The sequence below is a fragment of the Ovis aries genome, chromosome 3, assembly GCF_016772045.2.
Source record: "Ovis aries strain OAR_USU_Benz2616 breed Rambouillet chromosome 3, ARS-UI_Ramb_v3.0, whole genome shotgun sequence".
NCBI lineage: Eukaryota > Metazoa > Chordata > Mammalia > Artiodactyla > Bovidae > Ovis > Ovis aries.
In genome coordinates this window covers 204,438,553-204,510,641 of record NC_056056.1, presented here as the reverse complement: position 1 = coordinate 204,510,641, position 72,089 = coordinate 204,438,553, and the positions used below count along the sequence as shown (strand labels likewise).

General features: G+C 38.6%; 4 protein-coding genes and 1 pseudogene across 4 annotated transcripts; all 5 read right to left on the bottom strand.

Moving 5' to 3' along the window:
- Positions 1–33,537: 33,537 nt before the first annotated feature.
- Positions 33,538–34,476, bottom strand: TAS2R7 (taste 2 receptor member 7). The gene has a single exon (XM_004007560.4). It carries the CDS (start codon positions 34,474–34,476, stop codon positions 33,538–33,540), a length of 939 nt encoding a protein of 312 aa, XP_004007609.2.
- A 4,575-nt stretch (positions 34,477–39,051) lies between these two features.
- TAS2R8 (taste 2 receptor member 8) lies at positions 39,052–39,980 on the bottom strand. The gene is given in 2 exon segments (XM_012176118.4): positions 39,052–39,497; positions 39,500–39,980. Coding segments are annotated over 2 exon segments (927 nt in total).
- Positions 39,981–40,898: 918 nt separating this feature from the next.
- On the bottom strand, positions 40,899–42,062 carry TAS2R9 (taste 2 receptor member 9). The gene is given in 3 exon segments (XM_015093968.2): positions 40,899–41,461; positions 41,464–41,859; positions 42,041–42,062. Coding segments are annotated over 3 exon segments (981 nt in total).
- A 10,241-nt stretch (positions 42,063–52,303) lies between these two features.
- LOC101104816 (taste receptor type 2 member 10-like) lies at positions 52,304–53,625 on the bottom strand (annotated as a pseudogene).
- Positions 53,626–63,734: 10,109 nt separating this feature from the next.
- LOC101122269 (taste receptor type 2 member 10-like) lies at positions 63,735–64,634 on the bottom strand. Its single transcript, XM_027965848.1, has one exon. It carries the CDS (start codon positions 64,632–64,634, stop codon positions 63,735–63,737), a length of 900 nt encoding a protein of 299 aa, XP_027821649.1.
- Positions 64,635–72,089: the final 7,455 nt, after the last annotated feature.

Here is a 72,089-nt window from a genome sequence, read left to right as displayed (position 1 = left end):
AATGATGCTTCCTAAGGCCCACTTGACTTCACATTCCATGATGTCTGGCTCTAGGTGAGTGATCACACCATCGTGATTTTCTTGGAAGATCTTTTTTTGTACAGTTCTTCTGTGTATTCTTGCCACCTCTTCTTAATATATTTTGTTTCTGTTAGGTCCGTACTATTTCTGTCCTTTATCTAGCCCATCTTTGCATGAAATGTTCCCTTGGTATCTCTAATTTTCTTGAAGTGGTCTCTAGTCTTTCCCATTGTGTTGTTTTCCTCTATTTCTTTGCATTGATTGCTGAGGAAGGCTTTCTTATCTCTCCTTGCTATTCTTTGGAACTCTGCATTCAGATGATTATATCTTTCCTTTTCTCCTTGGCTTTTCACCTCTCTACTTTTCATAGCTATTTGTAAGGCCTCCAAAGACAGCCATCTTGCTTTTTTGCATTTCTTTTGCATGGGGATGATCTTGATCCCTGTCTCCTGTACAGTGTCACAAACCTCATTCCATAGTTCATCAGGCACTCTGTCTATCAGATCTAGGCTCTAAATCTATTTCTCACTTCCACTGTATCATTGTAAGGGATTTGATTTAGGTCATACCTGAATGGTCTAGTGGTTTTCCCTACTTTCTTCAATTTAAGTCTGAATTTGGCAGTAAGGAGTTCATGATCTGAGCCACAGTCAGCTCCTGCTCTTGTTTTTGTTACTGTATAGAGGTTCTCCATCTTTGGCTGCAAAGAATATAATCAATCTGACTTTGGTGTTGACCATCTGGTGATGTCCATGTGTAGAGTCTTCTCTTGTTGTTGGAAGAGTGTTTTTGCTATGACCAGTGCATTCTCTTGGCAAAACTATCTTTGCCCTGCTTCATTCCGTATTCCAAGGCCAAATTTGCCTGTTACCCCAGGTGTTTCTTGATTTCCTACTTTTGCATTCTAGTCCCCTGTAATGAAAAGGACATCTTTTTTGGGTGTTAGGTCTAAAAGGTCTTGTAGGTCTTCATAGAACTGTTCAACTTCAGCTTCTTCAGTGTTGCTGATTGGAGCATAAATTTGGATTACCGTGATACTGAATGGTTTGCCTTGGAAATGAACAGAGATCATTCTGTCATTTTTGAGACTGAGTTCAAGTACTGCATTTCAGACTCATTTGTTGACCATGATGGCTACTCCATTTCTTCTAAGGGATTCCTGACCGCAGTAGTAGATATAATGGTCATCTGAGTTAAATTCACCCATTCCAGTCCATTTTAGTTTGCTGATTCCTAGAATGTCGATGTTCACTCTTGCCATCTCCTGGTTGACCATTTCCAATTTGCCCTGATTCATGGACCTAACATTCCAGGTTCCTATGCAATATTGGTCTTTATAGCATCGGACCTTGCTTCTATCACCAGCCACGTCCACAACTTGGTATTGTTTTTGCTTTGGCCCCTTCCCTTCATTCTTTCTGGAGTTATTTCTCCACTGATCTCCAGTAGCATATTGGACACCTACTGACCTGGGGAGTTCCTCTTTCAGTATCCTATCATTTTACCTTTTCATACTGTTCATGGGGTTCTCAAGGCAAGAATATTGAAGTGGTTTGCCATTCCCTTCTCCAGTGGACCACATTCTGTCAGACCTCTCCACCATGATCCGCCCATCTTGGGTTGCCCCAGAGGGCATGGCTTTGTTTCATTGAGTTAGACAAGGCTGTAGTCTAGTGTGATTAGATTGACTAGTTTTCTGCGACTATGGTTTCAGTGTGTCTGCCCTCTGTTGCCCTCTTGCAACCCCTACCATCTTTCTTGGGTTTCTCTTACCTGCTCCAGCAAAGCGTCCTTACCTTGGATGAGGGGTATCTCCTCACCACCGCCCCTCCTGACCTTGAACGTGGAATAGTTCCTCTATGCCCTCCTGTACCCGTGCAGCCACCGCTGCTTGGAAGTGGGGTTGCTCCTCCCGGCTGCCGCCCCTGACCTCGGACATGGGGTAGCTCCTCTCGTATATATCATAAGTGAGAATAAATATATCTTGAGTAGTCCTGAAAGAGTGTAATGATTTTAAGGCTAAGGAATAGACCACATGAGGTTATTGAACTGTTACTTTGTATCTTTGATGCTAAATATCTCCATGAAAAGAGGCACTCTAACTTCCTAGAAATGAGACTTGAGGTTCTTAGATTAAGTGGTTGTTTGAAACAATAACTGCAACAAAACTGGAAAGACATATTGGGAAGTTCAGCATATCTAATCAAACGGACATTAGCCTCAACAAAGGGAACTGCATTTGCAAGTTGAAATTCTGATCCTTTTAAACAACAAATTTTGTTAACCAGCAAAAATAATCACACTCCCTTTACTTTCTTTAAAAATTTTTTTTAAAGTGTCTTGATTTACATGTTATGTTAATTTCTGCTGTACAGCAAAGTGATTCAGTTACACATATATGCATATATACATTCTTTTCCATTATAACTTATCACAGGATGTTGAAGGTAGTTCCTTGTGCTATACAGAAAGACCTTGTTGATTCTCCATCCTATATATGAGTTTGCATCTGGTAACCCCACACTCCCAAGTCTTTCCCCGCCCTGCTCCAGTCCCTTTACTTTCTATTTTCTCACTGGAGGAATATGACAGTTGACTTGGAAGAAGCTCACAGAGGCTCTGTGTGATCTAAGCACAAGGTGACGAGAACACAAGATGAGCTTGGATATCTAACTCCTGTGTGTGGAGACAGAAGCCTAACACAGAACAACAGCTCAGGGAAGGCTGGTCAGTATTTTGCTCTTTTAGAATATTCGTCTCTCAGCTGGGAATATCAGACGGCCCAGAGTGGCTGTCAGTGGCCTTCTTGCTGTTGCATCTGGTGTTATTGACCTGTGTACATGAACCTTTTCTGACTTAACTGTCTCTCCTGCCAACCTCAACAACCATTCAGGAAACTGGAATGAGGACACTTTTTTAAATCCTGAGTTGGAAAACTTTCATAATGAGGAGGCATTGCACGTCATTGAGGATGAGGTCATCTGTCATGAATAATCCATGTCAACAAAAGTGCAAGAATGATTCTGCTTCGCCATTATCACCATCTGCTCCTGCTTTGGGACCCTTTGTCAAACCTAATTTAGTGTCCAGAAATAGGTAATATTCCATGGATTATTTCTGTGTACCCACCAATTCCATAAGGGCTGCAATGGATACTTACCATTTTTAAAATGAAAATGGGATCTAAGTTAATTAGGCTGTGGATTTGAAAAAGCACTTAGGTAGGGCAAACTGCTCCCCAAATCACCTACAGTAGAATTTTCATAAATAAATATGAGGCAAAGACAGAAAGCAATCTTGGGAGTTGAGACCCAAGTTTTACTTCTGACTCTTCTCCCATAACAAGTAATAGAAACTCTGGGATTTACTTGACTTTGTTCATCCTAAAATTAAAGATTTGGGAAAAAAAAAAACTCTAGGATATTAACTTTATCTTCATCAGTTTATGATAAAGTTTAGTTTTCTAAAGTTGATTAATAAAACTTTAGATAGCATATTGAAAAGCAGAGATACTACTTTGCCAACAAAGGTCCATCCAGTCAGGGCTATGGTTTCTCCAGTGGTCATGTATGGATGTGAGAGTTGGACTGTGAAGAAAGCTGAGCGCCAAAGAATTGATGCTTTTGAACTGTGGTGTTGGAGAAGACTCTTGAGAGTCCCTTGGACTGCAAGGAGATGCAACCGGTCCATTCTAAAGATCAATCCTGGGTGTTCATTGGAAAGACTGATGCTGAAGCTGAAACTCCAGTACTTTGGCCACCTCATGCAAAGAGTTGACTCATTGGAAAAGACTCTGATGCTGGGAGGGATTGAGGGCAACAGGAGAAGGGGAAGACAGAGAGTGAGATGGCTGGATGACATCACCGACTCGATGGACATGAGTCTGAGTGAACTCCAGAAGCTGGTGATGGACAGGGAGGCCTGGTATGCTGTGATTCATGGGGTTGCAAAGAGTTGGACACGACTGAGCAAATGAACTGAACTGAAAGGCACCTTAAGTTGGTCTTAGATAAACAAGGTTCTTAGCTAGGCTGATGACTTTCCCCTCCTATTACTTTTTAAAAAATTCCCTTTTTAGTGCTTTGAAGTTAGACACCTTTTTACAACTTCTACACTAAAATCCGCATAGTCTTTTATCCAAATTGTGTGATTGAGGGCAAAGAAGTACTGTCTAGTAACTTAGTATTTTCTTTCAGAAAAGTGAGATGGATAGTCTGAATTGCCTCTCAGGAAAGCCGTGGGGATTTAATCAGGAAGATAAGGAAGTTCAAAAAGCTTCCCTGATGTCTCAGATGGTAAAGAATCCTGCTACAATGTAGGAGACCTGGGTTCAATCTCTGGGTCAGGAAGATCCCTTGGAGAAGGGAATGCAATCTACTCCAATATTCTTGCCTGGAGAATCCCATGGACAGAGGAGCCTGTGGGTAGCAGCTCATGGGGTGACAAAGAGTAGGACAGGACTGAATGACTAACACACACACACACACAGAGGTATCTCAGACAATTTTCTTCTATTGTAATCAATGACCACATCAGTTCAGTTCAGTTCAATCGCTCAGTAGGGTCTGACTCTTTGCAACCCCATGAATTGCAGCACGCCAGGCCTCCCTGTCCATCACCAACTCCCAGAGTTCACTCAGACTCACGTCCATCGAGTCAGTGATGCCATCCAGTCATCTCATCCTCTGTCATCCCCTTCTCCTGCCCCCAATCCCTCCCAGCATCAGAGTCTTCTCCAATGAGTCATCTCTTTGCATGAGGTGGCCAAAGTACTGAAGTTTCAGCTTTAGCATCATTCCTTCCAAAGAAATCCCAGGGCTGATCTCCTTTAGAATGGACTGGTTGGATCTCTTTGCAGTCCAAGGGACTCTCAAGAGTCTTCTCCAACACCACAGTTCAAAAGCATCAATTCTTTGGCACTCAGCTTTCTTCACAGTCCAACTCTCACATCCATACATGACCACTGGAAAACACATACCCTTGACTAGATGGACCTTTGTTGGCAAAGTAATGTCTCTGCTTTTGAATATGCTGTCTAGGTTGGTCATAACTTTTCTTCCAAGGAGTAAGCGTTTTTAAATTTCATGGCTGCAGAGCTTAGCTCATTGGATAAAGCCCTGATACTGGGAAAGATTGAAGGCAAAAAGAGAAGAGGGCAGCAGAGGATGAAATGGTTGGATGGAATCCCTAACTCAATGGACGTGAGTTTGAGCAAGCTCCAGAAGATAGTGAAGGGCAGGGAAGCCTGGCGTGCTGCAGTCCATGGGGTAAAAAAGTTGGACATAGCAACTGAACAACAAAGATGGATATTATCTTTAAAAAGCTAGTAAAAATCCACATAATACCTCTTATTAAAAATTCCAATACATTTTTGAATACTCAAGATTAGTAAAACAGTTCTGAAAACTAAGAACACAGAAAGGGACAAAGAATTATAAAGATATGTGTGTTAGTTACTCATTCATGTCCGACTCTTTGCGAGCCCATGGACTGTAGCCTGCCAGGCTTCTCTGTCCATGGGGTTCTCCAGGCAAGAATACTAGAGTGGATTGTCATTCCCTTTTCCAGAGGATCTTCTTGACCCAGGGATCAAACCCTGGTCTCCTGAATTGCAGGCAGATTCTTTACCATTTGAGCTACAGGGAAGTCCTTGTAGAACACAGAAAGGGAGAGGGAATTATAAGGACAGAGTAATTTAAACACAGTATTAACGTAGAAACAGATCAATAAAAGAATAAGAAGTCCCCTTCCCCAAGCTTACAGATTTATGGAGTTTTAAGGACCCACACTGGAAGAAAAGTTATGACCAACCTAGACAGCATATTCAAAAGCAGAGACATTACTTTGCCGACTAAGGTCCGTCTAGTCAAGGCTATGGTTTTCCAGTAGTCAGGTATGGATGTGACAGTTGGACTGTGAAGAAGGCTGAGCGCTGAAGAATTGATGCTTTTGAAGTGTGGTGTTGGAGAAGACTCTTGAGAGTCCCTTGGACTGCAAAGAGATCCAACCAGTCCATTCTGAAGGAGATCAGCCCTGGGATTCCTTTGGAAGGAATGATGCTAAAGCTGAAACTCCAGTACTTTGGCCACCTCATGCGAAGAGATGACTCATTGGAAAAGACTCTGATGCTGGGAGGAATTGGGGGCAGGAGGAGAAGGGGACGACAGAGGATGAGATGGCTGGATGGAATCACTGACTTGATGCACGTGAGTCCGAGTGAACTCCGGGAGTTAGTGATGGACAGGGAAGCCTGGCGTGCTGTGATTCATGGGTTTGCAAAGAGTTGAACACGACTGAGCGACTGAACTGAACTGAACTGAAGGACCTACACTGAAAACAAAACTGTGTCCTCCTCTGTTGCTGATTTGAATATAATTAGTAAGTATGAACATAGAGAGATGGATGTCAAAATGCAAGTTTAGTTGTTTTGGACCTAACAAAAGAACATAATTTTTCACAACTATATAGGGGAACAGTATGACTGCTCAAGCAAAATACAAAGTATGTAAATATGCTATCTGAATGGGGCTTCCCTGGTGGCTCAGAGGGTAAAGCATCTGCCTGGAACACAGGAAACCCAGGTTCGATCGCTGGGTAAAAAAAAATTAGTACTTGGAATAAGATTTAAAATAACTATTGCAGTACATCGTTTGAACCTGTCTGTCCTGATACTGTCCATAATTTTAAAAGTCATACCATGTTTTTTTTAAACAGAGATACACTATAACAAAATTTCAAAGTTACCTTACATGTTAAACTCAGGTGTCATTGCAGTTTTCAACTAAATTTTAAAATTTTACATTTAGCTCTTATAACCCACTTTTTGATTACCCCCTAATCCTTTTTGTACATTGCATTGTTTATTTGGCCTTATGTTTTCTTTTAATATTGCTTATTTCTAGAAAAGAAACATAAAATAGGATACTATCTTAAGAGAAATAATAAAAGAATCATGAAAACTGTTGCAATTGATAGCTAGAAATATTGGGTTGACCAAAAAGGTCGTTCGGGTTTTCCTGTGACATTGTATGGAAAACCTGGAATGTACATTTTGGCCAACCCAATTTAATAGCATACAATATGAAAGTGTAGAAGCTATACTTACAATGACCACAGGGTGGCAAACTAGCATCATGCATGACATGATACTACATCCAAATGCTTAGTCCCAATACAATGAAAACCAGCTCAAATTATTGTAGGTTGCTCCCTGCAGGAAAGTTGTCCAGAGAAGCCAGCTGTTAAACATGCTTATTTGTATGCATGCGTGCTCAGTCACGTCTGACTCTTTGTGACCCTATGGACTGTAGCCCTTCAGGCTACCCTCCATGGAATTTTTCAGGCAAGAATACTGGAGTAGGTTGCCATTTCCTTCTATGTTAAATGTACATGTATAATGCTTTATAGCACTTTAAAGACATGATTTCAAGGAGAGAAATGAGCTAACAAAAGAGCATAATTAAGGAGACTATGGTTATATCTTTGATTAAATTCCTTGTAATTATAGATTTTCTTTTTCTTTTTACATCTTAATTTCAGATGAGTTTGTGATTCAACATAAAACTTCCCTTCAGGATCCAAATATATTTTTGTCTTTATCTGTTGCTAGCACCCATTGTCTGTGACTCCTAGATTGCTACATCTACTTCTTAGCTATACAACTATGAGATGATTGTGTTTGTCTTATAATGATGCTTGACCTGACCTTACCAGCATCAGCAAATTGATATATCATTAAAAATTTTTTTATCACGGCTCTCATTTCCTCTTACAGAGGTGAAGAAGCATGTATGTGTCCTGCATTTGCTGCACAATCTGTTGAGGTAGACCAACAAAATGACAGTCAAGATACAAGTCAAACCAAATTTAGACGTCATTTTGACAATCAGCACCTATGCAACAATCTAATGTTTCCATATACTGTTCTGAAGATGCTTGCACAAAAGATAATGCCTGGTAAGGTGTTATGAAATGCTGTGGTACCTCTAGGTGTGGCCTGAGGTGCATACATCCTCTTACACTGACCTGTCATTTTCAATACATCTTCACAGTCTACGTGTAAGTATCAGGTAACATCATCCCCCTCATTTAAGATTCTCTCATGTTAAAACACCTTCTTTGCCTTTTGCCCTATATTCTTCTGTAGCCCACCAGGCTCCTTTGTCCATGGAATTCTCCAGGCAAGAATACTGGAGTGGGTTGCCATTTCCTTCTCCAGGGAATATTCCTGACCTAGGAGTCAAACCCAGGTCTTCTGCATTGCAGGAAGATTCTTTACCATCTGAGCTACAGGGAAGTCCCTATATTCTTCTAATACACAGGATTCCCAGGTGGGTCAGATAGTATAGAATCTTCTTGCAATGCAGGAGACCCAGGTTCGATCCTTGGGTCAGGAAGATCCCCTGGAGAAGGAAATGGTAACCCACTCCTTGCCCGGAGAATTCCATGGACAGAGGAGCCTGGTGGACCCCCGTCCATGGGCTCACAAAGAGTCGGACCCAATTGAAGCAACTTAACACACACACTTCTAATACAGACTCATATTTTATATCCAATTGCTATAGGAATTTACAGTTAGAATGGTCCAGAATTTAGACTACTTTCTTCATGATATATAAAAGGGCATGCTTTCTCAGAAGAACATTCTAGGTATATACTCCATCTGATTTTACCTATCAATCTAGTCGCTTAACTAACACTTATTGAAATGCCCACAATATGCCAGGCACTGAGAACACAGTGATGGTCAGGACAGATGCAACAACTCGTGCAGTTGATAATTTCAGAGATGTTCTTTATCCTTCACTAAGTAACCAGGATTTTTCCTCTCCCTTGTTTCCCTACTTCTCCCGCTTGATCCTTGGAAGGAAAGCTATGACAAACAGACTGTATATTCAAAAGCAGAGACATCACTTTGCCAACAAAGGTCTGCATAGTCTAAGTGATGATTTTTACAGTAGTCATGTACGGATGTGAGAATTAGACCTTAATGAAGACTGAGTGTTTTCAAATTGATGCTTTCAAATTGTGGTGCTAGAGAACTCTTGAGAGTCCTTTGGACTGTAAAGAGATCAAATCAGTCAATCCTAAAGGAAATTAACACTGAATATTCATTGGAGGGACTGACGCTGAAGCTGAAACTCCAGTACTTTGGCCACCTGATTTGAAGAGCTAACTCACTGGAAAAGACTCTAATGCTGGGACAGATTGAAGGCAAAAAGAGAAGAGGGTGACAGAAGATGAGATGGTTAGATAGTATCACTGACACAAGGGACATGAATTTGAGCAAACTCCAGGAGATTGTGAAGAATAGGAAACCTGGTGTGCTATAGTCCATGGGGTTGGAAACTGTCAGACATGACCTAGTGACTGAACAACATCAACAACCTCTCCCCTTCCTTTTTTAAGGCAGCATAAATCCAGCCCCATCTAAGAGTTCAGTTCAGTTCAGTCGCTCAGTTGTGTCCGACTCTTTGCGACCCCATGAGTTGCAGCATGCCAAGGCCTCCCTGTCCATCACCAACTCCTGGAGTTCACTCAGACTCATGTCTATCGAGTTGGTGATGCCATCCAGCCATCTGATCCTCGGTCGTACCCTTCTCCTCCTGCCCCCAATCCCTCCCAGCCTCAAAGTCTTTTCCAATGAATCAACTCTTCACATGAGGTGGCCAAAGTACTGGAGTTTCAGCTTTAGCATCGTTCTTTCCAAAGAACACCCAGGGCTGATCTCCTTTAGAATGGACTGGTTGGATCTCTTTGCAGTCCAAGGGACTCTCAAGAGTCTTCTCCAACACCATAGTTCAAAAGCATCAATTCTTCAGCGCTCAGCCTTCTTCACAGTCCAACTCTCACATCCATACATGACCACAGGAAAAACCGTAGCCTTGACTAGACGGACCTTTGTTGGCAAAGTAATGTCTCTGCTTTTGAATATACTATCTATGTTGGTCATAATTTTCCTTCCAAGGAGTAAGCATCTTTTAATTTCATGGCTGCAGTCACCATCCAGAGGTCAGTTTTCAACTCTTGGTTGAATTATTTCCTTCTCTGCTTCAACCCCTGCCCACACCCCACACCCCCATATTGGATGGAGAAATGGGTTCAGAAGGAAGTAACACAAAACTTCTTAAAATGACTCATCTCTACCAAAATCTTGCCCTCTCAGGCATTATGCTTAAAATTCATGTGTCAGTAAAAACTCAACTTTATCTATAGTTGAGCCATGTATTCAAATTATGTCATGCTGTGCTAAGTCACCTCAGTGGTGTCTGACTCTTTTGTGATCCCATGGACTGTAGCCTGCCAGGGTCCTCTGTCCATGGGATTTCCCAGGCAAGAAAACTGGAGTGGGTAGCCATTTCCTTCTCCAGAGGATCTTCCAGACTCAGGGACTGACCCGTGTCTCTTACATCTGCTGCTTTGGCAGGTGGGTTCTTTACTCTCAGCGCCACCTGGGAAGTCCAAGGTTTTGATTATTTTTGAGTTCTAAGAGTACTGGGAGTAACTAGGTTGCAAACATATGGCATCTGTTGTCCAGAATGTGGTTTCTTGGACGTGATCAGGGGATAACTAAAGTTTCTGTAGAATATGAAATCGAGGGTATTTGGGGACATTTTCAGAAGGTGTACACCTCAATTTGATCACTAAAATGCCTTCAGATAGTTCTGAATGTTTATGTGCTGTACAGGTTCTGAAAGTCCTTTGGACAGCAAGGAGATCAAACCAGTTAATCTTAAGGGAGGTCAATCCTGAATATTCACTGGAAGGACTGATGCTGAAGCTGAAGTTCTGGTATTTTGGTCATCTGATGTCAACAGGTGACTCACTGGAAAATTCCCTGTTGCTGGGAAAGATTGAGGGCAGAAGAAGAAGAGGATGTTAGAGGATGAAATAGCTGGACAGCATCACTGATGCAATGAACATGAACTTGGGCAAACTCCAGGAGACGGTGAGGGACACGAAGGCCTGGTGTGCTGCAGTCTATGGGGTCACAAAGAGTGGGTGACTGAACAACAGATTCTTTTGTTTCTGTTTTGCCTGGTGATGTACTTGGTGTTATTTTAATCTTTCAGCTTAGGTTGATCTAATCTTTTAATGTTTATTCTGGGAAATATATGGAAGAAATTCAAGGCACTGACATTTGTTGATTTGACTAGATTAGGCCCATAATAGATTTATAAGCGTAGTTCCTTATGATGTCTACTATGGAGTTTTCCCATCTGTGTAATTTGAAACTCATTAAAGAAGGCTATAGTGGTAAAGAACTTGCCTGCCAAAACAGGAGACATGAGACAAGGGTTCAATCCCTGGGTTGGGAAGATCCCCTGGAGGAGGAAATCGCAACCCACTCCACTATTCTTGCCTGGAGAATCCCATGGACAGAAGATTCTGGCAGGCCACACAGTCCATGGGGTCACAAAGATTTGGACATGACTGAAGTGACTGAGCATGCAGCGCAAAGAAAGATTTAATGAACATTTTATCTTTTATATAGAAATACTCTGTAATATGGCCTGGAAATGTATGAATCATGTGGACAGTAACTTTTATAAATCAGAGAACAAAGGAATCTGTAGCTGACTCTGCTGGCAAATATTCTATTTTATATTTTACCCAATAAGGGAAAGAATGCGCTCTACAAAGAGGAATTGCATGGAAATATGGATTAGTATGTTTCTTTCATGCTTTTTCAAGGAAGTGTCTGAATTCTAAAATAATTCCCAATGGGTAATAAGACATTCATAAGTACTTTCCATACTGAAAAAAGAAAATCATGTTTACTAGAAGTTAGTGGCCACATTGATACAGCTCAGTACTGTGCTGTGCTGCTCAAGACTTCTTTCCATGTACTTCTCTGAAAAGCTACATTCTGATTTAATTTTACTGATTCGATTAAGAAAGAGATGTTTGTGTTTCTGTTGCACTGAAGTGAAAGGGAATTTATAGCTGAAAAGATGAGCTGAGCCTAACCTTACCTCTAGTCTCTAGTTTTCTCTAGACTTGGTGGATTTCAGACATCTTGAATTTTGAGGGGGTAGGCTGGTCATCATGCTTGGTGAAATGTATAAATTAGTTATCAATTAAAAATATTTTTAAAATAAATTTTATTTATTTACAATAAATAATACATGAATTAATTCTCAGTATAAAAATATATTTTCAAAATTATTGATAAAGTAAAAATCGCTCCTTATTTACACAGAAGTAATTGCTGTAATCTATTTCATTTATCGAAGAATGCAATGGCACCCCACTCCAGTACTCTTATCAATAAAATGGGAAAGAGGATCATAGAGAAAGCAAGTCTGTATAGACAATAGAGCAGATTTACTTTGGGCAACTAGCAAAAAATGGATATTTCTAGATACATGATGTTCTAGCATGCATGACTGGTAGATATTAAAGCATGGATGGTTGGAGATCTTAAATCACCGACCAAATCCTTGGGAAGGACTTTAGCATATATGAGTGTGTACATAGTTGCCCAGTTGTCTCTGACTCTTTGTGACCCCATGGTCTGTAGCCTGCCAGTCTCCTCTGTCCATCAGATTTTTCAGGCAAGAATACTGGAGTGGATTGTCGTTTCCTTCTCCAGAAGATCTTCCCCACTCAGGGATTGAGCCTGCATTCCCTGCATTGGCAGGCAGGTTCTTTACCGCTGCACCACCTGAAAAGCCCTTTAAGCAGCAAACACTGAGCAATAGCCCACATTTCTGTGTGATCTGCTTAGAGACTGGTATGCCCCAATGTCTTCAACCCTGAATTTACAGCTTCTCTGCTTTGGGATTGGTCTGCTCTTCAATACTTGGTGCTACTAGAAAGACACATATTGGCAAAGAGCATTCTGCTTCTCCAGGCCTGTTTCTCCAGGCAGATGTGTTTTTTCTCATTGAGCAAAGCTCTGGATAAATGAAATATTACCATGCTTTTGAGGTAGTATGGATGTGAGAGTTGGACCATGAAGACAGCTGAGCACCGAAGAATTGATGCTTTTGAACTGCGGTGTTGGAGAAGACTCTTGAGAGTCCCTTGGACTGCAAGGAGATCCAACCAGTCAATCCTGAAGGAAATCAGTCCTGAATATTCATTGGAAAGACTGATGCTGAAGCTGAAACTCCAATAGTTTGGATCCCTGAAGCGAAGAACTGACTCATTTGAAAAGACCTCGATGCTGGAAAAGATTGAAGGCAGGAGAAGAAGGGGATGACAGAGGGTGAGATGGTTAGATGGCATCATCAACTCAATGGATATGAGTTTGAGCAAACTCTTGGAGCTGGTGATGGACAGGGAAGTATGCTGCAGTCCATGAAGTCCATGAAGACATGCTGCAGTCCATGGAGTCAGGTAAGACTGAGTGACTGAACTGAACTGATTTTGAGGTTATATTAGTGAATCCACAGTCTGATATAATTTGCAAGATGATCAGTCATTCTTAAATGCAATGCAGTATAATGCCATCTCACGTGGGTGTCTTGATTTACTATTTCAATGAAGAACAGTGTGGAGATTCCTTAAAAAACTGGAAATAGAACTGCTGCATGACCCAGCAATCCCACTGCTGGGCATACACACCGAGGAAACCAGAATTGAAAGAGACACGTGTACCCCAATGTTCATCACAGCACCATTTACAATAGCCAGGACATGGAAGCAACCTAGATGTCCATCAGCAGATGAATGGATAAGAAAGCTGTGGTACATATACACAATGGAATATTACTCAGCCGTTAAAAATAATGCATTTGAATCAATTCTAATGAGGTGGGTGAAACTGGAGCCTATTGTACAGAGTGAAGTAAGTCAGAAAGGAAAACGGCAATACAGTATCAGTTCAGTTCAGTTCAGTCTCTCAGTTGTGTCCGACTCTTCGCGACCCTATAAATCTTAGCACGCCAGGCCTCCCTGTCCATCACCAACTCTCGGAGTTCACTCAAACTCATGTCCATAAAGTCGGTGATGCCATCCAGCCATTTCATCCTCTGTCACCCCTTCTCTTCCTGCCCCCAATCCCTCCCAGCATCAGAGTCTTTTCCAATGAGTCAACTCTTTGCATGAGGTAGCCCAAATATTGGAGTTTCAGCTTTAGCATCAGTCCTTCCAATGAACACCCAGGACTGATTTCCTTTAGAAAGGACTGGTTGGATCTCCTTGCAGTTCAAGGGACTCTCAAGAGTCTTCTCCAACACCACAGTTCAAAAGCATCAATTCTTCAGCACTCAGCTTTCTTCACAGTCCAAGTCTCACATCCATACATAACCACTGGAAAAACCATAGTCTTGACTAGACGGACCTTTGTTGGCAAAGTAATGTCTCTGCTCTTGAATATGCCATCTAGGTTGGTCATAACTTTCCTTCCAAGGAGTAAGCATCTTATAATTTCATGGCTGCAATCACCATCTGCAGTGATTTTGGAGCCCAGAAAAATAAAGTCTGACACTGTTTCTACTGTTTCCCATCTATTTCCCATGAAGTGATGGGACCAGATGCCATGATCTTCGTTTTCTGAATGTTGGGCTTTAAGTCAACTTTTTCACTCTCCTCTTTCACTTTCATCAAGAGGCTTTTTAGTTCCTCTTCACTTTCTGCCATAAGGGTGGTGTCATCTGCATATCTGAGGTTATTGATATTTCTCCTGGCAATCTTGATTCCAGCTTGTGCTTCTTCCAGCCCAGTGTTTCTCATGATGTACTCTACATATAAGTTAAACAAGCAGGGTGACAATATACAGCCTTGACGTACTCCTTTTCCTATTTGGAACCAGTCTGTTGTTCCATGTCCAGTTCTAACTGTTGCTTCCTGACCTGCATATAGGTTTCTCAAGAGGCAGGTCAGGTGGTCTGTATTCCCATCTCTCTCAGAATTTTCCATAGTTGATTGTGATCCACACAGTCAAAGGCTATGGCATAGTCAATAAAGCAGAAATCGATGTTTTTCTGGAACTCTCTTGCTTTTTTGATGATCCAGCAGATGTTGGCAATTTGATCTCTGGTTCCTCTGCCTCTTCTAAAACCAGCTTGAACATCTGGAAGTTCACGGTCCATATATTGCTGAAGCCTGGCTTGGAAAACTTTGAGCATTACTTTACTAGAGTGTGAGATGAGTGCATGTATATATATGGAATTTAGAAAGATAGTAATGATGGCCCTATATGTGAGACAGCAAAAGAGACACCGATGTAAAGAACAGTCTTTCAGACTCTGTGGGAGAAGGCGAGGGTGGGATGATTTGAGAGAATAGCATTGGAACATGTATATTGTCATATCTGAAACAGATTGCCAGTCCAGGTTTGATGCATGAGACAGGATGCTCAGGGCTGGTGCACTGGGATGACCCTGAGGGATGGGATGGGGAGGGAGGTGGCGGGGTGGGGGGTGGGCGGTCAGGATGGGGAACACATGTACACCATGGCTGATTCATGCCAATGTATGGCAAAAAACTACCACAATATTGTAATTAGCCTCCAATTAAAACAAATAAATAATTTTTTTTAATAAAAAAGGGGAATTGCAGTGCTGTGCTCATACTATTTACACACTTTTCATTTCTCTTTCTTTCTCTCTCTCTCCCCTTCTCTGTTTAACAATGATCAGAGCTGCCCAATCTGGAAAGTTGTACTCACTATGAAATTTCTGATCAGAAAAGTGTATACAAATAGGTGAGCATTTAAGTGGAAAAAGATTTGGTAATTATAGATTTTCTTTTTCTTTTTACATCTGAATTTCAGATGAGTTTGTGATTCAACATAAACCTTCCCTTCAGGATCCAAATATATTTTTGTCTTTATCTGTTGCTAGCACCCATTGTCTGTGACTCCTAGATTGCTACATCTACTTCTTAGCTATACAACTATGAGATGATTGTGTTTGTCTTATAATGATGCTTGACCTGACCTTACCAGCATCAGCAAATTGATATATCATTAAAATTTTTTTATCAAGGTCAGAAAATAGAAGTTAGTGAGAACTCACAAGTGGAAAGCAAACACAAGAGATTGTTCCCTTACTTGTATTTTCAGTGTTCCAAGAATGATGACTAAATATTATTAGTTCTGGGAGGGAAGTTCTAGAGGGAGGGGATATATGTATATGCATAGCTGATTCTGTATCCATTCCACCTGAGGCAAAAAGCCGACTCATTGAAAAGACCCTGATGCTGCGAAAGATTGAAGGCAAAAGGTAAAAGGGGCAGTAGAGAATGAGATGGTTAGATAGCATCACCAACTCAGTGGACATGAATTTAAACAAATTCCAGGAGACAGTGCAGGGCAGAGGAGCCTGGTGTGCTACAGTCTATGGGGCTGCAGAGTCAGACACAACTTGGCAACTGAGCAACAACAAACACGGCTGATTCACTTCGTCGTACGGCAGAAAAGAAGACAACATTTTAAAGCAATTATACTCCAATAAAAAAATAAATATTACTAGTTCCTCGGAGAAATTTATAAGCAAGTAAGGACTATGACACAAATGAAAACATGAGGCAAATTAAAATAAGGGTTGGGCAAAGTCTTACATGCAATCTGGTGTAGTAATTAAAAACATGGATTCTGTCTAGATCAAAGAGTCCTCAGGTGTTAGATCTGAGCTCCAAAATTTATGGACAAATATAACCTACACTTCGATTTATTTACTTATAATATTGGAATGGTAATAGCAGTTACTTCTCAAGGGAATCGAGATTAGATTAAACAATAAAATGGCTAAAAGTACTTAGATAATGCTTTGGGCACAGACCCCAAGTTTACTAAGAAATAAGAATTGGTATTGATGATTGGTTTCAATGATGGGCATGGGACACTGAAACCAAGGTCATGACTATCATTTCTATAGATCCCATGGTGAAAGTAACTTATATCTGGAAGAAAGATCTGAAATTAAATAAAGTGAAGGTCAGCTATCAAGTAGATAGAGGGAAATATCATAGTCTGATAAAGCCGAGCAGAGTGAAGTGTTGAAATTAAGTTAATTGCTGGATGACAGAAAGGAAGGTGTGAAATGTTGACTGGATCTAGACTTGAGGTTAAAAGCCAAGATCAGCAATTGACAGAAGCAAATGAGGAAGTAGGAAGTTGAGGCATGAGGCAAATTGTGGGCCAGCCTCACTCTTGCTGTCAGACCACAGCTGGCTGGCAAGGGTCTTCATTTTCATTAGTATTTTTACATATAACCCCCCCATCACTATAAAAGCTTAAACAATGCAAAAGGATAAAAAGAAAAAAAGGTGGCTTTATACATCTCCACCACAATTTCGTTTCAGAAAAAAAATCACTGGCAAAATTTTGATTATAGTTTCAGATATTTTCTGAAATGGCTCTCTAGATAGATAGATAGATTATATATAAATAGCTAAGTAGTATATAACATGACATAAATATATTATATAATAAATTATACATAAAATGTATATATAAATATACAATATTTCATAGATGTATATTATAAAATAGCTATATACACAGACAGAAGATTTCTTTCATGTAAGAAATGTGATCATACTAACCTTTGTTTTTCATTTAACAATATTGTTTGAATATCTTTTCACATGCATTTCATATACATACCATATATATGTGTATATGTTTTAAATGACTGAATTATATTGGTAGTTCAAAATTAGTTAACCAGTTAGATCAGTATTTATATTGTTTCCAGTATTTTGCTGTTATAAACAGTGCTCCAATAATTTCTATTTATTTGCTTATTTACCTACTCATGCAGTAACACATATAGGTTAAATTCTGAGTATAAGATTTCTGAATGAAACATTAGGTGCTCTTTGATATATCAAACAACTTACCATCTAAAAATTGTATAGCTTTGAATTCCCCAATGGTATAAGATAATAGCCATTTCCTATATTCTTATTGACATAGTATACATAAACAAATGATAACATCTAGATTAACAACTTTAAATATTTTTTGTTACTGTATAACATGTCTAAGGAAAATATGCCAATTGCAAGTATGTATATCGACAAGTATTTGCAAAGAGAACACACACTTGTAACTAAAATCGACTCAGTAAATAGCACATATATAGAAACAACCTGTTGAGAAAATAAAAATATTAAACAAATACATGAAATTCCAATAGATTATCTGAGTTTAAACCTGTTTCCACATAGTGAGATGAAGTTGCTGCTCAGGGGTAAGGTAATTCTAAAATGGTCATTTTAGATTTCTTTGAAACACATGTTGGTTTTAATAAGGATATATCGAAGTGTACTTTATGGTAAAATTCTTTGGTCCTCAAACTCTACACTTTGTGATAGTCTGATATTAGGTGAAAAGTAACAGTAAACCTCTGAGGAAAGATGACTTTTTTTTTTTTTTTGAGTACGTATTGCAATTTAGTTTATGCCTAGTCTGTAAATATATTATGTCATAAATTATTCACTACAACAATTTGAAGTACATATTATCACTTACGTTTTACATGTGAAGAGTAACTTTAGAATTTACACACTTTGCAGAGTTTGTATAATTAGCAAGTGACAAAGCTGAATTGCAGACTCAACCATCAGAGTTCAAAGCCAGTGATCTTTCTCTTTCACTATGTGACCACTCTTTTAGCTTTTACTTCTTCTGAAATGACTTGGAATTGTCTTAAGTATGTTGACTATTTTCGAGTTAGTGTCTCCCTTCCACATGTCAGTTCCTTTGTTTCATGTCTCTTCTTTTCCCCAAATAGATTTCCTTTCTGAGTTCTGTTCCTAATTCACACAGCTATCAAGTGCAGCACTGTAGTCTACTTAAGTGTCATGCTTTGTTGCTCTGAGTATTCCATGAAATGTTCTTTTATCAAAATGTGAATAACTTTCAAGTAAACATATAACTTAAAAGAGTATTAAATGTATGATGTATGCCCAATACCACCAAAATGCTCTGTCACTGAGGCAAAGATGAGTTCACTCTTAATTTTTGTCTTAAAAACAAAGAGCAAAATTAGAATCTTTAAAAATAAGGTTTGGGGATCTGTTTTAAGGACAGTTTTATTAGCAATAGGTAATATTCATGATTTAAAAATTTAAAAAGCAAGGGATCTGAGTCACTGTGGACAGTCTCAGTTCATTTCAGTCCCTCAGTTGTGTCCGACTCTTTGCGACCTTATGGACTGCAGCACTCCAGATATTTGAGCATCTCCTGGAGTTTCCTCAAACTCATGTTCATTGAGTCGGTGATGCCATCCAACTATCTCAGCCTCTGTCATCCCCTTCTCTTCCTGCCTTCAATCTTTTCCAGCATCAGGGTCTTTTCCAATGAGTCATTTCTCATCAGATGGCCAAGGTATTGGAGTGAACTTTTAGAGAGTAAACAATTGATGTCATTAAAAAGTTGAGCAAATTAAAGTTTGCTTTAATTGGTTTTGGCCAAGTTTCTGAAATAAAAAATAATTATTTGAAACACTTATCTCTCTGGGCAAGAGTTTTCTGGAGTAGTGAAATCATGTTAATGTAGACAGTAAGCTGTATGTTTGTAGATGGTTTCTGTTCTTTAATTTTCTCTCTTGTAAGATGTCACATAATCTTTATTTTATTTATAATCATAGCAATCCATTTTATTATATATAAAACAGATTTAGTAAAATATTTTACTCCTTCATTTCTGCTTCAGAATCAATACTCAGCACTATGATCCTAATTTGGGAAAAGTTGGTCAATTGTATTCAAACCTTTTTATTATTACTGTTATTACTGAGCTCTCTTAGGCATTTTCTTAACTTCTTGTGTATAAACCTAGCTTTCTAAAGTATAAACCTACCTACAAATGTGTAGCTGGGGTCTTACCAAGTCATATCTTAAATTTATCGCTTTTTTTTTTCTTTTTAAATCTTTGGTACCATTTTTTAAAGATTGTCTTGAACTACCAAGTAAACCCTAGTTCATTTCTTTTTTTTCTTCAGAACCTATCTTTTTGTGTTCAGTGTTTGTCTCTTGAACTCTCAAAATTGAGTCTAGAGAAGAGCAAAGAGGAAAAAAGAGAAACCCATAAGTTTTAATAACCCTCAGTCATATGGTTGTTAGGAACCACTGCCTTCCTTTCCATTCTGGAATCTCTTGTGTCAGAGATCTGGTTCCTGAACATCAGCAGAACTTGCTGCACTGTTCATTTGTAAATGCTTTTCCTTAAATCCTTTAATGACCAATAGCTAATGATTAAATAACACAAATTGCTTTACATGTATAAGGACATTAGCTCATTGACTAATCTGAATTATAAAGATACTATGTAATTTAACTAATGTACTATATTTGTTCAATCAGTAAGTTTACCATACCATCTTATTTACTTATAGCATTAATGACTCGTTCCTTTGTTTTGAAGCCTTCAGTTCAGTTCAGTTCAGTTGCTCAGTTGTGTCCGACTCTTTGCGACCCCATGAATCACAGCACGCCAGGCCTCCCTGTCCATCACCATCTCCCGGAGTTCACTCAGACTCACGTCCATTGAGTCTGTGATGCCATCCAGCTATCTCATCCTCGGTCGTCCCATTCTCCTCCTGCCCCCAATCCCTCCCAACATCAGAGTCTTTTCCAATGAGTCAACTCTTCGCATGAGGTGGCCAAAGTACTGGAGTTTCAGCTTTAGCATCATTCCTTCCAAAGAAATCCCAGGGCTGATCTCCTTCAGAATGGACTGGTTGGATCTCCTTGCAGTCCAAGGGACTCTCAAGAGTCTTCTCCAACACCACAGTTCAAAAGCATCAATTCTTTGGCGCTCAGCCTTCTTCACAGTCCAACTGTCACATCCATACATGACCACTGGAAAAACCATAGCCTTGACTAGATGGACCTTAGTCGGCAAAGTAATGTCTCTGCTTTTGAATATACTATCTACGTTGGTCATAACTTTCCTTCCAAGGAGTAAGCATCTTTTAATTTCATGGCTGTAATCACCATCTACAGTGATTTTGGAGCCCCCCAAAAATAAAGTCTGACACTGTTTCTACTGTTTCCCCATCTATTTCCCATGAAGTGATGGGACCAGATGCCATGATCTTCGTTTTCTGAATGTTGAGCTTTAAGCCAACTTTTTCACTCTCCTCTTTCACTTTCATCAAGAGGCCTTTTAGTTCCTCTTCACTTTCTGCCATAAAGGTGGTGTCATCTGCATATCTGAGGTTATTGATATTTCTCCCAGCAATCTTGATTCTAGCTTGTGTTTCTTCCAGTCCAGCATTTCTCATGATGTCCTCTGCATATAAGTTAAATAAGCAGGGTGACAATATACAGCCTTGACGTACTCCTTTTCCTATTTGGAACCACTCTGTTGTTCCATGTCCAGTTCTAACTGTATACAGGTTTCTCAACAGGCAGGTCAGGTGGTCTGGTATTCCTATCTTTCAGAATTTTCCATAGTTGATTGTGATCCACACAGTCAAAGGCTTTGGCATAGTCAATAAAGCAGAAATCGATGTTTTTTCTGGAACTCTCTTGCTTTTTCGATGATCCAGCAGATGTTGGCAATTTGACCTCTGGTTCCTCTGCCTTTTCTAAAACCAGCTTGAACATCAGGGAGTTCACGGTTCATGTATTGTTGAAGCCTGGCTTGGAGAGTTTTGAGCATTACTTTACTAGCGTGTGAGATGAGTGCAATTGTGTGGTAGTTTGAGCATTCTTTTGCATTGCCTTTCTTTGGAATTGGAATGAAAACTGACATTTTCCAGTCCTGTGGCCACTGCTGAGTTTTCCAAATTTGCTGGCAGACTGAGTGCAGCACTTTGACAGCATCTTCTTTCAGGATTTGAAACAGCTCCACTGGAATTCCATTACCTCCACTAGCTTTGCTCGTAGTGATGCTTTCTAAGGCCCACTTGACTTCACATTTTCCCCAGTTTCTCACTTGTCAGTGATGGTTCCCTGCAGATTATGATTTCATTTCATATTTCATTCTTTTATGTTCTTTCTTTGAAGACATTCTTCAAGGGGAAGAGGAAATCTTCGAATTGATAGGTGAGTTATTTCACATTCAATCAACTTATTTAGAATTTTTCTAAGTGGATTCAGGAACCTCTGGGTCACCTGTCTAGTCTAAAATTTCTATGATTTTTTACTTACATTAAAAAAATTTTTAAATCACATTTAGCCTTTATAATTTCCTTTCTCAACCATTCTACTATAAAAATTAACCTGACTAGATCCACATTGCAGAAGGAGTACAAGGAAAAAAAAAAGAAGAAGAAGAAAAGAAAGAAAGAAAGAAAGAAAGAAAGAAAGAAAAAGGGAAATACATGATTTTCTTTAGGTTTTACAGTTTTCTCAGGGCTAGAAAATATGGTCACTGTTTTCCTACTTTTTTGTTTTTGCTTAAATTACCTGACCTTGGCTGTCTTTATAAGGTCATACCTATTTGAGGATTCTTGAAAGAAGTGCTTTGATTATCTACATTGTCAAACTTAACTTTAATTCAATAAAATGTACTACTTACCAATAATCATGGCAAGGTCCTAAACTTGGTATGAAGGATACAAAGGTAAATAAATGAAGCATTGTTCTTATCCTTAAGGAACTTTAGATCCAATGGAAGCTTTAGCTTGGTTGGACATAACAATGATCACTATCAGAGACTGGCAAAAGAAAGTCACACAGGAGCTCAAAACAGGGGAGAAAAGGAAAGACCTCATTAGGAGCTGTCATGTGACTGGACTTTGGAGAGCGGAGACATGGGGAAAGCAGAGTGAAATGCATGGCTAAATCTGTGTTTGTTGTATTTTCAATGGTCTAGGATGGTTTTAGAAAAGGCAGAGGAACCAGAGATCAAATTGCCAACATCTGCTGGATCATCAAAAAAGCAAGAGAGTTCCAGAAAAACATCGATTTCTGCTTTATTGACTATGCCAAAGCCTTTGACTGTGTGGATCACAATCAACTGTGGAAAACTCTGAAAGAGATGGGAATATCAGACCAGCTGACCTGCCTCTTGAGAAATCTGTATGAAGGTCAGGAAGCAACAGTTAGAACTGGACATGGAACAACACACTGGTTCCAAATAGGAAAAGGAGTACGTCAAGGCTGTATATTGTCACCCTGCTTATTTAACTTATATGCAGAGTACATCATGAGAAATGCTGGACTGGAAAAACACAAGCTGGAATCAAGATTGCTGGGAGAAATATCAATAACCTCAGATATGCAGATGACACCACTCTTATGGCAGAAAGTGAAGAGGAACTAAAAAGCTTCTTGATGAAAATGAAAGAGGAGAGCGAAAAAGTTGGCTTAAAGCTCAACATTCAGAAAACGAAGATCATGACATATGGTCCCATCATTTCATGGCAAATAGATGGGAAAACAGTGAAAACAGTGTCAGACTTTATTTTTGGGGGGCTCCAAAATCACTGCAGATGGTGATTGCAGCCATGAAATTAAAAGACGCTTACTCCTAGGAAGGAAAGTTATGACCAACCTAGATAACATATTAAAAGGCAGAGACACTACTTTGTCAACAAAGGTCCGTCTAGTCAAGGCTATGGTTTTTCCAGTGGTCATGAATGGATGTGAGAGTTGGACTGTGGAAAAAGCTGAGTGCCGAAGAATTGATGCTTTTGAACTGTGGTGTTGGAGAAGACTCTTGAGAGTCCCTTGGACTGCAAGGAGATCCAACCAGTCCATCCTAAAGGATATCAGTCCTGGGTGTTCATTGGAAGGGCTCATGTTGAAGCTGAAACTCCAATACTGTGGTCACCTGATGTGAAGTACTGACTCACTGGAAAAGACCTTGATGCTGGGAAAGATTGAGGGCAGGAGGAGAATGGGACGACAGAGGATGAGATTGTTGGATGGCATCACCAATTCAATGGACCTGGGTTTGGGTGGACTCCAGGAGTTGGTGATGGACAGGGAGACCTGGCATGCTGTGGTTTATGGTGTTGCAAAATATTGGACAGGACTAAGAGACTGAACTGAACTGAGCTGAGGAACACTAAATCTCAAAGGGTTGAAGTGAACATAGGAAGATAAAGTTGAAGATGTTGGTTAGTTCCAGATTGTGAAGGATGCTGTGGATGGCAAATTGAATTTGCTGTTTATTGCATGGGTGACAAATTACAGAGATTTTGAACAGAAGAGTGTCACAGCAATTTTTTTTGTGTGTGTGTGTGTGTGGACCTGACAATAAGAAGGAGCTTGAGATCACAGGCTGTATAGTTTAAGCTTGGAAACTTAGTGTCTGACATAAGGTTCAATGCAGTATATGAGCATGCAATAAAATATATTTTAAGTTCACAAATGAATGATTGTAAAAGTGACGGCTGTGAGATCATGAAGTAATGGTTAAAAGCCGATGCAAGAGATGGGGAAAGCTTGGGCTTAGTTATGGGACCAGAAATTTGCAAAAGGGACAATATAAGGTGGGCTTTACTTATACTTTTTGTTTGAATACAGACAACAGTCTGCAGAAGGTGATAAAGGGGTAAGAGGGTGATGAATGCTTGCTTTGCTATTGGGAAGGGCACAGTGGCTGAATAATGTTCCCCATTCAATCAATTTGTGTCCAGATATCATATATTTCAATAGGCAGATGCAGTGTCTCTTTCTGATGGTTTCTCTCAGACATCATGAGATATCTGGTAGTTTACAGATGATTTCATGTACATTGTGGCAAGCTCAGGACAGATGGCTGTGGAGACTAGCAACAGAAACATTAAAAGAGAGGAGCTGAAGGGCCATGGGGCAAACAAGACCTGTTGCCCCTTCTCTTCCAGGTACTAGACCCCGGTCACTACCTAACACCATTTAAACCAGTAACACATTACTTCTAACCAAGTTTAGATTATGGTAGTTCCTATACTTGCTTTATCTAAGTTCATGGCTGAACCTTTCTCTTTAATTGTTCCTTTCTGAATCTGTCTATGTTCTCTTGCCTAAGTAAATGATGATTTCACTGAAGAACCCCCAGAAGAGTCACAACTCAAGCCTCAAGGAGAGCATAAAGGTCAACATGGTAAGAAGGATGAAAATGGGAAGAAAGGTCATGGTCAGCAGCATAGGCCTTACAGCCCAAGTGCCCAGGAGGATGAGGAAGGCTCACGTTGCAGATGTGGTTGAAGTGGCTGTAGTGGCCGAGGTAATGGCCAGGGTGTTTGTGGTAGCCGGAGAGGCCAGCGTGGAAGAGGTAGCAAGGGTCATCAGGGTGGCCACGGTGGCCAGAATGGTTGCCAGTGGCAAGGAACACCAACTGAAGATGTCCTACACTGATTCCCTAGGTATTAATTGTAGTTATATTTACTAATCTAGCGCTTTTCTCTCTAAATTTCTAATTTTCTCTTTTGTTTCAGTTCATTCCTCATTTTTAAGTTTTGGCTTTAATCCTTCTTAAATTCTTTGTGCAGATTTTCCATTGTCACAAATGCCTTGCCTCACACTCACACATAGAAAAGTCTCCAATGTACAAAGCAGTTGTAGCACAATGGAATAGTACTCAGACAGAAAAAGGAACAATTTTGAGTCAGTTATAGTAAGGTGGATGACCAAAGCCTGTTATACACAGAGAAGTAGGTCAGAAGGAGGAAAACAAATATCGTGTATTAACTCATATGTATGAAATCTAGAAAAGTTGTACAGATGAACCTATTTGCAGGGCAGGAATAGAGATACAGATGTAAAGAATGGATTTGTGGACACAATGGGAGAAGGAGTAGGGGGACAAACTGAGAGTAATATTGACATATTTACACTACCATGTGTAAAAATGGGAAGCACCTGTATATCACAGGGAGCTCAGCTTAGTGCTCTGTAATGACCTAGCAAGGTGAGATGGAGGTTGGGGTGGGGAGGGGGCTCAAGGCGGAGAGGATTTATGTGTACTTATAGCTAACTCATGTTGTTATACAGAAGAAACCAACACAACATTGTAAGACAATCATCCTCCAATTAAAAGAAATTAAACAAAAATGAATAGGATTGAAAAAAAAATCTCTTCCATTCTAATAAGAGCAAGTATTACTTCTACCCCAAGCTTTTTCCTTTTTTTTTCACTCATTTTCCTTATATTATCCTCCCCAAAGTCTACCTCTCCTCCCATCTACCTTCCCTCTCTGTCCTTCCCTTCTCTTTCTCCTCTCTTGATTCCTTCTGCCTCCTTCCCCTCCTCTCTCTTAATGTGATGTCTTGCAATGAGACTATTTAACAGCAGAGATACCAAACATAGTTATTACTTCTAATTTTTGTTTCAGAAATCGATGGAGATCTACTGGTGACTGTGGACTTTTCAGTGGTATAAATGCCTTGATACTTCCTTTCTCCAATTCAAAGCATCAGTAAAGTCACAGCATTAAACCCTGGCTCCTATTTTCCTTCCGTCATGGTTCTCAGTAGAGGGACAAGAAGGACAGACTGGGAGATACAAAAACCTGATGGGAATCCAGATGTTCTGTACTGTGAATCTTTATAGGTAGCTCAGATTTTAATAATTTTGTTGGACTTAACTACAGCCACTATTTCAAAGCAAAATATTTCATTCTTGAGGCCTGCAAGGGAGTCTGTCAAGTTTTGATTTTCAACACATAGACATTCTCTTTCTCAGCTCAGGCACTGAGAAAGTAGTCCTGTAAACTCCCTTGATCTCTGACAGTCTTTCAATGCATGCATGACATGTTACTATAGTTCTATTCTTGTCTGGGGTTCATGAAGGCTTCCAGGACCTGTTAGCCCTCAGCAAGCCCTGTTGGAGACACATATCTTCCACCTGTCAATCACACAGGCTTTTCCCTTGGTTTACAGACTTAGAGATAGACTTCACACACAGCCCTTAGCTCCTACATTTTGACTCAACATATTTCTTCTGCAAACATGCATTTGTAGAAATGGTATGAAGTTAAGTCTGTCCAAAAGTGAGTATTATGCATCGAATGATGTCTCCCAGAAATTCACATGTTGAAGTCCTAATGCCAGTATCTCAGAACAATGACCTTATTTAGAAACAGGGCTGTTACAGATGTAATTAAGACAAGCTCATATGGAAAAGAAATAGGGTGGGTCCCTCATCCAGCATGGCTGGTGTCCTTATAAAAAGGGAAGATTTAGAGACAGACACGTACACAAGAAAACCACGTGAAGACGAAGGCAAGACTGAGATGATGTGGCAGATGCTAAGGAACACCAAAGATTAACACCAAACCACCAGAAACAGAGAGAGAGAGGCCCGGAACAGTTTCTTCTTCATAGCCCTGAGACTGAACTGACATACATTGACCTTGGCCTTCTGGTCTGTGAGCAAATAAATTTTCATTGTTTAAGCCACTAGTTTATAGTACTTTGTTATAGCAACCGTAGCAAGCTAATGATACAGTGAGAAAATTTACCTACCAGGTTTTTTAAATGAAAGAGCTTATACAGACTAGCTGCGTGTATGCGTGCTATGTGTGCCTGCTAAGTTGCTTGTCATGTCTGACTCTTTGTGACCCTATGGATTTTAGCCCACCAGCTTCTTCTGTCCATGGGATTCTGCAGGCAAGAATACTGGAGTGAGTTGCCATGCCATCCTCCAGAGAATCTTCCTGACCCAGGGATTGAACCTGCGTCTCCTGCAACTTCTGCATCACAGGTGGATTCTTTACCAGTGAGCCACCAGGAAAGCCTGTATAGACTAATTACAACACATTTATTCCATCTACCTCCAAAGCCTCTGAGTGGAGACCAACAGAGGTGTTACTAAGGAGCAACCTTCAGTTGGTGGGCTCAGTATTAGTCAGGTTAGGAATTGTGCCTAACAGAGAAGCTCTTTGTTTCTGTGAGTGTTGTGACTCTCCTATGGGGAGTCATACATGTGAATGTAGATAGACCAAGCAGATTGTCTATAAAATTAGGTGATGATAAAAATGAAGGCTCTAGTGGACATTTCTATCAATGGCGTAGTTTGCTTTTAGTATTAGTGTGAATGAAGAATTTACATGCTAAGATAAAAGACAGAGAAACCAAACATATTTAATGTTGTTCATTTCCAGGTTCACTGCCAGATTCAGCTCTGGAATCACATCTAGGAATGGACTTTTCCTTGGAAGCAGAATTAATCTCTGGTTGTTCTAACTTTCTCAATGCCCTGATTGACTTTCTTTTCAGTTTCTGAAAAATAACATGGTCTTTCTACAGATGGAATTTCACAATGTGATATGTATGAAAATATACAAGTCAGAGAACAGGAATACTTAGAAATGACTGGGTGAGGATTTGGGAAGAAATTTGCAGCTTTTTTTTTTTTTTTCACCATGCAAGCAGGGTGGGAGTTCCAATTGTGATCTTTCCCAATTTTCCATTATTTATTGAAATCTTGGGGGAATAAAGTAAAAAAATAAAAACCCACCAACATCGTAAGATTGAAACAGTTGGATGGCATCACTGACTCAATAGACATGAATTTGAGCAAACTCTGGGAGATAGTGAAGGGCAGGGAAGCCTGGCATGCTGCAGTCCTTTGGGTTACAAAGAGTTGGGCACAGCTTATCAACTAAGCACAGCACAGCAGCAATCATATTTTAAGGATAAAAGTGGGAATTTGTATGTAAATTTTAGTTGTGTGTTCTAAATTTCACACAGAAATTAAATACAATCAGCCTGTATTTAGCCTGTGTTTGTAGGCTCCACACCTGCAGATTCAACCAACCCCAAGATTAAAAACATTTGAAAGAAAATTCCAGAAAATTCCAAAAAGCAAACTTAAATTTGACACATGCTGGCAGCTATTTGTATAACATTTACATTATATTTACAACTATTCATATTAAATTTACATTGTATTAGGTATTATAAATAACCTAGAGACGGTTTAAATTGCAGGAGGATGTGTGTAGATTATATGCAAATACTATGCCATTTTGTATAAGAAACTTGAGGATCCCAGGATTTTGGTATCTGTGGGGAAGGGGTAAATCCTGGAACCAATCCTCTTTGATAGTGAAAGGTGACAGTATCAGATTATCTGGATCTTTTCTGTGTACTTAGGGATCCTAATCAGATTTAGGGAAGAATTTTCTTCAAAGACAATGATGATGGGTTGGCACTGAGACTCATAGTTGGTTATCTGTACATGCTTTGTCTTTTGGAATGGAGCCATATGGTTGCTTCCAAAGCAGGCAGAGACATGGCGGTCATCACTAGTGTCTGCCCAAAGAAGTAAGAATTAGATTGACTGAAACCCTGACCATCCACACCTTACTATGTAAGAACTGCTGCCTGAAGCCAAATTTGTGTATGTTTCTCTGTGTATTTCTAGCTTTCTGGTGCATGACTAGTACCTGTCTTTCAACATCTACTCAAAAAGGTGAATGGCTGAACAGCTTACTGATATCTATGAGATGAGTCATTCTGTCCATCTGAAATTTAAAAGTCTTCAATGCTGTGTTATGACAGATACTAAGTACCATTCATCCCAATTTTTTTCTTGAAGACTAGGGAGATAACCTAACCACTGGTGGGTATTTGGACCCCCCCCCCCGCCCCGCCACTGCCCAAGACTCCATTCTCACTGATGAGAACATTTTTATGATGATGAAGACATTTTTATGGTTCTGGTATTTCTACATTTAACAGCTCTCAAATTATTTAATTACCCCTCTTTCCCCAATTCACAACTACTCTCTCAGATGAACAAAGTCTTCTTTGAGGACGGTTGAAGGTTGTGAAAACATATGCTATGAAAACTTGCAATGGTTTTGCAAGGTCATTTCTCAGTGAAAAGCAGCCTCCTCTTCAATGGACTTTTTGTGAAGTGACTCAGAGTTGGAAGCTTGAGAAGTAATCTCTTGCAGCAATTTGGCATTTCATTTTCTCTTACATAATTCAAAAAGTACCTTATCAGACTCTGTATCTATTTGAAACCCTGGGAATACCATTCCTACTAGATTTCACCACAGATTCCTCTGGATCGGTGCATGGTGTTAAGCGCTCTGCCTGGACTTGCTGTCCTCACGGTAATGCTGGTTAACTGCTGCAACTGACAATTCTAGTGTACTCATTGCCAAAGTACACTAAAGTACTTTACACGAAGTAAAGCAAATTTGCTTTAGGATTTTTTACTCTTTTTCTGAGCAGCATTTGCCTTTCTATAAAACAATGACATCTCTAATTTCCACTCCACTAGGCTTTTGTCAATGAAAAAATGTCACAAGCCATATCAGAAAACAAAGGATACTGCAGCTCTTAAGCCATCACGCTACAGCTACCCCTGTGATGAGCCCCAGGGGACCTCAAGGTAGAAAGAGGGTGCCTGACACCAGTCAGCTGCTGTCACCAGTCCTCCACACCCCTCCCTTTCTCTCCCTCCCCTCAATGTTTCTCCCTAAGGAGACCCAGGATGAGAAAGCACAGGATACCAGTCCCAAGATAGCTGAGATGCATATCAAAGAAATGACTTCAGTAATTTTTTGGATCTTCCCATACATAGAAAAACACTAAATTCCTTAATTTGACATATCTGGTTTTCTTTAATTAGCAGTAATCTTTTGATGTTTCAACCACATTCTCTTGGTTACAAAACTTCTATATACCCTAGCTCCTCTCCTCACCTCCTCAGAGCAGGTCTCTCAGGGTTACATAAGATACTGCTTCCTGGGCTTGAAGTCCTAAAAATTCCCACTGAATAAAATATAACTCTCAACTTTTAGGTTGTGAGTATTTTTTTAGCTGAAACTAACCTTAGTTATGGGGATTCCCTGGTGGATCAGTGGTAAAGTATCCTGTCAATTCAGGAGATGCAGGCTCTGATCCCTGGGTCAGAAAGACCCCTTGGAGAAGGAAATAGCAATCCACTCAAGTATTGTTGCCTGAGAAATCCCATGGACAGAGGAGCACGGCAGGTCACAGTCCATGGAGCAGCAAAAGAATTGAACACAACTCAGCGACTGAACAACAACAATAAATCCTTAGTTACAGATTCACATATTCAGTTACATATTTGACATTTTCATTTGCTTATTTTATAGATCTCTCAAGCATAACGTGCAAAAAGTAGAATTTTTGATTTCTATTTTTGCCATTTTTCAATTAACAGGTCCCCCTAAATCTTAGATAGCAGTGTACTCCCAATTGCTAAAGTAAAAACGATCTAAAAAGTTTTTTGGATCTTCTTTTTCTTCAATACCCTCCCCCCAACCCCACATCTTCACCTAACCAAATAACAAGATCTATCAGCTTTATCTACACAATATAGAGAATTCATTCACTAAAAAATTCTCTAACTTTATTTCTACCATCCAAATCTGAGCCGCTGTGGTTTCTCACATGGACTACTTAACTATGATAATTATTAGCTTGTCCCCCTACTTGAACTCCTTTCCACCTTCAACACATACACTATCCAGTCTTCCTATAACCAAAGTGAACTTAAATCTACGTAGGAATCAAATTATGTTGCACATGGTTTCAATTCTTCAGTTTCTTCCCACTGCACTTAAAAGGACGTTCCTTCTCATGATCTAAGGCCCTTCATGACCTTGTACTCACCCTTGGTTCACCAGGCTCTGATCATTTAGTTCGTATTATTCTGCCTCACATACTTGCTCCTCAGGCACTGGTACTTCCTGTGCCATCTTTTTGGTGTTATTTGTTTAAAATATTGCATGGTTGGGTTATATTTGTGATTTAAGTCTCAGTTTGAAATGTCAGCTTCTCAGGTAGGTCTATTCTGACTATGCTATTTGAAGCTAACCATTATCTCCAGACATTTTTTTTTTTCAGTTGTATTAATCATGACTGTAACTGTTTGTTTACTTGATCATTATCTGTCTTCTATAATGTTTTCCTTGACTGTGCCTTGTGTGAAAGCATATACTCCGTCACATTTCATCTGTATTTTCAGCACCCAGGACGCTGCCTGATGCTTAGGTATTCAGTGTGTGAACAGATATCTATTTATTAAAGGAGGAATGCAAGCAAGAAGAAATCTGCCTGCATTATCTGTAACTTCGTCACTACCTTCTCTTAGAAAAAGCCTGAAAAAATATTTCACACACTAGGAGTGAAAAAGAATGTAAAAATACTCCTTTGAACCCTGAGTTATTGTTATTTCTTCATAATTTCTCAGAATTAACATAATCTTAGAAGATAAACCAATTGCCTTAGCCCTATCACTTTTACCCTAAATATGTCAATAATGAGAATGACTAAGAGGTACAATCATAAGGCTTGTTTCCATATAAATACTCTTTGCCTGGTTACTGTTCCCAAAAAAACTGAAAGTTGACATGCCATGATTGCAATGTGAGTAAATGATCAAGTTTCTAGGGTTCATAACATGAAGACGTCGAACACAGAGCTTCCAAGAGTCCCATTAGCCCTCAGGGATCTTTGTTTCCATGCTTAATAAAACCCACATAAACTGGCCTCTGCTTAGGTAGGGAGTGGGAGCAATAGTCCTTAATACTATTGAAAAGATTATAAGCTTCAGCCTATGTGTCTTATTTTCTATTGCTTCTTTAACTTACAAGGTGTTCAGTAAATGTTTTTAAATGTATTAGTTGAATCAATATGTCTTTTGCACTCTCAGATTCAGAGATGAAAAAAATCAGCGTATGAAACTCCTAGTGTAAAAGTAATTTTGACTTTCACTATATTTATTGACTATTTATAGACATTTCCTCCTCTGCACACAAAGTCTACCACTATTCTTGTCTGGTTAATAGCAAAGGTGGTCTCTCCAAAATATCTTCATCACAGCATAACTGATGTGTTTTTGATGGAACATATAAGCTTTTGATTGAAGGCCTCATCTTGTGGTATCTTGACAGTCAATGTCCAGTGCAGTCTTAGTTTGCTGAAAGCAAGCTTTCACATCCTGTGTGGCAAAACATCCTTCAGTGAGCACTAAAGTTCTAGCTAGGTTCTTCCTTTAGTCCATCTTACTTTCTCCAAACTTTCTAAATGATCTCTCCTTCTCTCATACAGTGTCTTTTCTTTCATTGTCCATGGCCCTAAAATGGTTTTGAACTCGCTGGGGCAATATTTATTTTAGTCGCAATTAATATCTTTGTGGTGATTCTAATCAGTACTAATTTCTGCTACATTCAGAATTACGCAGCATTTGATAAAAACCTGTCACCTTATTGAGTCTTTTCCAAAAGTTGAGTTTAGTTTGATTATCTGGAAGAATCCAGTTAGCATCACCAGGGACACAAAAAGCAGCAAGATGCTGTTACAGTTGTCCTGAAATGGACAAACAATTTTGTATCTGGAGAAATGATTTAGAATCAACTATGAAGATACTTTTTCCTCTGGCAGTTACTGTTAAGATATTAATTGCTCCATGTTCTGAAACATGTTTATAAAAGCCCTGGAGAATGGGAGAGAGAGGAAACAGAAAGAAAGGAAACAGTGAGAGAGAGATGGAGAGAAAGAGAGGTGGAGAGAAAGATGCAAAATAAGTTCTATCTGAGATTTCCTAAGTTCTAATTACAAGTATACTAAGTACATTTTAAGAGTAATTGGATATATGAAACCATCATTAATGCAAGAACTAAAGATAATTAAGGGACATCTTGTCTTCTTTTGTCCTACAAAGTGATTGCTTATCTTCAGATCTGTTTATTAGCAATTCCTTCTTTGTAGGATATATTTTACCTTCCATAGCACCCTTAGAGATGCTTGTCTTAATTTTTTGTTCTCTAGAATTAGGAAGAGTGAATGGCTTGATGGACAGATTAAAGCTATCAACTCACCAACGATCACAGCTAATTCAGTCTCTGGCATAAAGTAGCTGGACGTGGCCACAAGATAGGCCAAGTAGTAGGCAATGAAAAGGAGGAGGAAGGAGATGACAGCCTTCATGGCTCTCACGTGAGCTTCCGTGCTGGGATCTCTGCTCCCCGGGGCACGGAGCTGCATTCGTCTGGTGTGTCTGAACAGGGAGAGGATCAGGAGGAGAAATGAAACCAGAGACACAGAAAAGGGAAATAGTGTCAACAGATTGAGACGTATCTTGATGGAAGCATGCTGAGCTTTATGTACTCTGCATCTCCGACTTATATTTGTTTTCAACTTCATCTTGACACAATGCCTGAAATCATCATCCAAATTGTTAATGACAGGAAGGCTAATGAACACCGAGAAGACCAAACACCCCAGCAGGATCCTAGGAATTACACTGTCAAGTCTCCACTTCATCCAGAGGAAAAATGGATGGAAGAAATTTGCTATCTTGAGGAAATAGAAAATGCTGAGGCAGGTGGCAAACCAGACACTTAAATGGTTGGTTAATGTCCAGAAGTAGTCAATGATTCTCATTTGTTTACCACCAGTATAGACATCTGGGTACAGGACCAATATATTACAATCCAATAGTATTATACATAAGAGAGAAATTCTGGAGATGGCCAGGCTTGTGAGGATTAAATCAATGGAGGCAATCTTCTTGTGCTTGATCCAGTCCACACAGTTTACCAATCCAATGAATGCGTTCCCTAAGATCCCCAGTGAAAATTCCCCAGCTGCTATGAGCATTAAGATACCCTGCACTTCACTTGACATCGTAAAATGCAGAAATATCTGGTTCACTTCTAGTTGAACAGATGTAGTATCTACATCTACTTCTTGGATTTTGCTGTAATTTTCCTTTTCCCTTTTATTGTAGTCTGTCTTGAGATGGAGACTGAAATGACAAATGGAAACTGTTGCTGTCTTCCTTAAATCCTAGCTAGTCTTGAACAAGTAATGCAGTTGTCGGTCCCTGGACCCTATGTCTATCTATGTCCAGTTACTTTCTTTGCAGATTTTACTTTTCCACATGTGCTTCATTTAGGCTGAGCTATAGCTTGCTAGGATGCAAATTAGGCTGATTCACTTTCATGGTCTGGCACTTTCTCAGGCTATGTTTTGCAAATTTAGATTCATTAATTTGTAATGCACACTAGTAATTTTAATAGGGCTGCCAGATTTACCAAATAAACTTATAGTGAAAAAAGTGAAAGTGTTAGTCTCTCAGTCATGTCTGATTTTTTTCGACACTACAGACTATAGTCCTCCAGGCTCCTCTGTCCATGGGATTCTCCAGGCAAGAATAGTGGAGCGGGAAGCCATTCCCTTCTCGAGGGAATCTTCCTGACCCAGGAATCAAACCCAGGTCTCCCATATTGTGGGCAAATTCTTTACCATTGGAACCACCGGGAAAAACCAAACTTACAGTACATCCAGTTAAATTGAATTTCAGATAAACAATGAAAGAGTTTTTAGTGTATGTCCCAAATTACATGCGATTAGTACTTCTGGGAAGTACTGAAATTCAAATTTAACTAGGTGTCTTGTATTTTATCTAAACCTCAGGGACTGTTTTTTGTTTGTTTGTTTGTTTGTTTGTTTTTGCAATTAGAAAATGCACAAAAACTGAAATTTGAAGAAGAGTCTTAAATTTGACAAAATATGATTTTGATTAGTACTAAACATCCAAAGTTTGAGTCAACACTGAGAGCTACATATTTTCAGGAAATTTAAAAGGTTAACACTAAATAAAGTCTATTCAATTCTAAAAAAGTACCTCGTTTGTCTTGGTTGTTCAGGTGAACAATTATATAGCACAAGGTCTCTTAAAAGAAGGCACTACTAGACATGTGACATTTAAAGGTCATTTAATGTACATTTGTTATGCTGTATGTAAGAAGGAGAGGGAGCCATGGTGAAGAAGAGTATTGATTACCATTAGGGTTTTCTTTTTCATTTAAAGTGTTCTCAAGAGCAGTTATATATGCAAGAGGGAAAAGAGTAAAATCTTGTGCTTCATTCTACTCGTTACCCTCTGCTGTACCAAACTGCATCTGAATAATTAGGCCCTTGGGCTTCCCAGGTGACACTAGTGGTAAAGAATCCACCTGCCCATGCAGGAGACTCAAGAGACATGGGTTCAGTCCCTGGGTTGGGAAGATCCCCTGGAGGAGGGCATGGCAACCCACTCCAATGTTCTTGCCTGGAGAATCCCATGGAGAGAAGGAGCCTGGTGGGCTGTAGTCCATAGGGTCACAGAGAGTTGGACATGGCTGAAGTGACTTAGCATGAACACACATTTAGGTCCTTAACCCTTCTAGATTGTTAGACAGGGGACCTAAGATGAAATTAACCTCATTTTTACAGCCTAACTCCTATTTTGAAATAGCTTCTCTAATTCAGAGTTACAAACACTTTACATCATTGCATTTCTATGGAATAATTCTGGGAATCTCAGTACCTTCCAGAGAAATGAATATCTTTTCTAATCCTTCCTCAAAGTCTAGACATTTATTCTTGCATGTGGCCCTGACTTTGGACAAACTGCTTTCTCAATAGCAAAGTTCAAAGGTGACTGCCCTCCTCTGATCCTGGAAATAATCCCTGACTCGGGCACATCATTTTCTTCTCTACAGTGTTCTGGTGAATAACCTACTCACAGTAAATGAAATGATACATTTACCCACATAAAGTTTAGACTAATGTAGATTTTATCTTTTACTAGTGTTGTTATAGCATGGAAGGTATGATGCAGCTAAAAGGGAAAAATAGTATAAAAGTTCCTTAAAAAACTCAAAATACAACTGTTATTTGATCCAGCAGCCTCACTTTTGGGTGTATATACAAGAGAACGGGAAATCAGGATCTTGAAAAAAGCAGGATCTTAAAGAGATAATTTGTACTCTTAGGCTTACTGCAGCACTATTCACAAGAGCTAAAATATAAAAACAACCTACCTGCTCACTGACAGATAAATGGATAAAGAAAACATAGCATAGACATATGGTGGGATATTATTTGGTCCTAAAATAGAAAGAAATCTTCCAGTATGCAAAAACTTGGGTAAACCTGGAAGGTGTTATGCCAAATGAAATGTTAGTTACAGAAAGACAAATCCTATATGATTCCACTTAGATGAGGTATTGAAAATAATCTAAGTCCTGTAGCTAAGGGTAAAACAGTGGTTGTCAGGTCCTGAGGGAAGGAAGAAATGAATAGCTCCTATTAAACAAGTACAGAGTTTCAGGGAACTCTCAAGTGGTCCAAGTTTAAGAATCTACCTTCCACTGCCGGAGACATGGGTTTGATCCCTGGTCAGGGAACTAAGATCCCAGTGCTGCAACTAAAGCTGCATGACACAACTAGACAGCCTGCATTCTGTGTGCCATGACTAAGATCTGATGAATAAATAAATAAATATTTTTTTAAAAAGGAGTACAGAGTTCCATTATGGAAGATAAATAAGTGTAAATAAATAGAGGAAATAATAAATATGGAAGACAGAAAAATAGAGATCTGCTATAAAACATTGAGCATCTACTCAACAATACTGTCTCATACACAAAAATTTGTAAAACAATACATTTCATGTTACATACCCTTACTTAATTAAAAAAGAAAAAGAAATTCTGCAAGAGAGCATTTTGTCACAAGTCCGCCACTTTAAGTCCTAGTGACGGTCACTGGAGATATTTGAAACACTGGAGATACAGAAAATAAAACATGAAAGACAGGACTTCAGATGGATGAAAGGAAACCTTCCCAGAAGCACAAATGTTATAAAACATTTATTTCATCAAAGCTTATAAAAGAATATATAGTTAATCCCAACATAGAATTTACAAATTCTGTGTAGACTATATTAGTATATTCCATCAAAAAAACCCCAATTCTTCTGTCTTTATCTTTTTTGCAAATAAGTGTAGCTTTTATATTTACTATTGTTGTCAGCAGGTAAGTTACAACGCAGTTACTACAGAAAACAGTACAAAAGTTAATAAAACATTATAATAGCTGATATACTAGAGATACAGTTGATGACATTTATTTACTTAAGACTAAATACTGTTACTTTGCAAAGTGAATTTTACATAATCTTATGCAGAAAAATTGATAATCCTCAGGTAATTAATATATTAATTTTAATAAAAGGAAATGAGTAGATTGAAATAGACCTGAATTCAACACAGAGAATGATGGGGGCCAATTGTAGAGTCAGATCAGAAGAGACATGACTTTAGATGTGCCAGATCAAATGTTTCAATAACACTCTAGGGAGGAAGGATTTGATATTCACAGTAGAACCACATTTTATTAATGAGTCTTCTTTTTCTCTTTTTGCTTTTTTTTTTAACTTGCTCTGTATGTTACAGACATAATGCTTTTTTAGTGACAGTATGTAGTTATACCACAGTGCATGATAGTTTCTTCCCAGTTCACTTCTTTTCTAAAGTCCTGAATGGGAAAAAGAAAATACCTGCAGGTCTTACTTCTACCCAAGTTACAAAGAGTACTTAGGAACGCCCCTTAAAGGGAGATGATTGAATGGGTTCTATTCCTAGCCCAGTGCTGCCTGTTAAGCAAGTTGTTTGTGAGAAAATTTAATTTCAAGGAAATGAATAGAAGATGCCTGAGTAAGATCACCAGGAAATATTAAGTGGGAGACCACCAGAAGTATCACTCACTTGGGAGGAGAAAAGTGTGTAATTGGGAAACTAAACTAGTTAAGATAGAAGAGATCTGAGTTCCTAGTTCATATGTCAAACTGGAGGGACTCAGCAGAGCCATGAAGGGAGAACAGTTAAGGACCAGCAATGAAACTGTATGATAGAGGGGGTAAAAAGAGAGAGAGAGAAACCACTGGGGTTTCAGATGCACTTTCCATGAGATTTTCCAGGCAAGAATACTGAAGTGGGTTGCCATTTCTTTCTCCAGGGAATCTTCCCAACCCAAGGATAGAACTCCAGTTTCTTGCATTGCAAGCGGTTTCTTTACCATCTGAGCCACCAGGGAAGCCCAGGTGCACTTTAGTAGGGGCCAAAATAAAATCTTAAGGGAATTTAAGTAGGCATTACAAGCCCAATACTGGCAGTGAAGAGACAAAATCAGAAGTGTGCGCTCTGAAATTCTTTTAGGAAAGGGAGTGTGAAGATGAGAATGTCTGTGGTGTAAAAAGACACAAAAGATATATCCATTAGTGTGCTAATGGGTCTCACTACTCCTCAAAGCTGTGTACCCAAAATAAACAGAAAAGCTGGAAAACAATGAAAATGGACCTATGATAGAAAAGTGAGTTTTTTTATTAGAAAATAAGGTTTGCTATTAAAGTCCTTTTATAAGACCAAGATTTTACATCATGCAGACTGTTTTCCCACATCTCAGCATCCCGACAGCTGCCAGCCTCAGCTTGTTATTTCCAACAATTAAAAACAGTGAGTGACCTAAGGGATAAAGAATTGCTATAATCTCTCTAGACATCATAGCTAACTTGCTTTCTTTCATAAAGTAGCTAAATGTTGCCAAAAGACAGGCCAGGTAGTATACAGAAAGGAAGAAAAGAAATGAGGTCACTGTTTTCATGGCATCCACGTGGGCCTCTGTGCTGGAGTCTGTGGCACCTGTTACACTGGATTTCACTTGTTTGCTGTGTCTCCATAGGGACGTAATTAAAAAGAAAAATGAGATCAATGACACAGTAAATGGAATAATTGCTGACAAGTTAAACAATGTCAGTGGGTTGAAGTATTGAATTTTACTCACATGGAACAATTCGGTGACGTTTCTTTTAAGTTTTCAATTTTGAGAAATTCATAATCAGAATTTGTTAATGTTGCTTGTATAAGGCTGATCAACATGGAAATGGCCAGGGACCCCAGCAGGCTCCAGTGAAACACCCTCTTGATTCTCCACTTCAGCCAGAGAAAAAGTCGGTGGAAGAAACTGGCTATCTTGAAGAGACAGAAGACACTGAGGCAGGTGGCAAACCACATACTTAAGTAGTTGGTGAATGTCCAGAAGATATTAAGAACTACCTTTATTTTCTCATTTTCATAAACACCTGGGTAGAGTGCCAGTATGGTGCTGTTGAGTGTCATTACACAAAGCAAACAAATTCTGGAGTGAGCTAAATTGGAGAGGATGTAGTCAGTTGTGGAGATCTTTTTCTTCTTAATCCAATCAATATATATTACTAGTCCAATGTATCCATTCACAAACATTCCTATGATGAATTCTGCAGTCGTTATGGTCAGAAAGATGTGGTCTTCTATACTGAACATGTCGAGAGAGACCACCCTAATCTCAAATATTACTGCAAAATGACCAGCAGAACATGACAAATACATTCTTCAAATCGTAGAATGATTTTTTTTCCTTTGCCATTATTTTGACTTTGATATATCCTCCGAAAGTTCCAAGCTCTCCTCTGAAACAGAATTGCCTCTACATTTGTGAAGAATAAGCCATCTGATTGTTGCAAACAGCATGACCAGATTTGTAGCCTGGGTAAATTACAATTATCACCCCTGACTGAGTGATAACTGAAATGTCTTGCTGAAATTGATCTCATGCAAATTAAGAGATTATATTTCATGAATTTGCAATAGGCTTCTTGCTATTAAGTTCTGCAATTTGGATGGGTCAAGCTGAATTTCAAATAGGGAGGCACAAAAAAGCAAACATAAACACCCATTTAATAAAAGTCAAAATGTGTAAATGAAACTTCATTTTTATCACTATAGATTATAAATTTCTCACAAGTCAAGTCTCCTTGTGAAAATGGATTTTAGTTTTGAAAAGAGTGCAATCAGATACAAATTAGTCATGATACAAAACTAGTTTACATGGTTGATTTTATGTGTTTTAAACTCTCTTCCCCACAGCCTGTGCACTTGAAATTCTTCTTATTGAGTTTATTATTGAGTTCAAGGCCTTTACCAGTAAGAGGCAGAAAGAAGTAGAACATGTTTGCATTTAGGCAATGGTGTGAAGTGTGAACGTGAGGTTTAGATTCATTTCTCCTGTGAAGATAAACACATCTGGCTCCATTATAACATTAGATTCAAAATTATTCAAGACAGAAACAAGAAGCAGTATTTAGAATAATGGCAGATACGAATGATTTCCATGGCACATAATAAAAATGGAATGCAAACAATTGAGAGAAGGGAGAGATGCTTTTGTTGATATCTTTCTGCTTATATCAGGATTCTTTGGGGAACAAAATATTTCCTTCTTTTGTGGAAACCCTTCAAAATCCCCAGCACCTTCAGAAAAGCCTCCCTCAGCTTTCTGTTTCCCATTAGCAGGATGAATGGATGGCTCAATGGGAAAATGGCAGCTCTTAGGCCACCAAACATCAGCTCCGATTTTCCATGAGGAATCAGAAAGCTAGATGTTACAATGAGAAAAACTGCATAGTACATAATGAAAAGAGCCAGAAAGATGACTATTGTCTTTATGACCCTCATGTGGGCCTCTATGCTAGGGTCTCTGGACCCAGTGGCATGAAGTTTCATTTGCTTGGTGTGTTAAAGTGAGAAAAATAAAAGGACAAATGAGACCAGGCAAAGAATAAAGGGAACCATAGCCCCCAGGTTCAGGATAATCAATTTAAAAGCAGTTGGGATTTTACTTACTTTGAATTCCTAAATAATGTTTGCTTCATTATTGATTCTGATGTTATAAAATGAATCATTATTCAGTAAAACACTGACAATTGAGGAGATGAGAAAGGACATCGGAAGAATCCCAAGGATACCCTGTTCATCTTCAGCTTCAGCCAGAGGAAAACTGGGTGGGATATACTGGCTATCTTGAGTAAATAGAAGACATTGAGGCACGAAGTAAACCAGACAGTTGAATGATTGCAAGTTGTCCAGAAAATACCCAAAATGTTCATCATCTCACCATGCCTGTATGTATCTGGAAAGAGTACCATAATAAAACCATCCATATATATCACACACAAAAAACAGATTCTGGAGGTGGCCAGGCTGACCAGGATGACGTCAGTCAAGGAGACAGCTCTCTTTTTGAGCCAGCCACTGCAGTTTACCGGTACAATGAATCCATTTCCCCAAATTCCTATCATCCACTCACCAGCAATCAAGAACATATATATTGCCTCCATTGTACCTGGTATATCAGCAGAGCATTCTGATTTAGATTATCTACTGATGATGACTGACTTTCAGCTGTCCAGTAAAGAATGGTATATATGTCTGCCACTTAGGGCATGCTGCAGTTATCTTTTATCTGCCTTCTATATCAGTTGTGTTCAGGTTGAGAAGATAGCCGGTTCTGCTCTGAGTTAGAACTGCCCAAAGACTTCACTGACCAAGACCAGTAATTCCTTTCATGTGTAGTGATGATTGAAAAGCTCTAAAATGCAAATAGGAATGGATCTGATTTCTGGTATTTGCACCATCTTTCTCATTTTAAACTCTGTGCGTTTTAGATTCATCAATCTATGTTGGCCAGGGACTTCAAAAAGAATCAATTACTTGGAAAACATGGCTAAGCTTTAATTTAGAGATGTGGCATCATTACCATCTCTAATAACTTGAAGAGTTTCCCTAAAACTGTGGTCTATTTTCTACAAATGTAGTTTTCGGAGCTTAAAAATAATTGTGAATTTAAAGTGCAGACAATTAACAGCAATAATTTCAGACTAATTGATCGTGACATCTTCAGGAATGAGAGAGAGGTAGCCAATGAAAATCCTACTTGATCTTTACAGCAGGAGAAATTATGCATCTGCTGGGCCAAAAAACCAACTATAGTTGCCACAGGGGAAAGACACAAATTTTATCTGTTTTCTAGTCCTAAACCATTTTACAGATTCAGAGCCCTTTCATGGCCCTGCAGCACTGCCACACGGTTACATTACAGATCTTCTCAAGACTTTCCTTGCTGCCATTTACTAGAATGATTCTGAAAAATACTCAGAACTTTGAGGTGTTAATGGATATTAAACCTGAATTGACACTAATTCTTGAGGACACCAAACATCAATAAAAGACAGAGGCTTACATTGGATACGTATTGAACCATAGTAGGACAAAGTAGTTCTCATGGGCTTATTCAGTGATTATTGCAGCCATGGAATTAAAAGATGCTTACTCCTTGGAAGGAAAGTTATGACCAGCTTAGACAGCATATTAAAAAGCAGATACATTACTTTGTCAACAAAGGTCCATCTAGTCAAGGCTATGGTTTTTCCAGTAGTCAGGTATGGATGTAAGAGTTGAACTATAAAGAAAGCTAAGCACTGAAGAATTGATGCTTTTGAACTGTGGTGCTGGAGAAGACTCTTGAGAGTCACTTGGACTGCAAGGAGATCCAACCAGTCCATCCTAAAGGAGATCAGTCCTGGGTGTTCATTGGTAGGACTGATGTTGAAACTGAAACTCCAATACTTCGGCCATCTGATGCAAAGAGCTGACTCATTTGAAAAGACCCTGATGCTGGGAAAGATTGAGAGCAGGAGGAGAAGGGGATGACAGAGGATGAGATGGTTGGATGGCACCATTGAATCAATGGACATGGGTTTGGGTAGACTCCGGCAGTTGGTGATGGACAGGGAGGCCTGGCGTGCTGCAGTTCATGAGGTCACAAGGAGTCGGACATGAGTGAGTGGCTGAACTGAACTGAAATGTATAATTGGAATAAAATCCATGAAAACTAGAAAAATCCCCACATTGTTCTGCATATGTATGGTGAAAGCAAAAGTGTCAGCTGCTCAGTTGTGTCTGACTCTTTGGGACCCCTTGGACTGTAGTTCTCTAGGCTCCTCTGTCCATGGGATTCTCCAGGCAAGCCATTCCCTTCTCCAGGGGATTTTCCTGACCCAGTGATTGACCAGAATCTCCTGCCTTGCAGGCAGATTCTTTACCATCTGAGCTACCAGGGAAGCCACTCATATGTATGGAATTAGAGCTAAATGGTGAAAAGGCCAGACGGAATCCTCCAAATTTCTTGCTCTAACAGCATAATATATGGACAAAATAATTCATGCTCAGGAGAATTGCCAACGTTAGCTCCATCATCATTTGGGGACGATCAAACTTATCAAATCTCCATTAATATGTTATTACATATCATTGGATTCCTATTTTATTGGGTGTTGCAATTAAGAACGAGTGAAATATCTTTTCCAAGTTTATGGAAATGATTTTTTTCTTTAGATTAATAAATCTAGTCAATTATTTGGACAGATTTCCTAATATTGGCTTATTCTTACATTCCTGATATAAAATCTGCTAGTCATGGTATCCCATTATATTTGGGAAATGTTGGCTATATCTGTATTCTATGATGATTTTTATATTGATATTCACAACCCAAAGTGAAGAGGCAGGATTAAATTAGTTTTGTAGAGTTCAGACAGTTTCTTTTAGCAACATAAAACTTGCTTCACAAAATTTTTTTAAGTTTGTTTTTCCTTTTATATAATCTAGAATGGCTCAAATGAAGCTATCTCCTCTTCAAAAGTTTGGTAGAATTTGTTTTTCATCTGAGCCTACAGCTATTTTTTTATTGTAACTTTTTGACAATGTCCACTTATTCCTTTATTCAAGTTAGTATGTTTATGTTTTCTTTTCTTCTAAAGTTTGTTATTGGTTAAGATCTATGTTCCTATCTATTTCACTCAAGTTTTAAAAGTTATTCAAAAAGAATAATTGGAATGGGCAGTCATTCCCTTCTCCAAAGGATCTCCCCAAGTCAGGGACTGAAGCCAGCTCTTCTACATTGCAGGCAGATTGCTTACCATCTGAGCCACCAGGGAAGCCCATTAAGCTCTCTACATTTATAAGGCAAGAAGAGGATGTTGCCCTACTACTCACATTTCAAGAACTCATTTTTTGAATAGTTGCTGACTTTATCCTCCACGCAATTCCAAACTCCTCACTATATTCACTGAAATTGAGGCAAATCATCAGCAAAAATATTCTCATAAATTTTTCTAACTGCCCATTTTATCTATTTGCTTGAACTTGGAGTCTTTTAAAAAAAATCTTTTTATTTTGTATTGGAGTATAGTTGATTAACACTGTTGTAATAGATTCAGGTGAACAGCAAAGGGGCCTAGCCATACGTATACATGTATCCCCCACCTCACCAGCTTTCCTCCCATCCAGGCTGCCATATAACATTGAGCAGAGTTCCATGTGTGATACAGTAGGTCCTTGTTGGTTACCCATTTTAAATATACCAGTGTGTACATGTCCATCTGGGCTTCCCTCGTGGTCCAGATAGTAAAAAATCTGCCCACAATGCAGGAGACTCAGGTTCACTCTCTTGCTCGGGAAGATTCCCTGGAGGAGGAAATGGCAACCAACTCCAGTACTCTTGGAGAATTCCATGGACAGAGGAGCCTGGAGAGCTGGAGTGCACAGAATCACAGAATGTCAGACACGACTGAGTGACTAGCACGCACATGCAGGTCCATCCCAAATTGCCTAACTATCCCGTCCCCCCATCCCTTTGCTCAGCAGCCATAATTTGGTTCTCTAAGTCTGTGAGTCTCTTTCTGTTTTGTAAGTAATGACTTTGGAGTCAATTTTTGTTTTACTGGACAACTTTGGGAGTCTGGTGAAGGCTATGATTTCCTCAGAGTAATGTTTTTAAACAAATTAAAAACATGAATTTCAAAGGAATCCAGATAGATTCAAATATATGCATTTATATTTTTAATGTGACTTAGTAATTTACTGACCTAATAATGACATCACTATCACAATAATGATTTGTGGTTTCTGAAGGTGGAAAACTATAAGCACTGCTAATGTTTCTGTGACTGTACTTGCATTCAAATCAGAAGGAAAGCTAGACTTACGTTAAAAACTACTAAAAATATAAATATTTGGTGTCCACACACATTCATAGATATTTTATTTTTTATTTCTTTAAAATTTTAAAAAGTCTTTATTGAATTTGTTAAAATATTACTTCTGTTTTATGTTTTGTTTTTTTTGACCGAGAAGCCTATAGAATCTTAGCTCCCTGACCAGGGACTGAACCCTCACCCCATGAATTGGAAGTGTGGTGTCTTAACCACTAGACCATCAAGGAAGTCTCCAAAGACAATTTTATTTAAAAAAACTAAAATTATTTAACTGGAGGATAATTGCTTTACAATGTTGCTTTGGTTTCTGCCATACATCAACATGAATCAGCCATAGGTGTATATATGTCTCCTCCCTCTTGAACCTTCCTCCCATCTCCCACCCCATCCCACCCGCCTAGGTTGTCATAGAGCACTGCACTGAGCTCCCTGGATCATATAGCAAATTCCTACTACCTGTTTTTCATATGGCAATGTCAGTCAGTCAGTTCAGTCACTCATTTTTAACTGACTCTTTGCGACCCCACTGACTGCAGCATGCCAGTCCCCCCTGTCCATCACCAACTCCCAGAGATTGTTCAAACTCATGTCCATTGAGTTGGTGATGCCATCCAACCATCTCACCCTCTGTCATTCCCTTCTCCTCCTTCCTTTGATGTTTCTCAGCATCAGAGTCTTTTCCTAGGAGTTAGTTCTTCGCATCAGATGGCCAAAGTATTGGAGCTTCAGCTCCAGCATTAGTCCTTCCAATGAATATTCAGGACTGATTTCCTTTAAAATTGACTTGTTTGATCTCCTTGCAGTCCAAAGGACTCTCAAGATTCTTCTCCAATACCACAGTTCAAAAGCATCACTTTTTCGGTGCTCAGTTTTCTTTATGGTTCAACTCTCATATCCATGCATGACCACTGGGAAAACCATAGCTTTGACTAGATGGACCTTTGTTGGCAAAGTAATGTCTCTGCTTTTTAATATGCTGTCTAGGTTTGTCATAGCTTTTCTTCAAAGGAGCAAGCATCTTTTAATTTCATGGCTGCAGTCACCAGCTGTGGTGATTTTGGAGCCCCCCAAAATAAAGTCTCTCACTGTTTCCATTGTTTCCCTATCTATTTGCCATGAAGTGATGCAACTGGATGCCATTATCTTTGCTTTTTTAATGTTGTAAAGATATAAGCCAGCTTTTTCACTCTCCTCTTTCACTTTCATCAAGGGGCTCTTCAGTTATTTGCTTTCTGCCATAAGGGGGGTGTCATCCGTGTATCTAAGGTTATTGATATTTTTCCTGGCAATCGTGATTCCAGCTTGTGTTTCATCTAGCCCGATATTTCTCATGATGTACTCTTCATTTAAGTAAAATAAGCAGGGTGACTATATACAGTCCTGATGTACTCATTTCCCAGTTAGGAACTAGTCTGTTGTTCCTTGTCAAGTTCTAACTGTTGCTTCTTGACCTGCATACATATTTCTCAGGAGGCAGGTCAGGTGGCCTGGTATTCCCATCTCTTGAAGAATTTTCCATAGTTTGTTGTGATTCACACAGTCAAAGGCTTTGGCATAGTCTATGAAGCAGAAGTAGATGTAATTCTGGAACTCTTGCTTTTTTGTTGATCCAATGAATGTTGCCCATTTGATCTCTGGTTCTTCTGCCTTTTCTAAATCCAGCTTGAACATCCGGAATTTCTCAGTTCATGTACTGTTGAAGCCTGGCTTGGAGAATTTTGAACATTACGTGGTAGAATGTGAGATGAGTGCAATGTGCGGTAGTTTGAGCATTCTTTGGCAGTGTTTTTCTTTGGGATTGGAATGAAAACTGACCTTTTCCAGTCTTGTGGTCACTGCTGAGTTTTCCAAATTTGCTGGCATATTGACTGTAGTACTTTAACAGCATCATCTTTCAGGATTTGAAATAGCTCAGCTGGAATTTCTTCACCTCCACTAGCTTTGTTCGTAGTGATGCTTCTTAAGGCCCTTTCACTTTATATTCTTGGATGTCTGACTCTAAGTGAGTGATCACCATTGTTGGTATCTGGATCATCTTTGCATGAAATGTTCCCTTGGCCTGTCTAATTTCCTTGGAGAGATCTCTAGTCTTTCCCATTCTATTGTTTTCCTCAATTTCTTCGCATTAATCATTGGAGAAATGCTGATAAAATGAGAATATCACTTCACACCCATTAGGATGCTCATAATGAAAAATCTAGAAAATAACAAATGTTGCAGAGAATAGGAGAACTTTGAAACCTCATACATTCATGTAAGAATGTAAAATGATACAGCCACTAGGCAAAACAGTTTGGTGGTTCCTGAAAAAGCTAAATATGTTGCTAATGAAGAGAGGGGTGAGGGAGAGATGGACTGAGAGTTTAGGGTCACTAGGTACAAACTATTCCACATGGAATGGATGGACAACAGTGTCCTACTGTATAGCACAGGGAATCATATTCAATGTCCTGGGATAAACCATAATGGAAAACGATATAAAAAAGAACATATATAATTGGTGACACAGTAGTAAAGAATCTGCTTGCCAATATAGGAGATGCAGGAGACACAGGTTTGATCTGTGGGTCAGGAAGATCCCCTGGAGGAGGAAATGGCAACCCACTCCAGTATTCTTGCCTGGAGAATTCCATGGACTGAGGAGCTTGGTTGGGTACACAGTCCATAAAGTTGCAGCATCGGAAAAGACTGAACAACTGAGCACAGCACATAAGTGAGTCACTTCGCTGCTGAACAGAAGTTAACACAACACTGTAAATCAACTATATATATATATATTTTTTTTTGAAAGCTTCATATAGGAATTACCATGCTGCTTCTGCTAAGTCGCGTCAGTCGTGTCTGACTCTGTGTGACCCTATAGACAGCAGCCCACCAGGCTCCTCTGTCCCTGGGATTCTCCAGGAAAGAACACTGGAGTGGGTTGCCATTTCCTTCTCCAATGCATGAAAGTGAAAAGTGAAAGTGAAGTCGCTCAGTCGTGTCCGACTCTTAGCAACCTCATGGACTGCGGCCTACCAGGCTCCTCCGTCCGTGGGGTTCTCCAGGCAAGAGTACTGGAGTGGGTTGCCATTGCCTTCTCTGAGGAATTACCATATGACCCAGTAATTCCACTTTCAGACATATTCTGAAAATAGGGACACAGATAGTTGTATGCTAATATATGTTGCAGAATATTCACAATACCAAAGATATTTTGGAATACCTTTGAAATTTTACCCAGCCACAAAAAGGAATGAAGATCCAAAACATGCTATTACATGAAAACAATATGTTGAGTGAGAGAAGCCAGTCACAAAAGAACAAATTTTATATGATTTTACTTATATGAAGTATCTAGAATAAATCAATTAATAAAGCCAGAAAGTATATTAGAGGTTCCAGGAAGTTGGGAGATGGAGAATAGAGAGTTACCGCTGAGAGGGTACAGAGGTTTTGTTTGGGGTGACAGAGGTTTTGGAAATAGTGGTGATGGTTGTACAATATTGTAAATGTAACAATACCACACAGAATTATACACTTAAAATGTTAAAGTGGAAAATGTTACATTGTCTATATTTTACTACAATAAAAAGTTATTTTAAATAAATACATAAATGTAAAACTTTAGAACTGCACACCACAAAATCATGCGGCATGGAAAGGACTAGAAGTAGACACAGCAAGCCAAATTTATTATTTTATTTGAAATAAAGAGAGTGATATTTTAAAACCAGTATATGAAAATTTTCTATCAATAGTGAAGCACAAGCTGGAATCAAGATTGCACGGAGAAATATGAATAACCTCAGATATGGAGATGACACCACCCTTATGGCAGAAGGGAAGAAGAACTAAAGAGCCTATTGATGAAAGTGAAAGAGGAGAGTGAAAAAGTTGGCTTAAAACTCAGCATTCAAACAATGAAGATCATGACATCTAGTCCCATCACTTCGTGGCAAATAGATGGGAAAACAATGGAAACAGTGAGAGACTTTATTTTCTTGGGCTCCAAAATCACTGCAGATGGTGACTGCTGCTGCTACTGACTGCAGCCATGAAATTAAAAGACACTTGCTCCTTAGAAGAAAAGCTATGACTAACCTAGACAGCACATTAAAAAGCAGAGACATTACCTTGCCGGCAAAGGTCCATCTAGCCAAAGGTATGGTTTTTCCAGGAGCCATGTATGAATATGAGAGTTGGACCATAAAGAAAATTGAGTACCAAAGAACTGATGCTTTTGAACTGTGGTGTTGGGGTTGCAAAGAGTTAGACATGATAGCGAACTGAACTGAACTGTGGATGTTGGAGAAAACTCTTGAGTGTCCCTTGGGCTGCAGGGAGATCAAACAAGTCAAACCTAAAGGAAATCAGTCCTGAATATTCAATGGAAGGACTGATGCTGAAGCTGAAACTCCAATACTTGGGCCACCTGATGCAAAGAACTGACTCATTGGAAAAGACCCTGATGCTGGGTGGGCAAGATGGAAGACAGGAGGAGAAGTGGATGACGAATGATGAGATGGTTGGATGGCATCACCTACTCGATGAACATGAATTTGAGCAAGCTCCAGGTGTTGGTGATGGACAGGGAAGCCTGGATGCTGCAGTCCATGGGGTCACAAAGAGTTGGACACGACTGAGTTTCTGAACTGAACTGAGTAGAGAGCAAAGGAGGGGGAAATCTAGAAGAAAGCATGAGAAATAGAAAAAGAGAAATGAGAAGATAGAAAATTAATATGAATTTAATTACAATAAGTGTAAAGATGTTTACTCGATCATAATTTTCAGATTCTAATATTACAGCATTGAATATCAGAGATTTGTTTTCTACAGGACACAATAAAAGAAAAAATAGATACTGAAAACGAACAGATGGAAAATACATAATAAATATGAAGTGAAGTGAATACATATATAAATGTGAAATGAAGAACTAGAGATTTTTAACATGGAAAAAACATGTTAAAAACATGGAAAGAATAAAATTCAAGGTAAAAACCTGCATGAGTTACCAAAGAGTTTAATAACAATAATATTAATAATTTAAAGAGCATGGAAGCAAATATAACTATCAACATTGTTTCAAGTTAAATGCAGCTATAAATGAAAGAATTTAATCGTTATGAATGTACATTTATAATCTATTTCAGATTGATTTATAATCGACATGAATATAGAGATACAATATCATTAACATGATTTGTCTAATGAAAGTTAGATGAATCTAATCTAGTAGATCAATTCATCTAATTCATCCAGTGATATTCTAATGAATATTATAAGCATGATATCATAAGCAGCATCAAAATTATTCCAAGTAAACATGACTATTCACAAAAATAGATCTTGTATTAGGCCAAATGAATCTTATCCTAGGCTAAATATCATGTAAATATACTGCTAACCCAAATTCAATAAATCAAAATATCAATATGAAAAATTGCCTTTAACATAGCTCATAAAGCTGAAAAATATTCTGTTAAATAATCTTTGAATTAAGAAGAAATTACAAAGGATATCTCAGGACTCTGTGCTTAACGACAATATATGAACCATTTGTCAATGCTGAGGAATGTACCTAAATCAACAGGCATAAAATAAATAGCTTTGAATTCATTTACAAAAAAAAAAAAGAAAAATTAAAATAAAACTAGGAAAGGACAGCTAATCTTTATTTTTAAGAATATGGCAAATGTGTTATCTCAATTAAATTGAAACAGAAAAAAGAACTTGGCAAACCAGGCATTTAGAGAAATCCCATCAGTCCAGAATACATAAAAATATGGGAAAACTAGTCTTCAGAATTATTTTAAGTTCATGACCCACCTGTCAGTGAAAGAAAAACCTTCAGATGCCAAAAATGGTGGGAAAGTACACATTTTAAGCGGGGGGAAAAAAAAGTACTTAAAATAGAGCTTTGGAGCATTTGCAATCTGTTTTAAATTAGAGCTTAAGTTTTAAAGTATTGTGTATATGGAGGATGAGGTAACTAGTTTTGGCCTCTACAAGACTAGAATCGAGATTGGGGCCTATACATAAGCCAGGACCCTTGAAAAGAAATCTGTTAATGGGCAAACAAGAAAATAATATATGCTCAGCAAAAGGTTAAAATTAGGGAACCTTATCTCTCAACCATGACACTGAATGAAAGGAGAATGTGGAGGTTTTTTGGTTCTGAGAATTTCTAATAATATACTGTGTACATATATATTTGGGATTATGTAGTACTACCCATAGGGCAGGTCAGGTGGTCTGGTATTCCCATCTCTTTCAGAATTTTCCACAGTTGATTGTGATCCACACACTCAAAGGCTTTGGCGTAGTCAATAAAGCAGAAATCGATGTTCTTCTGGAACTCTCTTGCTTTTTCGATGATCCAGCGGATGTTCACAATTTGATCTCTGGTTCCTCTGCCTTTTCTAAAACCAGCTTGAACATCTGGAAATTCACGGTACATGTATTGCTGAAGCCTGGCTTGGAGAATTTTGAGTATTACTTTACTAGCATGTGAGATGAGTGCAATTGTGCAGTAGTTTGAGCAGTCTTTGGCATTGCCTTTCTTTGGGATTGGAATGAAAACTGACCTTTTCCAGTCCTGTGGCCACTGCTGAGTTTTCCAAATTTGCTGGCATATTGAGTGCAGCACTTTCACAGCATCATCTTTCAGGATTTGAAATAGCTCAACTGGAATTCCATCACCCCCACTAGCTTTGTTCATAGTGATGCTTTCTAAGGCCCACTTGACTTTACATTCCAGAATGTCTGGCTCTAGGTGCATGATATTTCTATGATAATGCTTATAAAATTCAAGATAAAAAGGATGATAAAAGATATCAAAACTTTCATTGCTTTGATATGTGCTTCTGTGCTGGGGTCTCTGAATCCTGTGGTATTCAATAGCATCCTCTGGTTGTGCCTCCAAAGGGAAATGAGCAATAAGATACATGTAATCAGGCATAGTATGAAGATGGGAAGGGTTCCAAGATTGAGCAAAATCTGGTTTCTAAAGAATTCCCCTTTATGCACTTCAACTGAAAAGATTACACTTCTATTCTTTGCTCTAGTATCACTAATTATCTTCATAGTTAGTGGAAAAGTAACTAACCATGAAATAAGCAAGTATCCCATTAGAAGGAGAAGAACCCTTTTGATGTCACTCCTCAACCAGAGAAAAATGTGGTGGGAAAAATTGGCCATCTTCAGGAAATAGAAGATGCTGAGGCTAGTGGCAAAAAAAGACACTTGATGGATTCAGAATTATCTATGAGTAAGTAATACAGTGAATTAGGTAACCACAGGAACACATTTCTGGAGAAAAATATCTTCACAAATCCATCGGCAGTTGTTAACCCTATCAGGCAAATTCTGGAAGTAGCTAAGCCCATGAGAATAAAGCTGATAGAAAACTTCTTGTTCTTCACACATTCAATGAAGTATGCAAGTCCAATAAATCCATCTCCTAAAACCCCCAGTACTGACTCACTAACTGCTACAAAAATGAGGAGGCCTTCTCAGCATATCTGCCAGTCCCTAATATTACTTCTGTTCCATCAATCTTAAAATGACCTGCTGCAGAATGAGGGAGGCATATACTGCTGCTTGATGGGAGAATGATTTTCTTCTCTTTCATTAATAAAGAATTGCAAGTGCCCCCATTACTGCCTTGTGATGGAATCCAAAATAACTTCAGGGGGACCCCTCCAGGTATGTCTATAAAATTTAGCTAGTCTAGAGAATGTGTGTCCAGACTGAACACCTTCCTCAATTTGTTAAGATGCAAATAAAAGTTTCTGTTTCACGGATTCTACTTGTCCTCCTGAGACTAGTTTGCATTTGTTACCCTGGATTGTACAATAGGAGTGGCAAACATATGCCTACAGAAAACACAGAGAATAGAAAGAAAAATTGAACTTCACCTTTTTAGTGTCAGCATTAACACTGACATTTATTTTGTGTTAATAACAGTTTAGATATATAAAGCAAAAATAGTGTATAGAAGAGATGTTTGAAATTAGTATTCTTTTATCTCTATGAGGAAATAAAAGCTGCTTCTTTGAGAAGATCAATAAAAATGATTAACCTTTAGCCATGCTGAGAAAAAAAGGGGCTAGAAGTGAAACGGGGTATAACAACTGACCCCATGGACATTTAAAGGAATATTACAAACATTTCTGGGTCCACAAACTTGTTAAATTGGATGAACTCTGTCAATTCTTTGAAAAATAACAATTGAAAAAACTCACACAAGAAGAAATAGGTAATGCAAATAGGCCTAAATCTATTTTAATCAAAAAGCTAATCAATAAGTTTCCAAAACAGAAAACACCAGGCACAGGTGGAGTTACTGGTAAATTCCAACAAACATTTATGAAATATTGTACTAATTCTCTTTAGTCTCTTTCAAAAAACAGAAGCAGAGGGAATATTTTACAACTCAGTCTAAGGTCAGCCTTACCATAACACCAAAACCAGACAAAGACTGAAGCTAGAAGCTAAAACTACAGACCAGTATCACTCATGACAATAGACGTGAAAATTTTCAACCTCATAATAGCAGATAAAATCCAACAATGTATACAAAATAATTGTATAGCACAAACAAGTGGGATTAAGCCTGAGTATACAAACTGGTTCAATATTCGAAAATCATTTAATGTAACTCATCATATCAACAAACAAACAAAAAAAATCACACAATATATCAAAAGCTGCTTAAATTCATTTGATAAAATCCAACTTTCATTCATGATAAAAACTCTCAGTAAACTAATAATAGAGGAAAATATCAACCCGATGAAGACTATAACAAACCTAGAGCTGGAACTGTACTTAATGCTGAAATATTCAAAGTTTTTCTAACAATATCAGATACAAGGCAAAGTTAACCTCTCTCACCACTCCTTTTCAGTATGTACTGGAAATTCTAGCTAATGCAACAGAAAAACAGAGAAATAAGAGGTATACCAGTTGGGATGGAAGAAATGCAACTACCTTTTACTGTAGTTGACATGAACATCTATGTAGAAAATACAAAAGCAGTGACCAAAAAACTCCTGAAATTAATAAGTAATTATTATAGCAACATAGTAAGATATAAAGTTGAGAAAAAAGTCAATTGCTTTCTTATACACCAGCAATGAACACAAGGAATTTAAGATTAAAAACCCAATATCATTTCCATAGCATCCAAAAATTGAAGTGCATAGGTATAAATATAACAAAATAAGTGCAAAACTTTTATGAGAAAAACTAAAACTCTGATAAATGAAAATAAAGAACTAAATAATTGCAACAATGATCCATGTTCATTGATAGGAAGACTCAGTATTTTCAAAATGCCAGTTCTTCTCCACTTGATCTATAGATTCAGTGCAATCCCAATCAAATTCACAGCATGTTATCTCGTTGATACTGACAAATTGATTTTAAAAAGGATACATTTGAATCAGTTCTAATGAGGTGGATGAAACTGGAGCCGATTATACAGAGTGAAGTAAGCCAGAAAGAAAAACACCAATACAGTATACTAACACATATATATGGAATTTAGAAAGATGGCAATGATAACCCTGTATGCGAGACAGCAAAAGAGACACAGATATAAAGAATAGATTTTGGACTCTGTGGGAGAGGGAGAGGGTGGGATGATTTGGGAGAATGGCATTGAAACATGTACACTATCATGTAAGAAACGAATCGCTAGTCTAGGTTCGATACAGGATACAGGATGCTTGGGGCTGGTGCACTGGGATGACCCAGAGAGATGATATGGGGAGGGTGGTGGGAGGGGGGTTCAGGGTTGGGAACTCATGTACACCTGCGGTGGATTCATGTCAATGTATGGCAAAACCAATACAGTATTGTAAAGTAAAAAAATATTATTAAAAAAATCCCATTCCACAAATAAAAATAAATAAAGTTCATTCAATTCAATTCAATTCAGTCGCTCAGTCATGTTGGACTCTTTGTGACCCCATGAATCGCAGCATGCAAGGCCTCCATGTCCATCACCAACTCCCGGAGTTCACTCAGACTCATGTCCATCGAGTCAGTGATGCCATCCAGCCATCTCATCCTCTGTCATCCCCTTCTCCTGCCCCCAATCCCTCCCAGCATCAGAGTCTTTTCCAATGAGTCAACTCTTCGCATGAGGTGGCCAAAGGACTTGAGTTTCACCTTTAGCATCATTCCTTCCAAAGAACATCCAGGACTGATCTCCTTTAGGATGGACTGGTTGGATCTCCTTGCAGTCCAGGGGACTCTCAAGAGTCTTCTCCAATACCACAGTTCAAAAGCATCAATTCTTCAGCACTCAGCTTTCTTCACAGTCCAACTCTCACATCCATACACGACCACTGGAAAAACCATAGCCTTCACTAGCCGGACCTCTGTTGACAAAGTAGTGTCTCTGCCTTTTAATATGCTGTCTAGGTTGGTCATAATTTTCCTTCCAAGGAGTAAGTGTCTTTTAATTTCATGGCTGCAATCACCTTCTGCAGTTAATTTTGGAGCCCAGAAAAATAAAGTCAGCCGCTGTTTCCACTGTTTCCCCATCTATTTCCCATGAAGTGATGGGACCAGATGCCATGATCTTCGTTTTCTGAATGTTGAGCTTTAAGCCAACTCTTTCACTCTCCTCTTTCACTTTCATCAAGAAGCTTTTTAGTTCCTCTTCACTTTCTTTTTTTTTTTTTTTTCCTCTTCACTTTCTGCCATAAGGGTGGTGTCATCTGCATATCTGAAGTTATTGATTTCTCCAGGCAATGTTGATTCCAGCTTGTGCTTCTTCCAGCCCAGCGTTTCTCATGAAGTACTCTGCATATAAGTTAAATAAGCAGGGTGACAATACACAGCCTTGACGTACTCCTTTTCCTATTTGGAACCAGTCTGTTGTTCCATGTCCAGTTCTAACTGTTGCTTCCTGACCTGCATATAGGTTTCTCAAGAGGCAGGTCAGGTGGTCTGTATTCCCATCTCTTTCAGAATTTTCCACAGTTTATTGTGATCCACACAGTCAAAGGCTTTGGCATAGTCAATAAAGCAGAAATTGATGTTTTTCTGGAACTCTCTTGCTTTTTTGATGATCCAGCAGATGTTGGCAATTTGATTTCTGGTTCCTCTGCCTTTTCTAAAACCAGCTTGAACATCTGGAAGTTCACAGTTCACATATTGCTGAAGTCTGGCTTGGAGAATTTTGAGCATTACTTTAGTAGCATGTGAGATGAGTGCAGTTATGTGGTAGTCTGAGCATTCTTTGGCATTGCCTTTCTTTGGGACTGGAATGAAAACTGACCTTTTCCAGTCCTGTGGCCACTGCTGAGTTTTCCAAATTTGCTGGCATATTTAATGCAGCACTTTCACAGCATCACCTTTCAGGATTTGAAATAGCTCAACTGGAATTCCATCACTGCCACTAGCTTTGTTTGTAGTGATGATTTAAAGTTCATATGAAATGTCACAAGACCCAAAATAGCAACCACAATATTGGGGGAGAAGAATAAAGTCAGAGAATTGACACTTGCTGAGGTCAAGACTCAAACAAGACAATGTGATATTAGCTAAAAACAGACATCTAAATGGAACAGAATAGAGAGCCCATAAATAGACCTACATAAGTATATACATCAATTGTCCTTTAACAAAAGAGCAAAAGCAATACAATGGAGCAGTCTTTACAACAAGCAGTGTTAGAACAATCAGACATCCACATGCAAAAAGTAAAATTAGGCACATACCTTATATTATTTACAAATATTAATTTAAATTACATCATAGACCAACATATAACCAAAAAGCTACAAAATTCATAGTAGATAACATAGTAGAAAATCTAGTTGATCTTGGGAATGACAATCACTTTTTGGATAAAAACACCACAGGCAAAACCTATGAAAGAATTAATTGATAATCTAGACTTCATTAAAATAAAAAATTTCTGCTTTGCAAAAGACACTGTCAAGGGAAGGAAAAGACAAGCCAGGGATAGGGAGAAAATATTTGCAAAAGACATATCTAATAAAAGAAAATCTTCCAGAATATATAAAGAAATCATAATGCTAAACACAAAGTAGATAAGAAACCTGCTTAAGAAGTGGGCAAAAATTTAAACATACACTCCACAAAAGCAGAAAGACAGGGGCCAAGTTATATTCTTCTGGCATCATGTTCCCAATCCAAGTACAGAATAAGGCCCTGGATGATTATGATACCCCGGAATGAAGAAGCTATTATTCTTGGTTTAAATAAGATTTCTGTCTCCAGCAGTGTGTGAGTAAGAAAACAGATTCTTTTGCCATTGGCAATTATATTGTAACCTCCCAAGAAAGGAGCTCTAGGGAAGACCTTCAAGGTCAACACAATACAGAAGTAAATAACCTGAGTCCTTGGTGATAGACTGGAACATTCTCTCCTTCAGATGCCTAGGTAGATGAGATAATTTCCTTATAGTTAACACTAGTTTGAGATAAGAATTTTTATAGTCAAAAGCTTCCTAATTAATATATTTCCCCAAAATATTGCTAATATGTACATATTTCCAGGTACCAGTTCATGCTGAATGTAATAAAGCATGATGTTTCCTAAGCCTTAGGAATATTAATAGTTAATGAGTAATTATTTTTATCTGTGGAAACTTCATTCAGTATATAAAATTAATATAAATGAGAACATATTATATTTTGCAATCATCTAGAATTATTGATTAAACTAATCAAATCCAACAGAGAGCATAAGTAAGAAAATAGTTCTATACATTGTTTAAAAAGTCCTTAGATTTTTTTCTATCTTCTTTCCAAAGAAAGCTCATTTTCAGTGTTACCACCCAAACTAAGATGCAAATGTCACATATTTAGCATGAATAGGATTTCCATTTTACCAGGAACAGAAATTTCATGCAAAGTAGACAGCATTTTCATGGTAACCAAATCTCAGCCTTTAAAAATCTACTTTGGAAAGGAAAATTTCCAAGCTGATTAGGATCTTATATCTAAAGCATACAAGAGTAGACAGTCTTGTCTCTCTAGGGATATTTTCTTCTATGGCCTATCCTGGCCTCACTGATGTTCCAAGTTGACAACATTCTCAGGTCACATCTGAGTAGATTAGAATTTTGGAAGCTGGAAGCAAACTTCAAGTAGGAAACTACTGGCCCCATTCGCTCCTTCTTTATAAACCTCCAACTTTTATTAGGGTGACAGAGTAGGTTGAATTGTGTTTCATGCCAAAAGGTATAACCAAGAGCTAACTCCTGGTATCTGTAAATGTGTACTTATTTGGAAAAGGGGTCTATGCGAATATAGGATTCAAGTGGAATCTAAATATTATGACTGGTTGTCCTTAGGAGAGAGAGGAAGAATTAACATACAGAAAGAAGGCCATGAGCAGCAGGAGGCAGGGATAGGGGTTACTACTTCTACAATTAAAGGACTATCAGGGGGTACCAGAAGATGGAAGAGCCAAGAAAGAATTCTGTAGAGTCTTCAGAGAGAGTGTATTCCTGCTGATCCCTTCATTTCAGACTTCTAGACTCCAGAACTGTGAGGAATAAATTTCTGTTTTTTGAAGGCAACAAATTTGTGGTAATTTCTTACAGCAGTCCTGGAAAACTAATACAGATGTTTCTATTATTGAAAAAATAATTAACAAACACTTTTTAGTTAAAACAATGAAATTTTACGTGAAAAGCTTCATGAATTTTTACTAACTGCATACATTCCTATAACACACCCCAGACCAAGAAACAGACATAATCAACTCCCCAGAAGACAACCTCAAGCTACTCCTAGTTACAACCTCACAGTCTCCCAGTTTTTTGTACTTATATGTACAAACTCATAGAGAACATAAATTTAGTTTCTTTCATTCACATCCAGTTTGCAAGATTCATCTATATGTTTACATATAATTGTAGCTCATTTATTCTCACTGCTATACTGTGCAGCCATGGAAGCCTGTCTTCTGGCAGTAGGGTGAATAAGCTGTGCATTATTCAGTTTTTTATTTCTCTTGCATAATCTTAAATGTCCCCTTCTTCTTTTTTTCTTTAGCCACTCAGCTTCTCTAGGGCATTTTTCCATTCTTTGTTTCTCTCCTCTTTCAAAAGCAATCCTCATGAGACTGACATCTCAAACTCTGTTCATTTTCATCTTTCTTCCTTCCTTGCTGTGATCTGCTAGGATTCTTGTTCAATATTTTCACATTTAGCATGACTATTTTTTCTTCACAAAGTAATTTTAGTCAAGTCTTAAATCCTCATTTCATAATAAAGTCTTCCATAAAATTTTTCCAGGAAGCTCTCATGCTAGTGTCAGGACCACCACGAATCTCCATAAGGAGATAGAGCAGAGTTGATTCTCTTCATTGCTTACTGATACACTTCCTTTAATATTCTTTGTAATAAACCAGTAATCTACTGAGTACACACACCTTCTGAGTTTTGTGAGCCAATCTAGCAAATTAATCTAATTCAAGCAGGAGTTTGTTGGAATCTCCAATTTATAGCCAATAAGTCAAAAGCACATGTAACAACCTGAGCTTACAACTGGCATCTGAAGTGGGGGTAGTCTTGTGGGACTGAGCCCTTAACCTATGGAATCTGATGCCATCTTCAGGTAGGTAAGGTCAGAGTTGAGATAATTGCTTGGTGAGGTTGGGAAGACTCCCATACATCAGAATTGGGTGTCAGAATCAATAAATATAAATCTACAAGATTACTCATAATACTACTGTTTGTAGCTGCAAGATATCAGAAACGGATATATACACAAAACCTGTTGGATCAACTCTGGTACATTCAGACAATGGAGTACTAAAAAGACGTGAAAAAGTATGAGAAATAATTTCACAATTGGATGCAGTGATTTCTTACATGTGATAGCAAACTATCCTTTCTATAAGGAATATGGAAAAATTTAATATGCACATGCTTGTTTATTTTTTCAAAAATAAAATTAGGAGGAAAAATTCAGAAATGAATGAGGTTGATAATTTATAGGGAAATATTCAAAATGAGATGGAAGTTATGGGAGTGAAGGATATATTCTCCTTATGCTTTTTGTGTAATTTTGACAGTTGAAATGATGATAATATTTTACATTAAACATATAAAATAAAGGCTGGGGAAAAAACCTAAAACAGACTCATTAAGAAACAAATCTCACTTTTTGAAATGAATATAAATGCTAAAGGGAAAGAAAGAGAACTTACCAAAGTAACTTTGGAACACAGTAGTATTTTGAATTTGTGCCCTGATACAGTCATATATTAAAAAGCATATTAAAAAGCAGAGACATTACTTTGCCAGCAAATGTCCATCTAGTCAAAGCTATGGTTTTTCCAGTAGTCATGTATGTCTGTGACAGTTGGACTATAAAGAAAGCTGAGTGCCAAAGAACTGATGCTTTTGAACTGTGGTCTTAGAGAAGACTCTTTTTTTCTTTTTGGAGAAGACTCTTGAGAGTCCCTTGGACTGCAAGGAGATCCAACCAGTCAATTCTAAAGGAAATAGGTCTTGAATATTCATTGGAAGGACTAATGCTAAAGCTGAAACTGAAACTCCAATTCTTTGTCAACCTGATGCGAAGAAATGACTCATTGGAAAAGACCCTGATTGAGGGATCTTTTGATTTGAGGGCGGGAGAAGGGGATGACAGAAGATGAGATGGTTGGATGGCATCATTGACTCAATGGACATGAGTTTGAGCAAGCTCTGGGAGTTGATGATGGAGTGGGAAGCCTGACTTCCTGCAGTCCATGGGGTCGCAAAGAGTTGGACACAACTGAGAGGCTAAACTGAACTGAAAGAAAAGAAAGAAAATGAAGTCGCTCAGTCATGTCCAACTCTTTGGATTCCATGGACTGTAGCCTACCAGGTTCCTCTGTCCATGGGAATTTCCAGGTGAGAATACTTGAGGGGTTGCCTTTCCCTTCTCCAGGGGATCTTCCCCTCTCCTGCATTGCAGGCAAGACGCCTTACCATCTGAGCCACCAGGGAAGCTGAACTGAACTGATAGTCATATATGAGCTGCAATAAAGTACTTGGCTGTAGTTAATAGTGTCTTCTTCCTCCCTTCCTTACTTCCTTTCCTCCCCGCCTTCTCTCTTCTTCTTTCCTTTCTCCCTTCATTCCTTCTTTCTTTTTTTCATTCTTTCTTTCCCTCTCTCTCTTCCTTTCTTCCCCTTTTCTCTTCCTTCTAGAAGTGGTATGAGTTAACAAGTCTGAAACTAACTTCAGTGTATATTAGAAAGAAGAAAGTGAAAGTAGCTCAGTTGTGTCCAACTCTTTGCGACTTCATGGACTATAGCCTGCCAGGCTCCTCCATCCATGGGAATTTCCAGGCAAGAATACTAGAGTGGCTTGCCATTTCCTTCTCCAGGGGATTTTCTGGACCCAGGAATTAAACCCAGGTTTCCTGTATTGCAGGCAGACTCTATTGCCTGAGACACCAGGGAAATACTCAGTGAATATTCAGTTCAGCTCAGTCCAGTCTCTCAGTCATGTCTGGCTCTTTGCGACACCATGGACTGCAGCACGACAGCCTTCTCTGTCCATCACCAACTCTTGGAGCCTACTCAAACTCATGTCCATCAAGTCAGTGATGCCATCCAACCATCTCATTCTCTGTCGTCCCCTTCTCCTTCCACCTTTAATCTTTCTGAGCATCAGGGTCTTTCCCAATGAATCAATTCTTTACATCAGGTGGCCAAACTATTGGAGTTTCAGCTTCAGCATCAGTTCTTCCAATGAATATTCAGGACTGATTTCCTTTAGGATTGACTTGTTGGATATCCTTGCAGTCCAAGGGACTCTCAAGATTCTTCTCCAACTCCACTGTTTTTAAGCATCAATTTTTTGGTGCTCAGCTTTCTTTTGGTCCAGCTCTCACATCCATATATGACTACTGGAAAAACCATAGCTTTGACTAGATGGACGTTCATTGGCAAAGTAATGTCTCTGCTTTTAATATGCTGTCTAGGTTGGTCATAGCTTTTCTTCCAAGGAGCAAGCGTCTTTTAATTTCATGGCTGCAGTCACCATCTGCAGTGATTTTGGAGCCCCCCAAAATAAAGTCTCTCAATACTGGATTGGGTGGTCTTTCCCTTCTCCAGGTGAGCTTCCCAACCCAGGTATCAAACCCAGGTCTCCCACACTACAGGTGGATTCTTTACTAGCTGAGCCAAAAGGGAAGCCCTAGAATACTGGAGTGGGTAGCCTTTCCCTTCTCCAGGGGATCTTTCCAACTCAGGGATTGAACCCAAGTCTCCCACATTGCAGGTGGATTCTTTACCAAATGAGCTACCAGGAAAGCCCTCAGTGTATATTTGGACTGAATAAATGACTATATAAACTGAACAAAGCAAGATCCATGTTTTTCATGGTTAAAGAGAGGATTTGCAACATGGCAAAAAGGAAGACTGTAGTTTTGAATTGCAATTAGAGACATAAACATAGACACATCATACATTACAAATAGAGAGATACATAGAGGCAGAGAGAGAAAGAAGTAAGTAGGTGGGTGTAATGTTTATATCCAACCAAATCTTGGTTTTCAAATACCCTTTTTCTCTCAAATAAATGAAGATTTCTTGGATAAATAGTGAACCCAAGGCTGGATGAGGAAAACACAAAGCAAGTCTGAAAAGTTTTGGTTTGTGAGAACGTAAGGAAACATGAAGAATGGGGCCACGTCAAAAGGACACAGGAGGAAATTTGAACTTCTTACTTGACAAATCTAGAAAAATGCAGGCATTGAAATAAATAAGAGAAATAATACAATAATAATATTTCTGTGTGTGTGTGTGTGTGTGTGTGTGAACTATCAATGCTTCAGGGAATTCAATTAAAATACAAAGATAAATCTTGTTTAGAGGCTTAGCCACCAATGACATCTTTATAGTCAATAGTCTCCAAGCTATTTTTGGCCTAGGGTTGGGGTGGGAGAAACCACTCCAAGGGAAGGAAAGTACCTGAGCCACTCAATTTGTGTATGGGATTAAAATCTCATTGAAAAGTGACATTACCTGAGACATAGTCAAAATCTTTTTGTAAAATTTTAGTTATGTTCAATAACACAGTTTAAAACACTGCAAGAAAGCAATGTAAGAGAAACAGAACTTGAGTAATTTCATTACTAGGCTACCTTTTTGTGGTATCCATTTCTGCCCAAGCCTGTCATGGAGTTCTAAGAAGTTTTTCTTTCTCCTAGCACTTTAATAGCTTCAGTACCCTCAAAGAGGCTTGCTTAAGCTTGCTGTTTCCAAGAATTAGGATAAATGAGTGTCCACAGGGATAGAGGATAGTGGTTGTCATACCAAAAATATACAGCAGTTTGTTTTTAGGCATAGTATCAATTGATATTTGTATGGCAGTGCCTACAAAATACAGGATAAAGAGGATGATAAAAGACACCAAGATCTTCATTGCTTTGATATGTGCTTCAGTGCTGGGATCTCTGAATCCTGTGGCATTCAATTGCATCCTCCTGTTGTGCTTCCAAAGGGAAGTGATTAATAAGAAACATGTAATCAGGCACAGTATAAAGACAAGAAGTGTTCCAATACTGAACAAAATCTGATTTATAAAGTATTCACTTTTCTGCATGGTGATCAACCCGGTTGTGTTTCTGTTCTTCATAATATTATTAATAAAAGGCATTGTAATGTTTGGGAAAGTAAATAACCATGAAATGGGCAGACATCCCATTAGAAGAAGAAGGATCTTATTGATGTGACCCTTCAGCCAGAGAAAAATGCAGTGGGAAAAGTTGGCTATCTTCAGGAAGTAGAAGATGCTGAGGCTGGTGGCAAACCAGACATTTGATTGATTCATAATTATCCATAAGTAAGCTATATATTGACTTAGATCACCAGACAAATACATATCTGGAGAAAACAATCTCGCATATGCATCTGTAATTATTATCCATATCAGGCAAAATCTGGAAGAGGCTAAGCCAGTGAGAATAAGGCTGAGTGTAGAGATCTTCTTATTTTTCACACAGTTAATGCAGTTTACTAGTCCAATAAACCCATTCCCTAAAACCCCCAATACTGACTCACTAACTGCTACAAAAAGGAGGAGGCCTTCTACTATACTCAGCATGTCTGCCAATCCTTAATCATGTTCCTGTTTCATTAACTTTCAATTACCTGCTGCAGAAAAAGGCAGATATTGCTGCTTTGTGGTAGGATGATTTTCTTCTCTTTCATTTCATAAAGACTTAAAAGCACACCAATTGTTGCCTTGACATGGAATCCAAAACAGCTTGACAGAGATGCCTCCAGTTATGTCTATAAAATTTAGCTAGTCAATGTATGTCCTGACCTAATGCTTACCCACAATTTGTTAAGATGCAAATAAATGTTTCTGTTTCCTGAAATCTACTTGTCCTCCTGAGACTATTTTGCATAGTTACCGTGGATGGTACAGTAGGAGTGCCAAACACATACCTACAGAAAACAGCAGAATAGATCATTGGAATTTATCATGTTTAGTGTCACTTTTGTTGCCATTTATATTGTGTTAATAATGACAGTTTAGATATATAGAGCAAAAACAGTGTGTAGATGAGATGGATGAATTTAGCCATTGTAGAACAAGCTGCTTCTTTGAAAACATCAATAAAATTGATTAGCATGACCAAATGTCATGCTAACTAACAGGCTTTCCAGGTGGCTTAGTGATTAAAAAATGTGCCTAGCAATGCAGGAGACTCAGAATGCAGGGGCTTGATCCCTGGGTTGTGAAGATCCCTGGGTTGTGAAGAAGGAAATGAATGTCCACTCCAGTATTCTTGCCTGGAGAAATCCATAGATGGCTGACCCTGGAGGGTTACAGTCCACGGGGACACAAAGAATCAGACTTAACAACTGAACACACACTTAAGTGTGCTAAGAAGAAGAAGAAGAAGAAAAAAAAAGGGCCGGAAGTGAAATGTGTTATCATAACTGGTCCTGCGGACTTTTAAAGGAATAGTATGAGCAATTTATGTCCCCATTTTGAAAAATTAGATGAAATCTATCAATTCTTTTAAAAACACCAGTTGTCAAAACTCACACAAGAAGAAATAGAAATGTGAATAGGCTTAAATTTGCTATTAAAATGAAGGGTTAATCCATAAACTTCCAAATCAGAAAACAATAGGCCCAGGTGGATTCACTGGTAACTCATCATAAACCTTAAAGAAATATTATGGTAATTCTCTCCAGTCTCTTTCAAAGGATAGAAGCAGAGGGAATGATTTCCAACTCATTCTAAGTTCAGTATTGCCCTAATACCAAAATCAGACATAGACATTACTAGAAGATAAAACTACAGACCAATATCTCTCATGACCACAGACGTGAAAATTCTCAATGCAATATTAACAACATTAATCCAAAAATGTATAAAAAATATATAGCACAAACCAATGGTACTTAGGCTGAATATACAAACCTGGTTCAACATTTGAAAATAAAACTGGCCCAGTTTTTAACTAGGTTGAGTATCATGAATTCTTTTTATACTCTGGATAATAGTTGTTTATGTCTTTTGCAAATATTTTACCCAGTCTGTGGCTTGTCTTTTGTAAAGACAAAAGACAAGCTTGACTTTGTCTCTTGCAAAGCAGAGAGAAAAAAAAAAATAGACCCAGTTGCCATTGTCAATGATCTTGTAACCCCCAAAGAGAGGAGGTCTAGAATGAAGGCCAACAAAATAGAGGTAAATAACCTGGGTCCTTGGTCATGGACTGGAACCTTCTCCCCTTTAGATACCTAGGTAAGTGAAATAATTAATTTCCTTATAGTTTACACGAGTTTTAGACAAGATTTTTTTTTTCAATTTATTTTTTTATTGAAGGATAATTGCTTTACATAATTTTTCTGTTTTCTGTCAAACCTCAACATGAATCAGCCATAGGTATACATATATCTCCTCCCTTTTGAACCTCCCTCCCATCTCCCTCCATCCCACCCCTCTAGGTTGATACCGAGCCTCTGTTTGAGTTTCCTGAGCTGTACAGCAAATCCCCATTGGCTATCGATTTTGCAAATGGTAATGTAAGTTTCCATGTTACTCTTTCCATACATCTCACCCTCTCCTCTCCTCTCCTCATGTCCTGAAGTCTGTTCTATCTGTTTCTCCTTTGCTGCCCTGCAAATAAGTTCTTCAGTACCATTTTTCTAGATTCCATATGTGTGTATTAGAATACGATATTTATCTTTCTCTTTTCTGACTCACTTCACTCTGTATAATAGGTTCTAGGTTCATTCACCTCATCAGATCTGACCCCAATACATTCATTTTTATGGCTTAGTAATATCCCATCATGTATATGTACCACAACTTCTTTATCCATTCATCTGTCGATGGACATCTAGGTTGCTTCCATGTTCTAGCTATTGTAAATAGTGCAGTGAACAATAGGACACATGTGTCTTTCAATTTTGATTTCCTCAAGGTATATGCCTAAGAGTGGGACTGCTGGGTCATGTGGTGGTTTTATTCTTAGTTTTTTTAAGGAATCTCCATACCGCCTTCCATAGTGACTATCAATTTCATTCCCACCCACAGTGCAAAAGCATTCCCTTTTGTCCACATCCTTTCCAGTGTTTATTGTTTGTAAACTTTTTGATGATAGCTATTCTGACCAGTGTGAGGTGATATCTCATTGTAGCTTTGATTTCAGTTCAGTTCAGTCGCTCAGTCATGTCCGACTCTTTGTGACCCCATGAACCGCAGCATGCCACGCCTCCTTGTACATCACCGACTGCAGGAGTCTACCCAACCCCATGTCCATTGAGTCGGTGATGCCATCCAACCACCTCATCCTCTGTCACCCCCTTCTCTTCCTGCCCTCAATCTTTCCCAGCATCGGGGTCTTTTCAAATAAGTCAGCTCTTCACATCAACACCAAAGTCAGTAATATTTCTGGGTATTTGGGGACATTAAGAGTAAGGATTAAGTTTCTTTATAAGCTGGTAACTGATAATATTTTGGTATACCTTTGGATTAGAAAAAGAATGTAGATAAGTTTGATAGTGTTAATTAAACTGCAGCTCCATGCCTAAAAATTCTTTTTTATTTAAAAAAATTATTTATTTTTAATTGAAAGATCATCATTGCTTTACAATATTGATTTGGTTTCTGCCATACATCAACATGAATTATCCATAGGTATACATATGTCTGGGCTTCCCTGGTAGCTCAGCTGTTAAAGAGTCTACCAGTAATGCATAAGACCCTGGTTCAATTTCTGGGTCAGGAAGATCCCCTGGAGAAGGGATAGGCTACTTATTCCACTATTCTTGCCTGGAGATTTCCATGGACAGAGAAACCCGGCAGGCTACAGTCTGTAGGGTTGGAAAGAGTCAGACATGACTGGGTGACTAAGCACAGCACAGCACATACATATATCCCCTCCCACTTCCAACCCTTTCCCATCTCTCTAGGTTGTTATAGAGCCCCAGTTTGAGCTCCCTGAGTCATACAGCAGATTTTCATCGGCTATCTGTTTTACAGATGGCAGTGCATATGCTTCCGTCCTACTCTCTCCATTTGTCTTTTCCTCTCCTTCCTCCCCACTGCCCATGTCCATAGGTCTGTTCTCTATGTCCCTATCTCCACTGCTGCCTTGCAATTAGGTTCATCAGTACCATCTTTCTAGATTCCATATATGGGTGTTAATATATGATATTTGTTTTCTCTTTCTGACTTAATTCATTCTGTATAATAGGCACTAGGTTCATCCACCTCATTAGAACTGACTCAAATGCATTGCTTTTGATGGCTGAGTAGTATTCCATTGTATATACATGTACCACAGTTTTTTTTATTCTTTAATCTGTTGATGGACATCTGGGTTGCTTCTATGTCCTAGCTATTGTAAATTGTGCAGCAAGGAGCATGAGGGTACATGTGTCTTTTCAATTATGGTTTTCTCAGGGTATTGCCCAGTAGTGGGATTGTTGGGTCATTTGGTAGTTTTATTTTTAGTTTTTTAAGGTACTGTCTTCCATAGTGGCTGGATCAATTTACCTTCCCACCAATAGTGCAAGAGGGTTCCCTTTACTCCACATCTTCTCCAGCACTTGTTGTTTGTATACTTTTTGATGATTACCAACAAGAGAAGACTCTACATGTTGACATTACCAGATGGTCAACACCAAAATCAGATTGATTATATTCTTTACAGCCAAAGATGGCTGCCATGGTGTGGCAAAGAGTCGGACATGACTGAGCGACTGAACTGAACTGAACTGCTGTGTAAAATCTTTTAATTTTAATCAGGTCCCATTTGTTTATTTGTGTTTTTATTTCCATTATTCTAGGAGATGGGTCATGGAGGATCTGGCTATGATATATATCATACAGTCTTCTGCCTATATTTTCCTCCGTGAGTTTTATAGTTTCTGGTCTTACCATTTAGGACTTTAATCCATTCTGAGTTTATCTTTGTGTATAGTGTTAGGAAGAGTTCTCCAGTTCTCCCAGTATCACTTAAAAATGCTTTTTTTAAAAATTAATTGTAGGTTAAAGTTCTAAATGACTTTATATTTGAATGCTGGCTGTAATATTGATAATTGTATATCATAATGTATTGTTTTTCAATATCTCTTGCCTTGTGATGCTCTTATTTCATTCAACTTGTTTTTCTTGGGAGGGGGGTTGCTCCTTTGCAATTTTACTTTCTATATTTTTATTTTTGTTATCTTCTATTTTCTCTCTTCTTTTATATAACTGTTTTCTTGAATTTGATGGAAAATATTTAGTACAATTACCCAAGAATTCTTGTGTTCTGCAGTGACGCTTTTTCACCATTGTGTCTTTCGTTCCCCCGAGTGCTATGTATTGTTTTATTCTTTAAAGTTTTGTTGATTTTCTTTTACTTTGCTTAGCAGTCTCAAAGTGTAAGCCTTCAAATTAGGCCAGCAAATTTCCCCTGAAACCAGAGTGGATTTCATGTTTTATTTTTACAATAATTTAGATTATCCCTCTATTATCAACTTAGACAGATAATTAAATTGCTACTCAGCAATCCAGGAGAGCCAGGGAGAGTTGGTTTTCTTGGAAATTGTAATAGAGGAACTTCTCTTCCATCTTATCTCTCTGTTTTTAAGAATTTTCTCAGATATGTATGACAGGTGCTAGACTAAATGCAACGCAGTTTTTCTTCAAACAGAGAAATGGTTTGGTGGTATCTTACCCCTATGGGATCTACTTCCTCCTATCAACATGGAGCATTAATTTAGAACAACACAGCCTTGGGATAGCACCTCATCCCAACAGGAGGTTCTGTGATGTTCACCATGGAGTTCTCACACAACTGACTCATTCAACACTCTTGGCTACCTTGATAACTATTTTTTCAAAATAATCTCTGCTGTTTTGCTATTCACTGATACCACCTGAACTCTAGAAACAGGCAAAGATGCCACTGATGATGTAGGAATCCTTCATTTGTAGCTATAGAAAATGCTGGTGTGAACCTGCCCCCAGCTTCAGCCATCAGTCTCTCAAAGCCAGGGTCTGGTCCAAGGAAGTGAAGGTATTGCCAGCAGGCACTTAGATGTCTTTCCACTGTCATTTTCAATAGGAATTCAGGCTTTTGCTTACTCCTCCAGATGAGTCCCTATATTCCTAAAGATAATATTCTAAAATATCTCCAGGAGGAATACAGTAGAGGATTTTCCAGGCAATGATTATATTTATGGTAACCTTGTATGAGGAGCTGTGGAGGATAAAGGATAGGTCTACATGGACAGAAGCATAAAGGCCTCACTTGCTAAAGTGGGTCACAGTTCATTGTACACACACAGATGTTCCCAGGGTTTCAAGGTACCAGTTCAGGGTTTAAACTCCACAAAAGTGAGGTCAAAGTGAAGTCACTCAGTTGTGTTTGACTCTTTATGACCCCATGGACTGTAGCCTGTCAGGCTTTTTCTTCCAAGGAATTTTCCAGGCAAGGATACTGAAGTGGGTTGCCATTTCCTTCTCCAGGGGATCTTCCTGACCCAGGGATTGAACCTGGGTCTCCTGCACTGCAGGTAGACTCTTTATCATCTGAGCCACCAGGGAAGCTTAAACTGCACAAAGGAAGCTCTTAAACTAGTTTCCCCTTAATTTATAACACAATATATTTTGAGTATCTTATTTTTATTTTTTTAATCTTCTGTGTTTTTACTTTCCTTATATCAGATTTTGTTTCAGAGTGATTAAATGTGCTTCATTCCTGGCACCAATACCTTATTGTCACTTTCAGAAACTTTGCAATATTTTTTAAACAAAAAGATCAAGAAAATATATCTTCTTTTATTTCTGTGAAAGTTAAAAATCATGAATTTTCTTACAATTTTAGAATTTTCTTTGTATGGAATATAAATTACAACATGACCCACTGATTAAATAGATTAATTTAAAATTTACCCTTCATATATTTTTTCTTCTTCCTTAAAAAGAAATGTTATATTAATAAAATGCCTCATAAAGCAGTGTAGCAGGCTATTTAATAATAACAGAATCAAGAGCTAATAAAAGAGGTTTGATTCATTCTTTTTCATCCACTTATCTATTTTTTGAGCCAAAAGATTTGAGTTTGAATCCTCGTGTTAACACCTTAGAGAGAAGTCACTTACATATGATGACCATCCGAATTTTCATCTGAGAAAACGGTATAATAAGTATTTTGTAGAACTTTCTGAGGCTTTAAATTAAATAACTATGTCAAATTGCCAAGGGTAGTCCATGGAATTCAAGGAAGCATTTTCTCTTATGCCAATAGTCTGGTCGATGAAGATTTTTTTTTGTTTTAATCCTATCCAATACAATATGAAAGCAATGGGAGAATGTAGGAGATCCTCAATTACTTGTTTTCTTCAGAATATCAATGGTTTCCCACCGGTTCTTCCATGCTGTGAAGAATTACAGTCCTTTGATACAGGATTCAATTTGCCTTAGCAGATTCACAGAAATCTGTCTCAGTTTCCGGCTCCTCAGAATCAAAATAAAAGGGTGAATTGAAGGATAGAGAAATGCTACAGTGTGAATAGCAACAAAAGTCATGTCATTTTCTAGTGTGAAATAGGACCAAGTTAACATGAATGTAGCCAAATAGTGCACAACTAGGAGAATGATGAAAGAGGCCAACGTATTTCTTGTTCTCACAAGAACTCCTGTGTTGAGGTCTTTGGATCCTTTGGCATAGCGTGTCATCTGCCTGGTATGTCTCCATAAGGAAAATATTAACAGGAAAAATAAATGAATGACACAGCCAAGGGGATGAGAGATCCCAGGTGGAGGAGAATTTGACTGCTATAAGACTGTGTTTTACGCATGCATTTTTTCCAAGTCAAGTTGTTTTCTATCTCTAAATGGTCACAGACCCTGAGAGCATTGAATTTTATGTTCAGAAGATTAAAAAACAAAGAGAGACAGAATCCCAACATAATGGTGAAAACAGCTCTATTTCTTCTCCATTTTAGCCAGAGAAAGAAGGGGTGGGAAAAACTAGATAGCTTGAGGAAGTCGAAGACGCTGAGGCAGGCAGCACACCAGGTACCTAAGGAATTGCTCAGA

Coding starts and splice junctions, on each gene's coding strand:
- TAS2R7 (XM_004007560.4), bottom strand. CDS start 34,476: ATGTCAAGTGAAGTGCAGGGTATCTTAATGCTCATAGCAGCTGGGGAA.
- LOC101122269 (XM_027965848.1), bottom strand. CDS start 64,634: ATGCTGAGTATAGTAGAAGGCCTCCTCCTTTTTGTAGCAGTTAGTGAG.